Source organism: Mauremys reevesii, linkage group 1 (assembly GCF_016161935.1).
Source record: "Mauremys reevesii isolate NIE-2019 linkage group 1, ASM1616193v1, whole genome shotgun sequence".
Lineage (NCBI taxonomy): Eukaryota > Metazoa > Chordata > Testudines > Geoemydidae > Mauremys > Mauremys reevesii.
The window spans coordinates 225,351,691-225,406,061 of NC_052623.1; the positions used below are offsets into that span (position 1 = coordinate 225,351,691).

The 54,371-nt window shown below is 46.3% G+C and overlaps 1 long non-coding RNA gene across 1 annotated transcript; it reads left to right on the forward strand.

The window, feature by feature from the left end:
• Positions 1-712: 712 nt before the first annotated feature.
• LOC120377820 lies at positions 713-28,852 on the forward strand. Its single transcript, XR_005587489.1, has 3 exons — positions 713-790; positions 26,141-26,243; positions 27,228-28,852. It is a non-coding gene; the product is annotated as an uncharacterized LOC120377820 (long non-coding RNA).
• Positions 28,853-54,371: the final 25,519 nt, after the last annotated feature.

Here is a 54,371-nt window from a genome sequence, read left to right on the forward strand (position 1 = left end):
AATGTGTGTGTGTGTGTGTATGTGCCCGTATTATGTATGTGAATGCATGTCTACATGTCTGTACTAGTGTATATGTTTGCACATCTATATGCCTGTATCGGTGTGTGTGTGTGTGCATGTTTATATGCCTGTATCCTTATATATGTTTGTGCACATGTCTATATGCTTGTATCGGTATATGTGTGCATGCATGTCTATATGTGTGTATCGGTGTATGTGTGCCCCTAATTCTCTATGGATGTATTTGTGTGTGTACATATTTGTGTATGTCTGTATTTTTCTGTTTGTGTGCATGTCCATTTGTATTGATATCTCTCTGTGTGTGTATGCATGTGTGTGTGTGTTGGGGGGGGTGCATGGATGCATGTCTGCATGATTGTATTTGTTTATCTATGGCATGTTTATATTTTATTATTATTTATTTGTTTATAGTAGCACCCGCTTTGTGTGAATGTTTTGAGGGTCTGGGTGTTTTCCTTTGTGTGTCCGGTACAGTTTGTCCAAGGACAGAGTTCTTAGGAACAAAAAGTAAGGCAAAACAATACAGATATACAGAAGCTTTTGGTACTTGGAAAGCTATTTGTATTTTGGTGCATTCTTCCGTTGGCAGGAATGAGGTTACGGAAACCGGAAGGGGCAAGGAACTGGACGGGAGAGATAAGAGTTCAGCTGCACGTGATAGGTAGCTCAGCAGTATTGACCAAGGCTTCACAAGAAATCTAGCTCCTTTTCAGCAACATGTGAGAGAGAATGAACACAAGTAAACTTTAATGTCACCATAGAGAATAAGGTAGGTCACAGCTACCCCTAGCTTGGCCTTTCCCATTGGGAGGCACTGTATGTATGGAATGCTATGGGCACTATTTCCTTAAAACTGTAGCACAGACCTGGGTGGAGGCTGGGGAAGGTAAAGTGAAGCAGAGAGCAAGAGTAGCTTTATCATTGTCACATAAAACTTTAGGGAGCAGGAAAGGAGCACTGGCTCTGGAAATTACAGCCTTTCAGAGGAGGAGGTGCTATGAAAAGTGTAGAAGGAATGCTAGCTCCGTGGGGAGCTCCTGACTACTCCAGACCCAGCATCTTCCAGCAGAGCATGCCATAAAGAATAGTACAGCAGTCGTGTCGGCTATGAAAAGATCACATCTATTACAGTCCCAGCCTACTACAGCAAAAGGCTCTGTAAGGAACAGGGAGGGATCACTGGCTACAGGTGATTAAAAACAATTCCAGTCCTAGAGTCTTTCAGCAGGAGAGAGGCTAGGAAATAGGCCTGGGGCACAATGTGCAAGGAGCTCCTAGCTCAGGGCTCCCAACCTGTGGCTCCGGAGCCACATGCGGCTCTTCAGAAGTTAATATGTGGCTCCTTGTATAGGTACCGACCATAGGTGCCGAGTCTGTGGGTGCTCTGGGGCTGGAGCACCCACAGGGAAAAATTGGTGGGTGCTCTGCACCTACCGGCAGCCAAGCTCCCCTCCCCTCTCCCCCGCCTCACCTCACCCCCTTCTCCTCCCACCACTTGCCGCCACAAAACAGCTGTTTCGCGGCGTAACGAGCTGTGGGAGGGGGGGAGTGGGAATGTGGTGCGCTCAGAGGAGGCGAAGGGGAAGAGTCAGGCCGGGGCAGGGATTTGAGGAAGGAGTCCAATAGGGGCAGGGAGGGGTGGAGTTAGGGCGGGGACTTTGGGGAAAGGGTTGAAATGGGGGCAGGGCGGGGGGGGGGCGAGCACCAGGAGAAGTTGGCACCTATGGCACTGACTCCAGGGCTGGAGCTACAGGTGCCAACTTTCCAATGTGCTGCAGGATGCTCACTGCTCAACCCCTGGCTCTGCCACAGGCCCTGCCCCCACTCCACCCCTTCCCACGTCTGCCCCTGAGCCTGCCGTGCCCTCGCTCCTCCCCCTGCCCCTGAGCCTCCTGCAAGCCCCGAAACAGCTGATCAGGAGGTGTGGGGTGGGCTGCCAATAGGTGGGATGTGCTGGGAGTGGGGGGTGAGGGAGGTGATGGGGGGAGGGCTGCTGACATATTACTGTGGCTCTTTGGCAATGTACATTGGTAAATTCTGATCCTTCTCAGGCTCAGGTTGGCCACTCCTGGCCTAACTACTCCACACTTCAATACAGGAGCTCTGGCTGAGTGCAGCTCCAGCCATGCCAGGCCTGGCCCCTCCCAAAAGAAACTTCTGAACACAAAAGTGCAGGAACACTAGCTGCATTAGTGTCTCCCAGCTACCTCCAGCAAGAGTTGCTCTATGCGGCCCTGGCTATAGGAGTTCAAAGCTCTTGTCCCAGCAGGAGGTTCAGTAGGGAACAGTGCAGAACTGGCTACAAGTTCAGAACCTCCTTCAGCAGCATAGATATAGAGATATTTTAAAGGTTAAATTATTTTGAAGATTTAAATTATTAAAGGTTTAAATAGAGAAGGAACAGGTTAAAGAATATTTAGATAAGTTAGAGGTACTCAAGTTAGCAGGATCTGATGAAATTCAATTTAGGGTATTTAAAGATCTAACTGAAGCAATCTCAGAACCTTTGTGATTAACTTTGAGAATAGAAGACGGGTGAGGTCCCAGAGGACTGGAGAAGAGCAAACATAGTACCTATCTGTAGAAATGGGAACACAGAGGATCTGGAGAATTATAGACTAATCAGCCACTTTGATACCTGAAAAATACTGGAACAAATAATTAAACAATGGATGCGTAACCACGTAGTGGATAATAGAGTGATAAGCAATACCCAGAGTGGATTAGTGAAGAACAAATTAGGCCAGGCCAACCTAATTTCCTTCTTTGATGGAGTTACTGGCCTAATGGATAGGGGAAAGCTGTGGACATGATATCTCTTGATTTCAGTAAGGTTTTTGACACAATCCCACATGATAGTCTCATAAGCAAACTAGGGAAATGTGGTCTAGATGAAATTACTCTATGATGGATGCAAAACTTGGTGAAAGACCATATTCAAAGAGTAATTATCAATGGTTTGCTGTCAAACTGGGAAGGTGAATCTAATGATGTCCTGCAGAGGTCAGTCCTGGGTCTGCTACTCTTCAATATGTTAATTAATGTCTTGGATAATGGAGTGGCGAATGTACTTATAAAACTTGTGAATGACATTAAGCTGGGGTGGGTAGTTAGCACTTTGGAGGACAGGATTAGAATCCAAAATGGCCTTGACAAATTGGAGAGAGAAATTTGAAATTAGCAATATGAAAGTCAATAAACGAAGGGCTTCACTTAGGAAGGAAAAATCAAATCCACAGCTACAAAATTGGGTATAACTGGCTAGGTGCTAGTACTACTAAAAAGGATCTGGAGGTTATAGTGGATCACAAATTGAATATGAGTCAAAAATGTGATGCAGCTGCAAAAAAGGCTAATATCATTCTGGGGTGTATTAACAGCAGTGTTGTATGTAAGACACGGAAGGTCATTGTCCTGCTGTATTCAGCACTGGTGAGGCTTCTGCTGGAGTACTGTATACAATTCTGGGTGCCACACTTTCTGAAAGATGTGGATAAACTGGAGAGAGTCCAGAGGAGAACAACAAAAATGATAAAAAGTTTAGAAAAGTTGACCTATAAGGAAAAGTTTTAAAAAACTGGATACGCATTCTCCTGAGAAAATAAAACTGACAGGGAATTTGACAGCAGTATTCAAATAGGTTAAAAGCTGTTACAAAAGGGATGGTGATCAATTGTTCTCCATGTCCACTGAAGGTAGGACAAGAAATAATGGACTTAATCGGCAGCAAGGAGAATTTAAGTTAGATATTAGGAAAAACTTTTTAACTGTAAGAATAGTTAAGCACTGGATCAGGCTTTCAAGGGAGGTTGTGGAATCCCCATCACTGGAGGTTTGTAAGAACAGGTTGGAAAAACACCTGTCGGGGTGGTCTAGGTTTACTTGCTCCTGCCTCAGTGCAGGGAGCTGGACTAGATGAGCTCTTGAAGTCCCTTTCATCCCTATATTTCTATGATTTTGAATATCGAGAAGGTCTGAAGCTGAATTCACAGAGATATTACAGGTGATGAACCAGTCTGGCGCAGACATGTTAAAACTGTGAACACCCACAAGGTAGAGTTCTGGATTTGAATTTGAGCCAAGACCCTCACTTCCTGTGCGATCTTTATACAGATCTAAGTAAAGCGTTTCACTTCTAAAACATCAGTTCCAATACAGCCCTAGGTCAGAGGGGAGTGGATAGCTCACCAAGTTTTGGGACTGGAATACAAAATCTTTTACCTCAAAGGCACTGTAGCGGGGTGGTCACTTGCTCCTGCCCTGAAGAGCTTAAAACAGCCCTGGGAGAGGGCTGTGGCAGGGCATAGCAGCAAGCCTCCGCTGACTGGGGAAACAGCCACAGCTGGGGCCACACTCCAATCAGGTCGCAGCTGGCCCTATAAAAGGATTGCAAGCCAGGAGCTCAGGCAGTCCTTCTCTAGCAGTAGAGAGGGGAGGACCTGGCTGCCTGGGAAATGAAAGGTACCAGAGTAGCGCAGTGCTGGGGAATAGGGCAAGGGAGCTGAGGAGCTCCCACCTGGAAAACCCCCAGGCTGCAGGCCTTGTCTAAGGCCAAATAGGTACTGGAGTTGCAGGGGTGCATCCCGGGGGTAGGCAGAGGCAGCAGGTTCAAACGCCCCTTGCTGCTGATGAGTGATACAGACTGCAGTCTGCCCCAGTGTGTGGGGGCTAGATGAGGACTGGCAGTGAACACAGAGGCAAGGTGGGGACAGAGGGTGGGGATTCCCCTGGGAGGGGAGCCCAGAGAGTGGAGGTACTGCCAGGAGGCAGCACCCAAGCTAAAGGGGCACCAGGGTCTGGGAGGGACACGCGGGCCAGTGACAAGCAGGACATCAGCCTGCAGAGGGTGCTCCAATGGCTGGACAAGTGAATTCCCTGGATGACCAGCAGGAGATGCCGCTGGGTGAGTCCTCTCATTGCTACAGGCACCTTGTCCAATCCAACCCTGGACACCAGCAAGTACTAATTAATTTCAATCTGAATTCCTTCATTAGACACTCAAATTCGTTCCCATCCAATGGATGTTTGGTGGGCTCTCTCTAATGAGATGGGAGGTGTCTCCATCAAGATCTTGGTGTGACAGGTGTATATGTTGCAAAAACCACCATCACAAATGGGCATAGGTGACCCTGTTGTTGTCACTCTCAGCAGAGAGGCCAAGGACTGACATGGCCAATGGAAATAGAGCTCCCTTTTTACCACTCCAGAGCAGGGCTGAGGTGGTATATGTGGGCGAAGCTCTCACAACTGCTGTACCCATTTCTTTGTAGGAGGAAAGGTGCTTTGGCTGAGGACAGTGCACCTCCCCAGCTCGGTTCTAGTTTATTTTAACAGGTGGGAACCACCTGTATTTCTGCATGCACTTTATTTGAGGGAGATTATATTCCTGTGCCAACTCTCCTGGCCAGGCCCTTGTCTCTCTGCAAACAAAGCAAGTGCATGGGAACAGGAAGGGAGAAGCTGATCCCGGATGGGGGAAGTAAGGTGCAATTCCCCTTTCCCATGATACAGACAAGCAGGATGCTGCCCATTCCCGGATGCATGTTAAAATAAATAAATTAAGGTGTAGGCTTCTGCTGAGCAGGATTATACGACAGAGTGGTTAAATGCTGGCAAATGCAGCCCAGTCTGCACTAGTGCTACCATTGGTGGAGCTGCATGCCTGTTAGCATGGCAACAGACAGAAGGAAAATTGCAAACAAGATGGAAAGAACCACAGACAATGTCCCACACAGTAGTGTAGTCAAGGATAAATCCGGATAAACAGTTTACTCACTTCTCATTTGGGGAATACAATATTTGATCACTTCTGACCTAAGTGTTTATTCACTCCTCTCTTGTGATAAGTGAATCCTGGCTGCACAACTGATGTGCACATTATCTACCATCTGGTTATGCTCAGCAACAGATCATTGGGAAAACTGTGACCTGTAAAAAAATCTGCAAGGAGCCATCCAGGGCTACTGCCTGGTACATTTGCTGACCGCTAAAAGCAGGTGACATTTATTTTTTTACAGTTTTATGTCATTTTCTCCTATTTTGTAGAAAATGAAGTGTCAGCAATCAAACATTCTTTTGTTTTGGGGCAAGAAACAGAACGTTTCCTTGACAAGTTGGAGTTTGGTTTCTGAAGCTGAACAGTTTACCAACGTCTCTTTTTTACCATTACCCCCTGCTCTCACACAGTTTGTCTGTGCAGTGCCTGCTGCTCCTGTACCTTTTCCTCAATGTGCCTTTCCCCTTCAGCCAGTGAGCTTGTCCACACTAGGAACAGCTTTCTAAAAAACACAGTAGCTAATATGTTTTAAAACCCCTGTGTAGATAGCACAAGCTGTAGCTTTGCCATGTTTGCTGGTCAAGGTGACTCCTAGCAAGGTGTTTTGTGTTCACCCCCCATGTGCTAAGGCAAGTGAAAGCTACAACTTGCCCTCTCCACACCACAGTTTTAAAACATCACCTATAAAATTGTTAAAAATCACCTCATGTAGACAAGTGCAGTCTTTCTCTACCCAACTCTCCTGTTCTGTCTCCCTTCTGTTCTCTATCCTTCTCCTCTTCCCTCCATCCTCCCTTTCTCTCCACCTGATTTTCTCTGTCACTCCCTCTGTTTTCTCTCTCCCAAAAAGTCTCCCTCCATCTCCCCGTGCTCTTTTCACCTGTCTCTATATCTTCCTATCAGATACTATTTCTCTCTCCCCATCAGCCTCACTCTCCCTTCTCCTTCCCATCATTCTATCAGTATCTCTAGACCTAATCCCTCCACGCTTGCCCAGGAGCTGTAGAGGAAGGATGTCTTAAGGTTACAGAGGGGTTAAGAGAAGGGAGTCAAAGGGGAGAGCATGGGGTGCTGCCTTTAGTTGTCCTACGGACTCATTTGCCTCCTGATGGTGCAACAGTAGTTGGCAGGGGGAAATGGAGATTTGAGGCTGTGTGCTGGCACACACGTCCTCAGCAGCACAAGCACAGTGTTCTTGCTGCAGCCCGCAGGCCTGCATCTGAACTCTGGGGGAGGGGACGCATGCTAGGTAAAGGAAACTCAGAACAGGGCAGAAAGATTTACTAACACATGGGGATCTCAGAGGAGGATGGAGAGTTGAGTGGAATCAGCGTGGTGAATTATTGCTTCTTATTAAATGACAAAAAGAAAGTGCAGCTCATTCTGCTTCATTGCTTCCATTCGCCATCTTTCTGCTAAGGGACCTCAATCCTGCCTGCAATACACCCTGCTAGTTCAGCCCTGGGTGTCCTCAAAGCTCTGCTGATACGCCTGAGTCTTGTCCATCCCTCCGATATTACAGTTCTGCCCTCAATCCCCCTCCCAAGCTGTACCAATGCTTCTTCCATCCTCCCCTGCAGCCGCCTGATATTCCATTTCCACAGCTCTGTCAATGCCCCTCACTCCTGCCATGCAGCCCCCCTGCTATTACAATCCTGGGCTCCCCACACCTAGAGTACTAACACATCAGTCATTCCAACAAGGTCAGTTAGAGGGATGACCTTGCTGAGAAAGTGACAGAGGAGCCAATCCTTGTGCAGCAAAGAAGATGTGGGGAAGGAGACCAGACAACAAAAGGAGATTTTGCAACCATAAGAACACAGTCAAGAGCAGGAGGGGGAAGGAGAATGAAATTGGTAAGACTGGAACATCTTTTCCCAACCACAAGGACCAGATGTCCCTTGGGAAAGGTGGGGGTGGGGAGGTAATTTTGGTCAGCCCTTCTGTCAAAAACAAAATAATAAAATGTAGGGAATAAAAATGGAGGAGAGGCAGAAACCCGCTCTTTTCGCCTCCCCAGCAAACGTGATTAAGGAAGCTGGAAAGACAGATGTTTGGGGGTAGGCTAAAGGAGTTAAATCTGTACAGCTTGGCTAAGTGACAACTGGGGCAGACAGGATAACTGTAGCCAGGGCTCCCAGCTGCCAAGCAGGGAACGTAGCAGCTCTGAGAGCCTTAACTCCAGCCAGGGCTTCAGGGGCTGATAAGAATATGGAGGGTGGGAGGAAGTAAAACTGTTTGTGGAGCTCCAGGATTTACTGTTTGACTTCCACCCATCATACTTTTATGCCCCCTCCCCCATTACCACAGCATCTGAGCACCTCACAGTCTTTAATGTATGTTGCCTCACCACACCCCTGTTAACTAGAGCAGTGCTATTATCCCCATTGTACAAATAAGTAAATGTGGTCCAGAGAGGCTAAGTGATTTGTCCAATGACACACAGGAAAACTGAGGTACAGCAGTGAATTGAACCCAGGTTTCCACAAGTCACAGGCTTGCACTGTAACCATTGGATCATCCTTTCTCTCTCTCTCTGCTGTTCACCTGCTCTCTTTGCAGATCTCCCACACTTGAGTAGGCAATGGCTGGGAAGGAGACACTGGAAACTAAGGGAGAGAGACTGAAGGAAAAAAGAATGAAGGAAGGAGAAACATACAAAGAGGAAGGGACAGAAAAAACAGTAAGAGTAAATGAAACAGAAAAAAGGGGAGACAAATTAAGAGATGCTGAAAAAGAAGAGATGAACAAGAGAGAGAGAAAAGAAAGATGGGTAGGAAAGAAAGAATGAAAAAGAGGTGGAGAAAAATAAGATAAGTAACAAAGAGATGGAAAAGAAGAGAGCGAGAGAGAAGGAGATCTGATGTAGAAACATCCCTGTTGCAACTGATGAAATCTGCCCCACTTCCTGGAAGTGGCTTGTGGGTTCTCTCTTCTGCCTCAACGAGAGTTGCTCAAGAGCATTAGCTGAACCTTGAGAAGGATGCTCAAGCAGCCACTGAGGGAAGTGAAGCAATGCTTCAAGGAGGGGGAGAAGAACGTGTGCTCTCTGGGTGATAATAGGTGTTTATCTCTAACTTCTGTGACATTTATTTACTAACCTTCAAAAAGTCTCTGTTATCAGTCCCAAAACTCCTCTGAAGAACATTGGGAAGCATCACTTGGGTGTATAACACCAAAAGGTTCCCTGATGCTCACTGCATGTTTTCTGTCCAGAATATCAGGTCCACGACAGACAATGTCTGCAACCACCCTCAGATATAGGATCTGCAGCCTATGCCAGGCCAAGAGGACAAGTTTCATTGAGCATTTGAGCACATTAATCAAGCAGAGGTTCTTCGTGGGACAGACAAGTGGCTTCTACAGATATTTAGACGTATCCTGATGGACACCTGCTTCAATCTCTCAGAAGAATCATTCTGTCAGGATGACCAGACATGAAGAATCATAGAAGTGTAGGACGGGAAGGGATCTCAAGATGCCATCTAGTCTAGTCCCCTGCACTCAAGGTGGGACTACATAGTAACTAGACCATTCCTGACAGGTGTTTGTCTAACCAGTTCTTTAAAACCTCCTTTCATCTAATCCAGTCCCCTGCACTCAAGGCAGGACTACATAACCTATTCTTTAAAACCTTTGCAAATTGATTGCTTGATTATTTGCTCCATTATCTTTCTGGGTACTGAAGTTAAGCTGACTGGTCTGTAATTCCCTGGGTTGTCCTTATTCTCTTTTTATAGATTGGCATTATATTTGCCCTCTTCCAGTCCTCTGGAATCTCTCCTGTCTTCCATGACTTTTCGAAGATAATCCCTAATGGCTCAGATATCTCCTCAGTGAGCTCCTTGAGTATTATAGCATGTAGTTCATCAGGCCCTGCTGATTTGAAGATATCTAATTTGTCTAAATGATTTTTAACTTGTTCTTTCCCTATGTTAGCCTCAGATCCTACCTCATTTTCACGGGAATTCACTGTTAGATGTCCAATTGCTACTAAACTTTTTGGTGAAAACTGAAACAAAAAAAGTCTTTTAACATGTCTGCCATTTCCACATTCTCTTATTTCCCCCGCCCCCCCCCCCCGCCTCATTGAGTAACGGGCCTACCCTGTCCTTGGTCTTCCTCTTGCTTCTAATGTAATTTTAGAATGTTTTCTTGTTACCCTTTATGTCTCTAGCTAGTTTTTTCTCATTTTGTGTCTTGGTCTTTTGAATTTTGTCCCTACATACTTGTGGTGTTTGTTTATATTAATCCTTTGTAATTTGACCTAGTTTCCACTTTTTGTAGGACCTTTTTTTGAATTTCAGATAATCGAAGATCTCCTGGTTAAGCCAGGGTGATGAATTGCCAGACTGCCTATCTATCCTACACAGTGGGATAGTGCCTGCCTTAACAATGTCTCTGAAAAACTGTGAACTCTCTTGAACTTTAAAAGAGAACCACCATGAATTTATCCAGTTAAGTCCATTAATGGCTATTAGCCAGGATGGGTTTGTCAGAGGATGGAGATGGATGGCAGGAGAGAGATCACTTGATCATTGCCTGTTAGGTCCACTCCCTCTGGGGCACCTGGCATTGGCCACTGTCAGTAGACAGGATACTGGGCTAGATGAACCTTTGGTCTGACCCAGTACGGCTGTTCTTATGTTCTTATGAACTGTTTTCCCCCTTAGATTTGCTTCCTGGGGATCTTACTTACCAACATTAGAAGCAGCAAAGAATCCTGTGGCACCTTATAGACTAACAGATGTTTTGCAACATGAGCTTTCGTGGGTGAATACCCACTTCTTCGGATATTCACCCATGAAAGCTCATGCTGCAAAACGTCTCTTAGTCTATAAGGTGCCACAGGATTCTTTGCTGCTTCTACAGAACCAGACTAACACGGCTACCCCTCTGATACTTACCAACATTAGTTTGCTAAAGTCTGCCTCCTTGAAATCAATTATCTTTATTCTGGTGTTTTCCCTCCTACCATTCCTTAGAATCATAAACTCTGTCATTTCATGATCACTTTCACCCAAGCTGCCTTCCACTTTCAAATTCTCAAACTGTTCCTCCCTATTTGTCAAAATCATATCCAGAACAGCCTCTCCTTAGTTGCTGTCTCCACCTCTGAAATAAAAAATTGTCTCCATACATTCCAAGAACTTGTTGGATAATCTGTGCAGTGCTGTATTATTTTCCCAACAGATGTCTGGGTAGTTGAAGTCCCCCATCACCACCACGTCCTGTGCTTTGGATGATTTTGTTAGTGTCCTATTTATTTATTAAATAAAGCCTCATCTACCTCTTCTTCCTGGTTAGGTGGTCTGTAGTAGACCTCTACCATGACATCACACACCCCTTTTTTAACCCAGAGACTCTTAACAAGTCTGTCTCCTATTTCCATCTCAACCTCAGTCCAAGTGCATATATCTTTGATATATAAGACAATACCTCCTCCCTTTTTTGGTGTAATATCCTGGGGAAGGATCTGTGATGGGTTGGACACCCTGGGATGTCACCTGGTGTGCTGAGACGCCACTGAGTCAGTCTATTCTGCCAGCCTGGGTCCAACCTGTCACAATGGTGTAGTCGAGTAGCATAGTATGCACAGCCTATTGCCCTGAAACACCGGTGGTGATTTTAAGTGAGTTTTAAATGTGGTGGCTAGAGAACAGACAAAGTGGTTACTGGTTATTTCGGGAAAGAGAAGCAGGGATAGAAAAGTAGGAAAATTAGTGAAAGTGAAGTTATCAAAAAGTTGGAGCTGCACAGGGTGCAAGCAGAAGAAAATGAAAGGATGCATAAGAGACAGATTTGTCACAAGGGGTGGGGGTGAGCAGAGCCAGCTCCTGTCCAGTAGCTGTTCCCTCAGGTGAGGGGAATGTTTTGCCTGACAGTAGGGAGACTGTCCAGGTTGCTGGCTGTCAGGAAGTTGCAGTTAAGCAAGGGACAAATCCTGCTCTAGGATGCATAGGGAAATGTGTCCTGGAGGAAGGGAAGCCTTAGAGGGGGAAGGTGGGATCCGAGAAACTGTTGCGGGGCGCAGGGTGAGGATTCCATGGGCTCTGTAACTGGAGGCCAACCCAATTCAAAGACGGAGGAGTGTACAGGGCTTGCCAGTGAAGGGTCTGTCATGGTTGGTAGCTGTGAGCCCACAGCTGGACAGGGGACAGATTTCTCTCCAGGGAGCACGGGGGGAGGGGTGCCCTGGCAGGGGGCCCAGAGAAAGAGGTTAAGAAGGAATGTGAGGGAGTACAGGAGTGTTTCCCCCACTCATTACAGGGAAGGGTTTGTCCAGGAGAAATTTGCTGGATCTGCACCTGTAATACCAGGCATCTCACCTGTGGCTCAAGTTTTAAGAGGGAACTGTGTAACTGACCTCCCTGAGGGGAGCATCCAAACAGCTGACATCTTGGGAACAGCAAGAGGGGTGATCGAGGGTACCCCAATCCAGGCCCCACTTTTTCAAAATGTTTTTCTTGCTGTACTTGTGAAAACTAAGTCTGTCTCTTTAAGGCGGCAGGGGGTGGGGGCTTCTTCCAAGCATTTTGGTGTCTGTGAACATGCTAATGATCGACCTGATGAAGAGGCAGAGACAGCCACTTCCCGGGCAGGTAAAACCACTCATAGAATCATAGAAGATTAGAGTTGGAAGAGACTTCAGGAGGTCATCTAGTCCAACGCACCTGCTCAAAGCAGGACCAACTCCAACTAAATCATCCAAGCCAGGCCTTAAAAACTTCTAAGAATGGAGATTCCACCACCTCCCTAGGTAACCCATTCAAGTGCTTCACCACCCTCCTAGTGAATAGTGTTTCCTAATATCCAACCTAGACCTCCCCCACTGCAACTTGAGACCATTGCTCCTTGTTTTGTCATCTGCTACCAGTGAGAACAGTCTAGATCCATCCTCTTTGGAACCCCCTTTCAGGTAGTTGACGGCTGCTATCAAATCCCCCCTCACTCTTCTCTTCTGCAGACTAAGCAAGCCCAGTTCAGTCAGCCTCTCCTCGTAAGTCATGTGCCCCAGCCCCCTGATCATTTTCGCTGCCCTCCGCTGGACTGTCTCCAATTTGTCCACATCCTTCTTGTAGTGGGGGGCCCAAAACTGGATGCATTACTCCAGGTGTGGCCTCACCAGTACCGAATGGAGGGGAATAATCACTTTCTTTGATCTGCTGGCAATGCTCCTACTAATACAGCCCAATATGCCATTGGCCTTCTTGGCAACGAGGGCACTGACTCATATCCAGCTCCTTTGTTTGTTCCCAAGTTTTTTTCCAGGAAGCTGAAGGGAACCGGTGATGGGTTGGACCCCCTGGGACGTCACCTGATGTGCTGGGACAGCACTGAGTCAGTCTATTCTGCCAGCCTGGGCCCCCTTTTACCTGGTCTTGCTGGGCTAGGCTCCCCAGCCTTTTCCAGCCAAGCACACAGGCAGGGCCATACCCAGCTGCACAGAGAGACAGATCTGCTCTGGGAAGGCTCAGCTTAAGGGGTTTGCCACAGCACCAAGATGTCCACACCCCTTGGAGTACAAACCCAAAATTATATGAAATTCACCTCTCATCAATGTGGAGGGGGGGGTATGCACAACTTCTCCCACCCCCCCCGTTTAGAAATCACATAAACTGGGTTGTATTGTAAACCAGAAATAAACGTATTAACTATAACAAGTGTATTTTAAGTAATTAAGGAGGTAGCAGACAAGAGACTACTAAGAAAATAAAAAAGAGCATGCAAACTAAGCTTAATACACTAAAGAAACTGGTTATATGTAAGTTCTCACCTTGGAAAGTGTAGTTTGAGATAATGGACCTCAGGGATTTGCACAGTTTGCAATATTAGTGGAATATGAATGTGTCATACCCTGTCCACTCTACAGCCAGTATATGGGCACAGCAGAAGCAAGAAATAACTATAAAAAACATACTTCACATTTGTGCCTAGTTATTATGGTGTTTAGGTGTCTGGGGCCCACTAACATAACAATCAGACTATATAGATAGATGGGAAGGAAACCGATGGAAAGGCTGACTGGCATAGCACAATGGAGCCTGCTGCCCACAATATAACTAGTGTTATGAACAGACTAGTGTGTGTGTATTACTGTTTTTTACTGTATGGAATCAGAACTGTTCAACTGTGTGTCATAGCCCCTATACTGTTGTTGATGGGCCGCAACAAGGAGTAATAGATTGAAACTGGGGAGGGGAATGGAGAGGAGAACGGATATAAGAAGTGCATCCTACTGATGAGCATCTATTAGACTGTAGCCTAGTCTGGAAGCCTCTTTGACAACTAGAACTAGACAAAGCTCTGGAAAATGGATTGTAGGGAAGGAAAAATCCTGCCTTGATCCCAGGGGAGGGGTGAATGGAGAAGATGTGATCAAATGCTCTAAATCTTTTCTGTCCCTAATTTTGGCTGCTCACTGGCCCCACTTCAAAAATTGTTGAAAACACTTGTCCAGGGACAGGGTCATCTGAGTACAATAACCCTTTGTAGGCCAGCAGCCTCATCCTTCCTGTGCTACACCAGCATTAAACTTAACTCGCTCCAATGTGACATCAGCTTTTAACACTGCCAGGGAGGGAGAAGGGGCACCTTTGATCCTTTGTTTCCCTAGTTTAAAAAGGGCTTCCGAGATATATACACACACATCTCCACACACAAGTAATTGTCAGATACCCCAGTCCCTTGGCAGAAACCTGTGCTCATGTTCCCTGGGAGCCATCAGACCTCCCTCCTGCCTCTCCAGTTCCATTCTTCTTTTCCCCTATATCATATGACCGGTTGATGTGAAGTCTTTTCCAATCTGTGCTGGATTTAGGTGTGAGAGGCTGAGGGATCCCAGCCAGGGCAACTTTATACAGACAGAAACCAAAGGTCTATTGGGGACACCTTCCCCTCATACACATGACTGGGTATAGGGTCAGCTTCTAGGAAGGGGAGCATGAGGCTGGTGTAGACTGCAGGAGAAATCTTTGAAGCCAAAAAAGGAAAGACAAAGTTATGGAGGGATGGGCGGGAGGATAGAAGAGATTAATGCACCCATATTCCTCTCTCTGGTTCTCCTGCAACTCTCCCTGATAAATATCCTATCCCCCCTGCCATATCTGATGCCCCCCATCTCCCACTAGTGTTCACCTGGCCTCCTCTGATACATTCCCCTAATACCCTTCCCTCCCTGCTTCACCCTTTCTCTCAGGCTCTCCTGATCTGCTCACCCCATGCACTTTTGACCCCTTCCCAATATGCATTGACTCTCCAGCAAGGCTGTTCCTCCAATGCATCCCTTCTCTGGTGCATTCCTTCTCTACATGCTTTCTCATGCCTCTCTCTGTCTGATGTACCCCATTCCATGGTGCACCCAAGATATTCTCCTTATTCCCTCCATAATTGAACACTGCGCCCCTCTCCCCCACTGATGCACACTGAAATCCTCATCCTCAGCCCCCTCCTTTGACATTCTCTTTGGCTGTTATATTAATTACCTTTGATATAGAATCCCCCACCCCCCATATTCTCCTCAAGTGTTTTCCTCCCACTCTGGAATCCCTGGCTCCCCCATGCCCATCAGCTGTGATGCTGAGGTCCTCTCAGGACTTATATCCTCACTTATCCCCAGCTCAGTTTCCAACCTCTAAATAGCCCATGTATTTCATGCCTCGGCCATCTCTCTTCCAGGAAATCTGGATAGGGAAAGCAGTACCTATGCCAATACCTCCACATCAGCAGAGCCAGCCACCTGATCCTGCAGCACTCTCCTTCCAGGAGTTCCTCTCCCATCCCCCCAGGCCGTAGGCACAAGGAGCCCATCATGACACCGCCTTGCCTTTCTCTTTCTACAACTGTTCCCTAAAGATGAAGGAAGGCCAGGCCTTGGAGATATTATCCCCACTTCCAGGAGAGAAGAAGGCGGTCCAACAAAGGGAAACCCTCAAGATTGAACCCAGAGCCCCAGGTCATTGTCCTGGGAGCCCTGCCCACAAGAAGGATTGAACAAGAGCTCTTGTCCTGTTTATGAAATGTCCGGGGGTGCTGTGGTGTAAGAGAAAGGAGGGGAGTGACCCAGGCCATATGCTGCCTTTGGCTGCTGGATCTCGAATGTAATCAAGGATGGATTCTCAGCTTCCTCTATCCCCCCTCTCTGTGTCCCCCATCCTTTCTCTCATATATGCTCTCTCCTTCCCCACCCTTATCCCCACGGAAGGCCTCAGCTGAAGGGTTGCCATGGAGACAGTGCTGTCATAGCAACCAAATGGTGGCAAAAAATTGAGCACTGTAGAGATGGCTGGTGTGAGATCAACAATCAGACACTTGCTGAGATTGGTTTTTTTATGCTTCCGCCACTATGATTTCCTGCCCCACTCTCACAAATAGTGAAAGCAGAAGTAAGGCTGGTCCCAGCTGTGAGAAGAGCCACCAGAGTATACTGTATGTGTTCAGTGCCTCCTGGCCTACCACCTGGAGCAGTGTGAAGCATTTCACCCTCTCTGGTTTCTCTGCAATACTACACGTTTCCAGGAAAATTAAGAAGCACTATATGCACCACTTCCTCTTGTCTGCCAGGTTCCCACCCCTCCAGACTGAGACAGTCAGGTCACGAGGATTTATTTTCTCCATTTTCAACAAGGATTCTGCTGTCTTTTGTTCCAGTTTGCAGGCATGTAACACATTTGTAACTACTTTGGAGTGGCTCTTCGGCTCATGTACCTTGTTAGATGTTAGCACTAAGATTTCTGGCCTAGATTCTCAAAGGTATTTGGGCACCGAACTCCCATTAATCTCAACACAGAGAAAAGGTGGGTGAGGTCACATGTTTTACTGGACCAACTTCTGTTGGTGGAAGGGACAAGCTTTTGAGCTAAACAAAGCTCTTCCTCAGTTCCACTTCTTCCTGAGGAAGAGCGCTTTGTAGCTCAAAAGCTTGTCCCTTCCACCAACAGAACTTGACCAAATAAAAGATATAACCTCACCTACCCTATCTCTCTCAGACCCTGGGACCAACATGTCTGCAACACTGCATAATTTCAGTTGGAGACAGATGCCTAATAACTTTGAGAATCTGGTCCTTTGCCCTTCTGCCCAAGAATAACAAATATTTTTCCCCAAAAATAATTTCTTTTGAATAAAAAAAAATCCAATCTAAATTTAAAAATTACCAGTGGAGAATCCACCACAACCCTTGGTAAATTGTTCCAATGATTTATTACCCTTACTATTAAAAAAATCATGCCTTATTTCCAGTCTGAATTTTTCTAATTTCAACTTCCAGCCATTGCATCATTTTATACCTTTCGCTCTAGATAGAAGAGCCTGTTATCAAATATTTTTTCTCCACATAGTTACTTATAGACTGTAATCAAGTCACCCTCTCTTTGTTAAGCAAAATAGATTGAGCTCTGTGAGCCTACCACTATAAGGCATATTTTCTAATCCTTTAATCATTCTCATAGCTCTTTTCTGAACCCTCTCCAATTCATCAACACTCTTCTTGAATTGTGGACACAAGAACTGGACACAGTATTCCAGTAGCAGGCTCACCAGTGCCAAATACAGAGGTAAAATAATCTCTCTACTTCTACTAAAGATTCCAGTTTACGCATATAAGATCTTTTGGACACAGCGTTCTTGTTCAGCTGATTATCCACTACGACCTCCAAATCTTTTTCAGAATCACTGTTTCCAAGGATAAGAGTCCCCCATCCTGTAAGTATGGCCTACATTCTTTATTTCTAGATGTATACATTTACAGTTAGTCATATTAAAACATACGTTTGCTTGCACCCAGCTTACCACAATATCCAGATCAATTTGTACCAGTGACCTGTTCTCTTCAGTATTCACCACTACCCCAATTTTTGTGTTATCTAAAAACTTTATCAGCAATGATTTTATGTTTTCTTCCAGGTCATTGATAAAAACATTAAACAGTGTAGGGTCAAAAACTGATCCCTACAGGACCCCACTAAAGACACAGCTGCTCAATGACAAAGCCTTTGACAAGGTCCCTCACCAAAGGCTGTTACGTAAATTAAGCTGTCATGGGATAAAAGGGAAGGTCCTTTCATGGACTGAGAACTGGTTAAAAGAAAGGGAACAAAGGGTAGGAATTAATGGTAAATTCTCAGAACGGAGAGGGGTAACTAGTGGTGTTCCCCAAAGGTCAGTCCTAGGACCAATCTTATTCAATTTATTCATAAATGATCTGGAGAAAGGGGTAAACAGTGAGGTGGCAAAGTTTGCAGATGATACTAAACTGCTCAGGATAGTTAAGACCAAAGCAGACTGTGAAGAACTTCAAAAAGATCTCACAAAACTAAGTGATTGGGCAACAAAATGGCAAATGAAATTTAATGTGGATAAATGTAAAGTAATGCACATTGGAAAAAATAACCCCAACTATACATACAATATGATGGGAGCTAATTTAGCTACAACGAGTCAGGAAAAAGATCTTGGAGTCATTGTGGATAGTTCTCTGAAGATGTCCACGCAGTGTGCAGAGGTGGTCAAAAAAGCAAACAGGATGTTAGGAATCATTAAAAAGGGGATAGAGAATAAGACTGAGAATATATTATTGCCCTTATATAAATCCATGTACGCCCACATCTAGAATACTGTGTACAGATGTGGTCTCCTCACCTCAAAAAAGATATACTGGCAGAAGAAAAGGTTCAGAAAAGGGCAACTAAAATGATTAGGGGTTTAGAGAGGGTCCCATATGAGGAAAGATTAAAGAGGCTAGGACTCTTCAGATTGGAAAAGAGGAGACTCAGGGGGGATATGATAGAGGTATATAAAATCATGAGTGATGTGGAGAAAGTGGATAAGGAAAAATTATTTACTTATTCCCATAATACAAGAACTAGGAGTCACCAAATGAAATTAATAGGCAGCAGGTTTAAAACAAATAAAAGGAAGTTCTTCTTCACGCAGCACACAGTCAACTTGTGGAACTCCTTACCTGAGGAGGTTGTGAAGGCTAGGACTATAACAGCGTTTAAAAGAGAACTGGATAAATTCATGGTGGTTAAGTCCATAAATGGCTATTAGCCAGGATGGGTAAGAAATGGTGTCCCTAGCCTCCGTTTGTCAGAGGATGGAGATGGATGGCAGGAGAGAGATCACTTGATCATTGCCTGTTAGGTTCACTCCCTCTGGGGCACCTGGCATTGGCCACTGTCGGTAGACAGATACTGGGCTAGACGGACCTTTGGTCTGACCCGGTATGGCCGTTCTTATGTTCTTATGATAATTCCGCATTTACAATCACAATGTAAGATATATCAGTTAGCCAGTTTTTAATTTTGTATCGTTCTAGTTTTTTAATCAAAATGTCATGTATAACTAGTCCCAAATGCCTTCGAGAAGTCTTAGTATATTATATCAGCACTATTACCTTTATCCAGTAAACCAGTAACCTCATCAAAAAAAGATAAGCTGATTTGACAGGATCTATTTTCCATAAACCCATGTTGATTGGCATTAATTATATTGGCTTCCTTTAATTCTTTATTAATCAAGCTCCATATCAGCTGCTCCATTATCTTGGCAAGATTAGTGTCAGACTGATCGGTCATCCCATTTATCCTTTTTAAATATAGGCACAAGATTAGCTTTCTTCCAGAGTTCTGGAACTTCCTCAATATTCTTAAATTTATTGAAAAGCAACATTAATGGTCCAGTATTTCCTCAACCAGCTCTTTTAAAACTCTTGGATGCAACTTATCCAGACTCACTGATTTTAACGTCTAATTTTAGTAGCTATTGTTTAACATCCTCCTGAGTTATTATTGGACTGGAAAGAGTGTGTAACAGACCCAGACCAGTTTGGTGCAGGATTCTGGTAGAAGGCAAATATACTGGCCACTGGATGAATAGTTTTCTATTCCCTGAGTGACCAGAGCAGGGGCTGCCCTAGAGCAATCAGAAACCTGCTAAAACCAATTAAGACAGGCAAGCTAATTAAGACACCTGGAGCCAATTAAGAATGTACTGGAATCAATTATGGCAGGCAGGCTAATCAGGACACCTGGTTTAAAAAGGACCTCTCATCAGTTAGTGGGGGTGTGCAGGGAGTGAGAAGGCATGCTGCTGGAGGACTGAGGAATATAAGTGTTATCAGACTTCAGGAGGAATGTCCTGTGGTAATGATAAAGAAAGTGCTGGGGGGAGGCCATGTGGAAGTATCCCAGGGAGTTGTAGCTGCCATGCAGCTGATACAGGAGATGTTGTTGACAGCTGCTATCCACAGGGCCCTGGGCTGGTGTAGAGGGTAGACATGGGTTCCCCCTATCCCCTCAACTCTCTATCTAACACAGGAGGAGTTGACCTGGTCTGTGAGATACACCACAGGGGAAGATCTAAATTTGGAAAGAGATCTGGCCTGTCCCTGACCCACTAGGTGGGACAATAGAGACTGTAGAGATTGTTCTCCATTTCCCCCATGCTGGCCAGTGATGAGGTTAGCTGAGTGAACATCAGGTTTGAGCCTCTAGCATAGGGGTAGACAACCTATGGCACGTGTGCCGAAGGCGGCAGGTGAGCTGATTTTCAGTGGCACTCACACTGCCTGGGTCCTGGCCACCGGTCTGGGGGGGCTCTGCATTTTAATTTAATTTTAAATGAAGCTTCTTAAACATTTTAAAAAACTTATTTACTTTACATACAACAATAGTTTAGTTATATATTATAGACTTATAGAAAGAGACCTTCTGAAAACATTAAAATGTATTACTGGCATGCAAAACCTTAAATTAGAGTGACTAAATGAAGACTCGGGACACCACTTCCGAAAGGTTGCCAACCCCTGCTCTAGCAAAAGCAGACAAACAGATGTATGCTGTGAATCTCTGAGGTGGGCAAATCTGCCAGAAAGCACAGGACCCACCAAGGCAGAGGAGGAACTTTGTCACAAGTGTCATTATCATATGATACATTACATCACCTGTTTTTCTTCTGAAATACAGAACAGAAATATTTATTAAACAATTTTGCCATTTCTGATCATTCTACCATTTCCAGCCAGTAATGTATCAAAACCATTGTTAGGATTCTTTTTGTTCCTAATATACTTAAAAACCTCCTTCTTATTGTCCTTACCTCTGCTGGCTATAGATTTTTTCCTTGTGTTCCTTCACTTCCCATATCAATTTTCTGCAGTTCCTGGCTTCTGATTTACATTCATTATTATCTACTTCCCCTTTATTCCATTTTATATATTTTATATATCATATATATTTCTCTAAATTAGGCCAGTTTTTAAACAAGTAGGGCCTTCTTTCTTGATTGTGGGATTGTGGCTTTTTGAGCATCACGTAAAGTGTTCTTAAATATTTCCCAATTATTATTCACATTTTCCTGTTCAAATTCTTCCTTCCAGTTGTTTTTGTTCATAATTGCTTTGAATGTTGTAAAATTTTCCCATTTAAAGCAGCAAGTACATATATATTACTGGTTTGAACTTCACTCTGTTTGCACTTTACACACGTGAACAAGTTGTGGTCATTTATACCTAAGCTACCATTGATTTTTAGTTCTGTAATCAGTTCCTGTTTATCTGCTAAGACCAGGTCTAATACAGAATTCCCCAATGTTGGATGCAACACTTTTTGAATTAGGAAATTGTCTTCTATAATATTTTAAAATTCCAAGGATGTTTTAGTACTGGCAGCATATGTCACTCAAAATTAAGTCCCCCATGATCATGCAGCTTCTCCCACCCCAGCCTCCCCAGCACATTATAGAGAGGTGCTTAAGAAGCCAGTCATCCTGTTCCCTATTGTGATTTGGTAATCTATACCACCAATTAATACCTCATCTTGTGCCTTATCTATTAGGACATTGATCCATAAGATCATTTTCTTCCAAGTTGTCAGTGACTCAGAAACAGGTAAAGCCATTTTTGACATAGAATGACACTCCCTCACCCCTTTTTCCCACTTAATCCTTCCTATATGTTATAACCATTGATTTTAACATTCCAGTCACGTAACTCATCCCACCATGTTTCAGTAATACCAACTAGATCGAATTTATGCTTACAAATGAGCAATTCCAATTCCTCTTGTTTGTTAACAAGGCTCTTAGCATTAGTGTATAGGCAATTAAAGAATTTCTTCTCTTCATGTCCTTTGGTTCCTTGATTAATTTTGTTCTCAACATCTCGATTTTGATGCTGAATGCTTATTTCTTCTCTCTTTTTACCCTCCCCTTTCACTATTACTTTAACATCTCCTGACTATGCTAGCCAGCATGTCCCCAAGATTGGTCCCCCTTCTACTGAAATGGAGACCATCCAAACTTTACAGCCCCTCACCCCACTGAAGGTGGACCAGTGTTCCACGAAACCAAAACCCTCAAACACACACCACTTAATTAATGAATGGTTCACTTTCAGAATCTTCTGCCTTGTCTTCCTTCGCTCATGGGACAGGAAGGATCTCTGATAAGATCCATTGGACATACTTCTTCTTCAGCATGCTTCTGAGTTCCCTGAAGCCATCTATTGTCTCAGAGAGATCCTGCAATACAGTATCATTAAAGCTGATATGAACCATCAGCAGTGGATCCTTGCCCGTTGACTTCAGAAGCCTATCCAATCTTAGAGTGATGTCTTGTGTCTTAGCTCTGGGAAGACAGCACACCATCCTGTTGTCTACCTGTCCCTTGCACAATCATAGAAATGAAGGGCTGGAAGGGACCTTGAGAGGTTGTCTAGTCTAGTCCCTTGTGTTGAGGCAGGACCAAGTAAACCTAGACCATCCCTGACACGTGTTTGTCTAAACTGTTCTTAAAACCTCCAGTGATGGGAATAACACAACCTCCCTTGGAAGCCTATTCCAGTGTTTACCTATCCTTGGAGTTAGAAAGTTTTTCCTAATCTCTAATTTAAATGTCACTTGCTGAATGTTCTTCATAGTATAGAATCCCAGCAAGGATCATCCATAGTGGTCCTCAGAGACCCAGCCTACACCTTGCTCCCATAGCTCATGAAGCCGTACACCTGCTGCTTTGACAGCAGCAAGGAGAGCTTCAACAGGTGCAGAATGGTACTTGAATGTGCCTTTGGCCATTTGAAAGGCTACTGGCACTGACTACTCAAAAGTTAAGGCCTCAGTGAAAAAATATCCCCATGGTCATAGTTGCCTGCTGTGCACTTCATAATATCTGCTAAGCAAAGAGGGAGCCATTTCCACTGGAGGGTGGAGGTGGAATGGCTGTCTGCTGATTCTGAGCAGCTAGATACCAGGGCTATACGAAAAGCTCAACAGGGAACTATACAGCTCAGAGAGGCTTTGAAAGGCCATTTTAACAGTGAGACACAGCATGTTGCTATAGTGTGCTGTACCTGGCATCATTGTTGTTGTTTTGTTTTTTCCCACCATGGTATGAGCTTTGTAATGAGTGCTCTGTGTGTAGTAATATAACATTGCAACTGCCCCCATTGCTATTATCTGTGAATGATGTCAGCCCCAGCCAGCATATGTTGTGAACTAATAAAGATGAATTAAATTTCCATAAATAGACTTTTATTCCAAACCTGTGAAAACAGACATATTTATAACTGAATGAAACTTTATAAATACAGGGAAAAGAACCTCTGAAAGGGAAGGAACAGTTATTTCCATTTCACAAACACACATACACCAACTGTCTCTCTCACAGGTCAGTGTATGTGCAGCTGTGATAGTCTGTACTCCCCCCAGGGTGGAGTGCTAGGGGTACTGCACTGGCCCCTGATGCCATGTAGTAAAGGAAGGGGGTGCAGGGAGGCACCGGAATACAGTTCTCTGTGGGCTGCAGGGGAAGGCTAGAACAGATCTGTTGAGCCTGAAGGTCAGTCAGAGACTGCAGCATGTCTGTTTGCTCCCTGAGAAGCACTATCATCTCTTGCTGCCTGTTTCTCCTGTCCTCACTATCCCTGTCCATTGTGTCCTCGAGTGTCATCCTCCAAGCCCTCTGCTCAGTATCCGAAGCACCGAGGCCCGCAGGATCTCCTGGAACATGTCTTCCCTTGTCCTCTTCTTTGTCCTTTTCTGGCTGAGCCACTCTGCTGGTGTGGATGGAGAGACCCTCAGGGCCACTTTTGCAGCTGCGAAAGAAACAGTGGACAGAAGAACTATTGTGAGTGCATTCACTCCGCTTGATCACACAAGTTACAAGCACTACATTATCACTTCTGCTTGGGATTCATAGAGCATGGCGGCATTCCCAGCCATAGTAACAACAGCCCGGGGGTGAGGGGGCGAGCTGGCAGAATACGTGGGGGGAACTCATGAGCATGAGTATGTGCAGCTAGGGCAGTTGAACTGAATACTGGCACTGTTTTCCGCAGGCAGTGGTGATGTTAGCTGATATCTCACTCCGGAGGGTAACAGAGGCTGAAAGGGAACAGCTCCTGCACACATCCGGCTGCAGACCGAGTCTGTATGGTGCTAGCCTATGTTCTGCAGTGGTGCCAGCTGAAGTAATTCCTAGGTGGTGTGGGAAAATGTCCTACTGCAGCAGAAGAAATAAGGCAGCCCTCCCCAGAAGCTTTCAGCAGAGATTGCAGATTACCTCCAGGAAAGCTTCCTCAAGATCTCTATGGAGGATCCACAGGACATCCCAGTGTACATAAACAAACTGTTCTGCAGGGCTCCCTCTGCCTAACTGTTGAGAAGCAGATAGCAACTCTTCCTCTACCTCTACTACCTCTTGCAGTGTGACTAAAAAAGAATAAATGAACAGATGTGTCCCTGCAATGTCAAAGCAAACCACATACTTACCAGAGGTTCCTTCCCCTGGATCAGTCTTGGCAGCGCTGGACTTCTGGGACTTGCTCAGCTGCTCAGGAGTCAAAAGGGGTCCTGGCTCACAGCATCACTGGATCCCCCTGTTGCCTGTTCACCCTTCTCCTTCTCTTGTTCCTTGTTCAACACCTGGTTCTCAGGGTTCATTGTGCTGGCCTGTGACAACATATGAAGTACCCACGGGACCCTGCGGGGGGTTGCCCCTGAGTATGACATACAGCTCCTTGGAGAAGTGGCATGTCTGCAGCTCCGCACCAGAGTGACCATTTGCCTCTTTTGCCTTCTGGTATGCCTGCCGCAGCTCCTTGACTTTCACACAGCACTGATGCGTGTCCCTCTTGTAGCCCTTCTCCCTCCTGATCTGAGAGATCCGCTCGTAGATGACAAAGTTTCTACACCTGAATCAGAGCTGTGTCTGCATAGCCTCTTCTCCCCACAGACCCAGGAGATCCACCACCTCCTGTGTACGCCAGGCAGGAGCATGTTTGCTGTGTGGAGCCAGCATGGTCAGCTGGGCAGTTGTAGGGTGACCAGATGTCCTGATTTTATAGGGACAGTCCCGATTTATGGGTCTTTTTCTTACATAGGCTCCTATTACCCCCCCACCCCATCCCGATTTTTCACATTTGCTGTCTAGTCACCCTAGGCAATTGCTATGTGAGCTTTTCACACCAAGCAAACAGGAAATGGAATTTCAAAAATTTGTTGGCCTTTAAAAGGGGAGGGGCATGTACCTATGTACCTGGCCGCTGGGCAGCAGAGTTCAAAACGCTGACCAGAGTGGTCATGGTGCGGCATTGTGGGAAACCTAGTGAAGGCCACTAACCTCTACGTAAGTAACGCAGTGTCTGCACTGACACTGTGTCACCCAACTATGTTGACCTATGTCTCTCATGGAGGTGGAGTTATTAAGTCGGCATAATGTGTGAGTTACATCAGTTGGAGCGACACTGTAGTGTAGATGCTTACACAGGTTAATGTAAGCTGCCTTGTATCAACCTAACTCTGTAGTGTAGAGCTGGCATGAGTTTCTCTGTCTCTTCCCACCTCTCTCTCTCTCTGTCAGCGTCTGACTCACTGCCTCTCTAAGTTTCTCTTCCCTCTGTGTCTCACTTTCTCTTCTCTTCCCAGATCTCATCAGTGCCCCTCCTTTGTAATGGGGAGGGATAGCTCAGTGAGCATTAGCTTGCTAAACCCAGGGTTGTGAGTTCAATCCTTGAGGGGGCCATTTAGGGATCTGGGGCAAAAATCTGTCTACAGATTGGTCCTGTTTTGAGCAGGGGGTGGGACTCAATGACCTCTTGAGGTCCCTTCCAACCCTGATATTCTATGATTCTATACTTCTTCACCTCCCCATGGCCTCTCTTCCACCTGCAGGGTGTTGTTTCATCCAGTCCTAAGGGAATCATTTTGCTCTTTCCACTTCAGTACTTTGCTCTTTGTGTGTGTTAATCTTTGCTTGTTTTTCATTCCCAGGCTTTTATCATTTCTGCTTCAAAGTCAAAGATATGGGTTTTTGTAGAATAACAAAGGACTTTTTCCCCCCTCCTAGACATAGATAAGGGGTCTCCGGGATCCGGGAGAAGATTGGTTGCTAATTACACAGAACCTGGAAAGAGGGCACAGAAGGGAGACCAAAGAACAATGATGTTTCGGTGAGTAAACGTGAATGCAAAGGATTCTGGGTAGAAATCAGTGCCATGTAATATTTAGATAGGAAAGGGCCAGATAAGACTGAATAACTGCAAAAAAGCATCCTGGAGACTCCCTGCAGGCAGGCCACTATGTGATGGAGAGTTAGCAGGCTGCCTAATAGAAACCAAGGCTGGGGCTTCCATTCCAACAGCTCACACCTCCCCATGATGGCCACTTCCAAAAGGGTAGGGAAAAATTGCATCATTACAGGTGATGGGAGGCCACACCCTAGACATCTATCCCTTTACCAGAGTGAAACAACCATTGTCTATATTGACTTCTGGGCTTGGTTATAAGCCTGTCTGTTAACTCAGGCACAGGGGTGGCTCCAGGCCCCAGCACGCCAAGTGCGTGCTTGGGGCGGCATGCCGCAGGGGGCGATCTGCCGGTCGCCAGGAGGGCGGCAGGCGGCTCCGGTGGACCTCCCGCAGGCATGCCTGTGGAGGGTCCGCTGGTCCCGCGGCTTCGGTGGAGCACCCGCAGGCATGCCTGTGGGAGGTCCACCGGAGCCGTGGGACCAGTGGACCCTCCGCAGGCATGTCTGTGGGAGGTCCACCGGAGCCACAGGACCGGCGACCACAAGAACGCCCCCCGCGGCGTGCCGCCATGCTTGGGGTGGCGAAATGGCTAGAGCCGCCCCTGCTCAGGCATCCGCTAAGGAAGATGGGAGGAAGGTAAGACTGAGGACTGCTGAATATTAGGGGAGTTTTAGTCAAATAGCAGCTATTGTAGCCAAGGTGTGGTTAATTAATTGATCTTTTTGAATTGTAAATCCATCACATCTATACAATGGGTACATGTCCTAGACATTGGAAAATAAATATATATATTATTACACTCTAGTGTGAGAGAGTGACACTGCTTTACAATGGATGGAATCAGAACTGCTCACCTATGTCTCAGAGGCCCTATACTGCTTACAACTAATGATGATTCTCCTTTAGCTCCAGTGATCACTTATAGGAGGAAGATCTGCTGCTGCTGCAAAGTTCTGAGTGGCCATGAATTGCAACATAATGACAAGCTGTAAAAATATCATGAGACAAGAGTCATCTGATTTGTTATTGTATCCTTTTGTGTTAAAAGGAAGAATGAAGAGCATTCTCTGGGTATGTCTACACTGCAATGTAAGCCTGGACTCAGCCTCCAGCCTAACACTCCTTCTGTCTATTAAAGTAGCACTAACACAGGGCTTGGACCCAGGGCCCCAGAAGCCTGCGGGGCTGCAGGGTCTGAGCACAAGTCAAGTCTTAACCGAGGGTTCAAGCTCTATTGCTTTGCAGTGCAGAATAGCCTCGCTTGACCTGGACCTAGGAGTCCTCCAAAAAGTATCCCACAATCCCGTGGGCCAACTTCCTTTGTCCTCTCTATCCCAAGAATCTTGAATCTACTCTATTGAAAACAGAAGCAACCACCCTTGGTGTACTGCAGCAACTCAGTTAGTTAGCATTAACCCTTCCATTGTCTTCTGACCACCGAGCTGCAAACACACCATCAGAGAGCCTTCAGTGTTTGCAATGAAGACTGAACAGAACAAGCCTTTTGCAAAGCACACTACTTTGTGGTCATGGGGACACACCCTGATTTTGGTAAATCTCTGATGCAAGGCCAGCAAAACTGTGGACTTAAGTAAGAGTACCAGGAATGACTACGCATATTAATAAATAGTGAAGAAGCTGGCAGCTTTGCAAATTTACACAACCAGTACCCAGTGCAAGGGAGTGGTTTAAATGGCTCAAGAGTGAGTACCAGAAACTCAGGGAACAGAACCACACCTCAGGCAACTCGCCAAAATCATGTGTGTTATGAGAAGTCTGGTTGCTGAGCACTGCGCTGAGCATGGAGCCAACAGTGGTACATGATGACCTGGTCAGCCAGGATGAGGCTCCACTGTCTTCAGAATCCACCATAGGGACTGATGGGAACCTGCAGCAGTCTCCAAGTGGGGACAATGAAGTCACTCTGTTGCTGAGACCTGTTCCAGAGCAGACTTTGGAGCAGGAGCAGGAGCAGCAGCAGCACATTCTGGGTCTGTACTCATACGGGCTGATGCACTCCCCAAGGAGCAGCCCATGGCGGAGCCTGCAGCAGACACACATGGGATCAAAGCTGTTCCTAAGCCCCAGGAAGTTTCTGGCTCCATTTTAATGTTTATTAATACAGTAATGTGGCCAATGCAAAAGTTATGAAAACCCCAGCTAGCAGCCTGTATCTGCTAGTGGCGGATTATATGCCAGCAGTATGGCTCTTCCACCCAACCACCGCCACCACGTGGAGTTCAAAATGGCGACCAGGACATGCAAACAGCAAAGAACAACTTTAAAGTATTTTTACTGGAAAGGCACAGATTTTTGCTAGGCCATTCCTATTTCTTAAAAACAATAACCTTACATTGCCATGCCAGGAAGTACGCCACTCTGTAACCATTCTACAGTCTATCGAGCTGCCTGGAAACAGTGAACTCTGTGAGTGTTTGGGGAAATGTGTTCCATTCACAAATCTAGTCCATTGTAGTCAGTGCAGTCCATTGATGGCAATTTTTTCCCCCCAAATATGACTGCGGTTTGAAATTTTCTGGGGGTGGGGAGGAGGGAGGAGAAATGTGCTGGGGGTGGGGAGGAGGAAGGCTGTGAATTTCTGCATGTTTGCATGCTGTCATAACAGGCTATGCCATGTGGAATCCAACACAGCATCCTGTTGATTCCCTCAGGAATTCTGACCCAATCCTGGGTGCTGATAGCTGCAAACTTTTCCTGAAGCAGGAACTCCGGTTAGGTAGTCATATTTCAGGGAAGGACGTATTTTCCAGGGCCACTTCAGTAGCTGACCAGTCCACACCACTCATAGATTTGCTGTTCAGTTACTATACATTTTAATACTTCTGTTGCATAAACTGCAGGTTTCCCACCAGCAGCTTGGAATAACACCTCCTTTGCCAATCAGGCACCACAAGAACTGTTATGTCCTCCAGAATTGGAAAGGCCTGAAATTGTAGAAAAATCTTTTGTAGCACAGCCAGCCCTCCACTCCCACCTGCCCCAAAACCAAGTTGTTTTGCAGTTTTCTAACATCAAAACAATCAGCTTTCCATTTTTAATTCTCCATTGTGCCTGTAATTCTTTCACTAAAAGAACAAGAAGTATTTGTGACACCTTAGAGACCAACACATTTATTTGGGCATAAGCTTTCGTGGGCTAAAACCCACTTCATCAGATGCATGCAGTGGAAAATACAGTAGGAAGATGTATATACACAGAGAACATGAAAAAATGGGTGTTCCCATACCAACTCTAACAAGACTAATCAATTAAGGTGGGCTATTATCAGCAGGACAGAAAAAAACTTTTGTAGTGATAATCAGGGTGGCCCATTTCAAACAGTTGACAAGAAGGTGTGAGTAACAGTAGGGGAAAAATTAGCACGGGGAAATAGTTTTTACTTTGTTTAAAGACCCATCCACTCCCAGTCTTTGTTCAAGCCTAATTTAATGGTGTCCAGTTTGCAAATTAATTCCAATTCTGCAGTTTCTCATTGGAGTCTGTTTTTGAAGGTTTTTTGTTGGAGAATTGTGACTTTTAGGTCTGTAATTGAGTGACCAGGGAGGTTGAAGTGTTCTCCTACTGGTTTTTGAATGTTATAATTCTTGATGTCTAATTTGTTTCCATTTATTCTTTTGCATAGAGACTGTCCGGTTTGGCCAATGTACATGGCAGAAAGGCATTGCTGGCACACGATGGCATAGATCACATTGGTAGATGTGCAGGTGAACGAGCCTCTGATGGTGTGGCTGATGTGATTAGGTCCTATGATGGTGTCCCTTGAATAGATATGTGGACAGAGTTGGCAACGGGCTTTGTTGCAAGGGTAGGTTCCAGTTTTTGTGGTGTGGTTGCTGATGAGTATTTGCTTCAGGTTGGGGGGCTGTCTGTAAGTGAGGACTGGCCTGTCTCCCAAGATCTGTGGGAGTGAGGGATCGTCCTTCAGGATAGGTTGTATATCCTTCATAATGCGCTGGAGAGGTTTTAGTTGGGGGCTGAAGGTGACAGCTAGTGGCATTCTGTTACTTTCTTTGTTGGGCCTATCCTGGAGTAGATGACTTCTGGGTATTCTTCTGGCTCTGTCAATCTGTTTCTTCACTTCAGCAGGTGGGTATTGTAATTTTAAGAATGCTTGATAGAGATCTTGTAGGTGTTTGTCTCTGTCAGAGGGATTGGAGCAAATGTGGTTGTATTTTAGAGCTTGGCTGTAGACAATGGATCATGTGATGTGGTCTGGATGAAAGCTGGAGGTGGTCAGTGGGTTTCCGGTATAGGGTGGTATTTATGTGACCATCGCTTATTAGCACTGTAGTGTCCAGGAAGTGGATCTCTTGTGTGGACTGGTCCAGGCTGAGGTTGATGGTGGGATGGAAATTGTTGAAATCATGATGGAATTCCTCAAGGGCTTCTTTTCCATGGGTCCAGATGACGAAGATGTCATCAATGTAGCGCAAGTAGAGTAGGGGCGTTAGGGGACAAGAGCTGAGGAAGCGTTCTAAGTGATTAACCAGAATGTGTCTAGGGAGCTTCAGTGGTCTGAAGCATCCTTCTCACAATATACTGAAGTTCAGTTTGTAAAAGTATCATTTTATGTCCTTGAAATTCCATGAAGATTTTCTCTGTGTTCCTGCAGTGAGCTATCTGAGAAAATTAACACCCCCCTCTCCCAGTCTTGTCCTGTTCCAGGCCCCTCAACCTCTGCAGGCTGCAATACCTGCACAGCTCACCCACACTGCAGCAGAAGCCTGGCTCAACGGACCTTCACAGAAGCATTTCCATGACAAACTTACAGTTGAAGTTCTGGAGAGGGCCAACAAGCAGGTCTGCTACCAAAGACAGATGGCCTTACAGGTAGAGGAAAGGCATGCCACATGGCAAGAGGAAAGGCTCAGGCTGGCTGCACAGCTTGAGGGAGCTGGCACTTGCTTTGCAGATTCTGGAACAGGAAAGGTGGCTAAGGAAGGAGGATAGAGCTCAGCAGAAAGTGCAGTTTGAGTGGCTCACGTCATTAGTGACTGCGGCTCCTGCTGCATTACCCACACCACAGGCCTGAGTACCCTGCGTACTACCCTTTGCTGCAGTCTGGAAGTAGATTGGCAGACTCTATGGCTGGTGGCACATGCAGTTGGGCCCTGTGAGTGGCTGGCAGGGCAACCTTACCCCATGCAGCCCTCCATATTGACCGCCTCCCCTGTGGATGTCTCCATCTCCCTCCTACAGTGTTGCATGCATGGCGAATGGGAAAAGAAGGGAAAGGAGAACAGGTGGCCTGGGGACATGTCATGGTAGGGAATTTCTGTCCGTCTTGTACATGATTTCACTGTTTGCACTTGTTCATGCATTTTGGGGTTTTTTTGTTTTGTTTTGTTTCTGTAAAGATCTGTTGTTACTCATGTTTTGGCATGGTAACAGCAGCTGGCCTGCCTGGGAATGGGTGAATGTAGTACTTTTCTAATACATGTTTATATATTTTTTTACTTCATCACGAAAGTTTATTTCTATCACAGCTTCACATCATATGAATATGATGTGTCTTCAAGATAATAAAGGTAAAACACATGATCAGGGACAATTAGGAATTAGTAGAATCATAGAATCTCAGGGTTGGAAGGGACCTCAGGAGGTCATCTAGTCCAACCCCCTGCTCAAAGCAGGACCAAACCCAACTAAATCATCCCAGCCAGGGCTTTGTCAAGCCTGACCTTAAAAACCTCTAAGGAAGGAAGTATTCAAAGACTATCCCTCAAAATATTGGAATTCATACTTCAATCACTTTCTTTCATCAATCCATACTGTGAATAACTCCCCTTTCCCATTTCATAGATGGTCATGTCATTCATAAGTACATCGCATGGCATTAAAATCCCACCCCCCGCCCCAAGCACTATATCCTCCCCACAATCAATGAGCCCTATTCCCCTTCCCCGCCCCAACAGAAGCACATTCATAAAGGTACTAATCACCATCTTCCATTAGACCAGTGGTTCTTAACCTTTACTGCAGCTTACACCCCTTTGGTTCTCAAAATATGTTCTCGCACCCCTTAAACCTAAAACATGATTAGATCATGTAAGTCCAAAACATGGGAGCACAAAGCATTCCAGATTTCTGTTGCCCATGTGCATCCAGTTGCGGAAGGTGCACTTTCTAGCTGAGTGTACCAATTCAGCAGCCCCTGCATGTCGTAGGTCCATTCAGTGGGAAGAGGCTCACCTCAGGCTTCACAAAGATTGTGGAGCACAGCAAGCCACAGTAATGCGGACAGCACTGATGATGCTGGCTGGCACCCAAAGGGGTCTGTAAACATCTCAAGTGGGATTTCAGTGTGCCAAAAGCACATTCAGCCACTATTCTGCACCTACTGAGAGTATAATAAACTTTCTTTTGCCAGGGCCTCTGAGATCAGGATATGGTGTCGTAAGCCAAAGCAAAAGGAGGTATGCAGAGTCCCCCAGAATAATGGTGGGGACAGTAAATTCATTTATGATATCAGTTGGTGGGAATAGTGTCCCAGGTTGTCTATGAATGTAGACTCCTGATCATGAACTTTCCCAGTGCAACCCACGCTGATGTTCATAAATCACCCTCTGTGGCCCACAAGGGCCTGCATAACAACGGGGTAGTATCCTGTGCAGTTTATGTGCTTCTTGAGGAGGGCAAACTATGGGCACATGAGCCCCATCAATGGCCCAGGCCACTTTGGGGTAAACCACACACCTGATTGCCTCAGAAATCACTGCAACCACTTTACCCACAGTTGACTTTCCAACATCAAACTGGTTTGCAAGAGACCTGTAGCGGTCTGGGGCAGCTTCAGCTACAGCAACCTGCTTCTGGACCGGCCTCATGCATGTGTCTTTATGCTGGAGGGTCAGGACAAGCTGCTCTCAAAGCTCCAGAAATGTAGCTTTTTTCTTGCGGAAGTTCTGGAACCACTGCTGGTCATCCCAGGTCTGCATGATGATGTGATCCTACTTGTCTGTGCTTGTGGCTCTGCTCCACGAGCTTCGGTCTGCATAAGGGGCATCTGAAGCTGTACCGAGCATACTGAGAAGCATCAGCTAGTTTATTTGCCATGCATGGGTACTCCTCCTCCTCCTCCTGCTCCGTCAGAAGCTCCGTCAGATGCCTTTGGTAGCTCAGAAAATGTCTCTGAAACGTCCACCACCATGTCACGGAAGGTCTGCCCATTTCCTGACACAGGACTGAAAGTGCCAGCAAGAGAAGGTCTTCAAAAAGTGCCTCATCCATGTTCCTGGCTCTGGTACATGGGAGTGCACTGACCAAATGACTCTTTGGCAGGCTGTAATGTGCGGGGTGGATAGTCGTTTTCCTACAGTGCACCACAGTCAAAGAGTTAGAGCGGCCACATTTGAGGTGGGCACTAGGGAGTTGGATATGGTTGGTTTGACTCAGCTCTGTATGCTGCAGTGTGTATGCCAGAACCGCAAGTTCAAGCCTGGGTTAACAATCAGGGCAGATACTCAAGCCTTGGGTCCTCTAACCTAGGGTCAGCTAACTCAAATCCCACTAACCCTGGGTTCATGTTGCAGTGTAGACATACCCTCTGTTTGACAGGCAGAGGGCGTTTTTGGCCTGCTCCCCAAGCACACACAGTATTGTAAAATTCCCCACAGCTTTACTGTTGGCATTGTGATAAACAAGGCTCTGTGCTATTGTCTGGCTATAAGGAAATTCTTACTGTGTTATGATGGAGTAGTTTTGAAGTATGACATATATATATAGGTTGTATGCTTCTAAAATGTAAAGTTATTGAAGTATCTGAAATTCCTTCCCCTGTAATGTATAATTATCATTAGAATTCATTTTTTTCTGAGGTTCCAGTGCCCAAACCTTTCTTTTCACTGCCAGTAAAACCTTTTATGTGTTTCCACTTCACCTACCTACATAGTTTTGCTTGAATATATTAATCCTGACCAGCCCTTTGAATTCCAGTCCTTTAATTTCACAATTCTGCCATTGCACCAGCTGCTATTGCATGGCTGCTCGCTTCCCCAGCTCTGCCAATGTCCCTCAGCCCTGCCCTGAAGCCTCCCTGATATTCCAGTCCTGGGCTCCCCAGCTCTGCCCACGTCCATCACTCCTGCTCCCTGGACAAGGCTGAAGTTGGTCCTTTATTCCCAGTTCTTGATTCAAAGATCAAATTTTTAAAAAATTCATTAGTGTAATAATATTTTTGTTAGATATTCCACCATAAAATTTGATTGAATTGTATAACTATTTATTAGTAATCAATTATTTAATAATGTATTGAATAATTATTCAAATAAGGAACCAGATTAAACTGATTGTAACTGACAAAATATGTCTTGGGTTGTCCCTAGTGACAAGTCCCTGCGACCATTACACTGTACCGACGTAGCTGGGACACAGAATGCCATGATGCAAAGCTTTAGCCTTGAATAACATGCTGCCTCATGTTACATCCCCGCCCTACTTCCAATTTGTAAATGCCACTTGAATAAAGGAAGTGCGTTTTAACTGGCAATACATGGCAACACAGCCGTCCCTAGCCATTTTGGTGCCCTACACAGCGCCCCCCGTGGGAGCGGGGCTGGTCCCATGCCTTTGCAGGGGGGGCAGGAGCAGGCTTGGGGGCAGGGGGGAACGGCCCCCCAGCACAAGCCGGCAGAGCGGGTTGAGGCCAGGTCACTCCACTTCCTGCCACCCAGTGATTGCAGGGCAGGCCTGACCCCGTACTCATGGGGCAGCGGGAAGTGGAGTGACCCGGCCCCAGCCTGCTCTGCTGTGCTCCCCCGGCTCCCAGCCGTTGGACTTGCGGGGGCAGGGAGGGAAGCACTCCCCAGCACTCAGCAGTGGTGGGCTGGGGTGGGGTCACTCCACTTATCACTGCCCAGTGAGTGCAGGGCAAGCCCGACCCCTGCTGCAGTCCTCAGGGGAAGGGGTGGAGTAGGGGTGGGGCTGGGGTGGAGCAGGGGCGGGAAAAGGCGGGGCGGGGGCAGAGGAAGCTTTCCTGGGTGGCTCAGCCGGCCAGGGGATCAGACTGGCCAATGGAGCAGCACGCAGCTGTGTAGGGCACCAGGAAATTTGGGGCAGTTTGGTGCCCCAAATTTCCTGGTGCCCTACACAGCTGCATGCTGTATGTATGGGTAAGGACGGCCCTGGGTGGCAATATATGTCTCAGGTCTCCCCAAGTAACATGTCTCTGTGACTGTTCTGAAGTAGCATGGCCATGGAACTCTGTGAGCCAAAGTTTTATTCCAGAGCAGTATATTGTGACATGTCATACGCCCAGCCCACTTCCCTTTAGTGCATAACCAGTGAATAAGGAACTGGATTAAACTGGCTGATAGCAGGGGTGTGCGCAAGGGCAGGAGGAAGCAGCCCCTCCAATCAGTGGGGGCACAGAACTGCTCCAGGGCAGGGGTGGGGAAAGCGAGCTCCTCTGGCCCCTGGCCGGGGAAGGAAATTACAGCTTCTCCAGCTATGGGGAGAGGAAAGGAGCACCAGCTCCACCGCCCTGGGGCCACGGCAGGGAGAACCAGCTCCTCTGGCTGCCATTCCTCCAGCCGTGGCGGGGTGGGGGAGCCAGCTCCTCCTGCCATGGGGGTGGGAAAGGAAGAGCCATCTCCTCCAGCTGTGGGGGGCACAGAAAATGCCCCTCCAAAAGAGGCCAAATTTTTATTCCTGTGCACACCCCTAGCTGTAAGTGACAATATGTGTCTTGGATCACCCCACGTGACACATGCCAATGTCAAATCTTCTGATCTGAAGAAGCTGGCATATGGCACTCCCTGACTCAAAGGTTTGTTTCTGAGAAACATGCTGCCATGTGTCATGCCCCCACCCTACCTTTTCCAAAATCTCCTTGAAAAAGGAACTGGGTTTCGAGTGGCTGCACGTGTCTTCATCTGACACATCCATGAAACCATTAGACTGTCCTTAAGTAGCTGAGACATGTTACTCTTCAACTTGAAGCTTTATTTCTGCACAACATCAGGAGCAGATTTATCATGAAACAAACCGTGCAATGGCACAGGGCCCCCAACGACAGGGGTCCCCCCAAAATGCAGGACAAATATCTGACAACCTGCCCCTGAGTCCCGGCCGGCGGCGCAGCAGGGCTTAGGCTGCCTGCATGCTCCACGCCGCTCCTGGAAGTGGCCGGCTGCTGGCACATCTCTGTGCGCCCCTGGCGGGGGAGGAGGTGGCTCCACGTGATGCCCCTGCCCTGGGCAGTACACGGAGACCTGCTGTCCCCCTCCCCCCAAGGAGCGCGCAGAGACATGCCAGCAGCAGGGCTAAGGCAGCTCCCTGCCCGCTCTGCCTCCCTCACTCTGTGCCGCTTCGCTCCCAGAAGCAGCTGGCATGTCCCTGTGGCCCCTGGGGGGGGGGGATTGTCTCCACACGCTGCTCCACCCCGAGCACCGACTCCGCAGCTCCCATTGGCCGGGAACTGCAGCCAATGGGAGCTGTGGGGGTTGTGTCTGTGGTCAGCCGTGCATGGAGACTCCCTGTCCCCCTACCTAGGAGCCACTGCCAGAAGGTGGTGTGTGCCGGTCGCTTTGGGAGCTGCGCCGCCCAATGTAAGCACTGCACCCCTCAGCCATCTGGCCCAGCCCAGAGCCCACACCCTGCACCCAAACTTCCTCCCAGAGCCTGCACCCCTCACCCCCTCCCATACCCCAACCCCCAGCCCAGAGCCCACACCCCTCACCCCTCCTCCCATACCCCAACCCACTGCCCCAATCAAAGTACCTCACTTTATTTCATTTACTTCCTATTACTTATAATATAGGAGGAGGAGGAGGAAGAAAAAAAGAATGAAAAATGGGGTGGGGGGAGATAAGAGAGAGTGTTCTTTTTCTTGGCTGGGTCCCAAGGGGTGTGTGTGCAAAAATGAAGCTGTGCATAGGACCCGACTAACTCTAAATCCACCACTGCACCACATGCTTCCTGATGTCATGTTCCCTCCTCCATGCTTTGTTGTGTAAATTTCACTTGAATAAGGAACCAGGTTTTGACTAGCTGTACGTGACAAAATACATCTTGGGTCACCCCCATGACGAAGTGAGGTTTTTCATCCTGTTATGTTGCATCTGAGTCTTACTGTCCTAAACTAACACTGTGAACAGGGGCGGCTCTAGACACCAGCGCGCCAAGCAGGCGCTTGGGGCGGCCGTTTCCCGGGGGGGCGGCATTTGGCTCCGGTGGAGCTCCCGCCGGCATGCCTGCGGCAGGTCCACCGGAGCCCGGGATGAGCGGACCTGCCGCAGGCATGACTGCGGCGGGTCCCGTCTTCCCGCGGCTCCGGTTGAGCTCCCGCGGGCATGACTGCGGCAGGTCCGCTCGTCCCGGGCTCCAGTGGACCTGCCGCAGGCATGCCGGCAGGAGCTCAACCGGAGCCGCGGGAAGAGGGGACCCGCCGCGGGACCGGGGAAGGGCGGCGCAGCGCTCCGCGCTGCTTGGGGCAGCCCGATTTCTAGAGCCGCCCCTGACTGTGAATACCTCAGTTTCCCTGTGTACGGCACCAGTGCCTAAGTGATGGGAATTGGGTGTGTGACTTTTGACTTTTGCTGAGGCCTTCAGGGTAGGTGAGGCTATCCAGCTGCCTGCATGTAGGTGATGGACGATGCCCTTCATAACCTGAGAACCAGGAGGGGGATGCGACCAGTTGACACTTTGCCGGGGAAGCAGGACAAAGACCAGAGGAGAAGCAATGGGTGTATTGGAGGCCAGGCAGCGGGGTCCAGGGCAGTCTGCTGTGGGAGACTGGAGTGGGGAGTCTAGGGCGTCTGGCCCAGGATTCTGCCAAGATGGACTTCACTGAAAGTAACTGATTTCTATGTTAACAAATTCTGTTCTACGCTGTGTACCGGTTGACTAATAAAACTTCTGTTTTACAATGCTGGTTGAGAGTCACTGCTGATTGCGGAATAGGGGTGCAGGGCCTTTTGGCTTCCCCAGGAGCCCCAGACGAGCAGACTCACTGAAGGACGTGCATGGTGAGAATAGGGATGCTGAATGCTCTGAGGTCAGACTCAGGAAGGCCGAAGCTGCGTAAGCTTCTTGCTTTGGCGACAGTATGTTCAGAGAGAGGAGGCATGTTACCCCAGAGTCCTGGCTGGCTTCATATGGAGCAGTTCCAGAGCATCAGCCCGGTGACTCTGTGACAACCCCACGTGACATATCTGTGCTGCTGAGGACTGTTTGGAAGGAGCTGGGATATGCCACTTCCTCACTCAAAGCTTCTTTCTTCCCAAAAAGTTGTGGCCTATGTTACCAGCCCTCTTCCTTCCAGTGACACACAAACCATTCAGGGTAAACAGAAGTGACAAAGGGGCGTTTCAGAGAGCGAAGCTGCAGCCCCTGTGCGTTGAGGTGTTTTCAGTGAAGCTTGTGTAGCTGGGTTGTAAGCCTCTGGACAGGTCAGGTGAGGCAGGTCTGTTTGTTTGTGTCACTGAGGGCTGTGTGGCTGGGACCCTTGGGTTTTTGAAAAGAACCATTGTTTGAAGTCTGAGTGGTTAATCCCTTCCTCTTAATGTGGGGGTAGAGCAGACAGGCAAGTCTTAATATATAGATTGGTTGCCAGGTGAACAGGAGTGATAAACATTCAAGTTTCCGTGGGAGTTTAGAGAGGGAGTGTGATTCCTGTTTTAGGTATGGCTCTATACCATGTAACAAATATGGATGAAGAGAGAACAACTGCTGTGACCTGCCTTGAGTGTGCTATGTTTTCTGTTCTGCTTGAAGACAGAAGTGATTTCAGGTGTATGAAGTACAAGCTGGTGGACATATTGAAAGAGAAGATATGTAGGCTGGGGAAGCACAAGATTCAACATTGGGCAGTATCTGAGAAAACAAAGACTTCATGGACAACCAGATTTGGAAGCTGCTGTCAGAGATGCCACAAGGCAAAGGTTCAGTGAAAAAGGAATCAGAGAGAGAAGAAACCAGAGAAATGGACTGGAGATTTGTGACCAAGAGAGGAAAGAAAGCCAGGAGATACTCAGCCCAAGTAGAAGCATCAAAACATTATCAGATGCTCAGTAAGTCAACTCTGGAAGACCCTGTCTCTGGAGGACTAGAACAGAAAGCTATAGGGGACATATCTGATGGGCATCCTTGCTGTACGAAACAAGCAGCTATGAAGAGGGTTCTCCAGCCATCCTAAGAAAGCAAGCAATCCTAATCAGCAACTGCATATTAAGAAGAGAAGACAGAGAATTTAGCAAAAGACACAAGGGCAACAGGACAGCATACTGTCTCCCTCTAGCAAAAATATAAGCTGTCACTGGGACGGGTTCCCCCCAGGGTGCCATTTGGAACTGGGTTACCACTGAGTCCACCTCACCCACCAGCCTGAGCTCCCTATACACTGTACTGCTGAGGCAACCAGCCCAGCCCTCCCTCAGGCTTCAGACTGCACTTTACCAGCACACATACAGGTAGGGACACACCCCGCTGTAGCTTTACACACAGATGCTGAGATCAGCTCTGCATGGGAAGGCTCAGCTAAGGAATTGCCTTAAGTGCACACACCCCTCTAGAGGGCAAACCCAAAATTACACTGTCTTGCCCTGCAGAGAGAACTGTACAGTGTAAGCTCATAAAATTCGCCCCCTCCCTCAAGGTGCAGAAAGATATGTAACAGCTTTCTGCCCCAAGTTATAATTTCCACATACTCATTATAGACAAAACAAAATCAAGTTTATTAACTACAAAAGATAGATTTTAAGTGATTAGAAGTGATAGCAAACAGATCACCTTAGTAAATAAACAAAATCACATACTGAGCTTAACACGCTAGATAAGTAGGATATGAATTAGCAAATTCTCATCCTGAGTGATAAACAGGCTGGCAGATTCTTCAGGCACAAGTTGCCTTGGCTTTCCCAGGTTTTAATACACAGGCAAAAAATTCTTCTAGCCTGGGACCATCACTTCCTACAGTTCAGTCCTTGCCCCTCAGGTGTTTCCAGGTGTGTTGTTGTAGGGAGAGTGAGGTCCCATCATGATGTCGTTGTCCCCCTTTTATACCTTCTTCCCACTTGCTGAGAAGCTCTTTTGCTGTAACCTACACAGTTGCCATTGTGTAGTGCTTTCTCTGAGAGTTTTCTATTGTACACAGTTCCTGGAGTAATCCTTGTGCTTGTGTGCATTTCCTCAGTAAGCCATTAACATTGTTTGGCCTTTTTACTGTTGTACCTGAAAGGCTGCTTGTGGGTGTTTTCAACCTCACAACTTGTTTCAGTAACACATACATAGCCAAACTTCATAACTTCACATACAATGATAGCACATACAATCCAATGAGATATTACTGTCTAGCACAGTGGTTCTCAAACTTTTGTACTGGTGACTCCTATCACACAGCAAGCCTATGAGTGCAACCCACCTTATAAAGTAAAAAATATTTTTTTTATATATAACACTATTATAAATGCTGGAGGCGAAGCAGGATTTTGGGGGTAGAGGTGACAGCTCACAACCCCGCACATAATAACCTTGTGACCCCCTGAAGGGTTACGACCCCCAGTTTGAGAACCCCTGGCCTAGCGGATCAAGACTTTTAGAATGATACTTCACAAGGCATACTTTGTACAAAACATATCCTAATTACATGACAGTGGTGAATATTGGGGTGCCAGGGTGTCACACTCACCATAAGATTGGATAGGATTATGAAGTTGTCTGGCAACTCTTCACCTGTGATGATACATACTGGAACTAATGACTTGACATGACATGAAACTACACCAATTATAGAAGACCTCAGGGATCTTGGAAGGGAGCTGAAAAAGAGGAAAGTTCTAGTGGTATGCTTAGATATCCTGCTGGACCAATGATCATGATTAGGTAGACGGCAGAATATGCTGGGGTGAACTACTGGCTGTGTGACTCTGGTGAGACTGTCAACTTGGGATCTGTGAAACATTGGTCCATGATTCCAGAGAGAGCAGGCACTGTATAAATGGGGAAGCCTGCATCGCATAGATGGGGGGCTAATCTTCTTGACTGGAGACTAGCTGGAGCAGCCAGGAGGGCATTAAACAAACAATGCAAGGGGAGGGTGCTAAGAAGACAAATGCAAGTACAAACACAAACTGAGTATGTCATGAACTAACTGAACCAAAGTGCCAAAGAATATGAAGAGAAGAGATTTTAAAATGCTAGGAGGAGTGTGGATAACTAGTAAGAGGAATTGGAAATTCTCATTGATGAGAAGAAGTTTGACATAATTGGCATTACTGAAATCTGATGGGATGACTTGCATGATTGGAATGTTAAAATCATCGGTAATAACCTGTTTAGGAAAGAGAGAGTTGGTAAAAGATGTGGGAGGTGGCACTCCACATTAAAGACACCTTTGCCTGCTTTACAGTTATTATTAACTCAGAAGATTTTGAATGCACAGGAATCAATGTGATAACTAAGAAACCCAAGGAGTGGGTACTGGTGGGTATATCAGAAGCCATCCAATCAAACCAGAGCAAAGGATGAGTTAGCACCTGCATGTAATGTGTGTAAAGAAAAAATGTGTTATAGGGGACATCAGTTTGGGAGACATATACAGGATAGCTCATACAGTCAGTAGTAAAAATGTCAGAGTTTTAAAAAATTATAGATGATAATTTTCTAATACACAAGGCCTTGCACTCAATGCACAGTAACTATTTTGGACTTCATTATGACAAATAAAGATGAATCAATCACTGGACTGGATTTTGGAAGTTGTCAAGGGACCACTGATGATGACCTGATCACCCTCAACATGGGCAAACAGAGGACAGTGCCAATCAGTTATATATGTACTTGGTGCCATAGGCATTGACTCTATGTGTGCTCCAGGGCTGGAGCACCCACAGAAAAAAAAAGGGTGCTCAGCACCCACCAGTCACAGCACCCATCTGTGGCACTGCCAAACAGCTGTTTGGTGGCTCGGGGAGGGGCTTGGGAGAGGGTGGAGAGCAGCGAGCAGTGGGCAGGTAGGGGTCTCACAGACAGGGTGGAGCGGGGGCAGGAAGAGGCGGAGTGAGGGCAGGGCCTCGAGAGAGGGGGTGTGGTCTCAGGGAGGGAGTGTGGTCTCAGGGAGGAGCAGGGGTAGAGCACCCCCGGGGAAAAGTGAAAGTCCACAGGTATGCTTCGTGCTCCACAAGGGCTAATTTCCCAAAACTGAGGAAATTAAGAACACCAATTGAAAGTAAAAATTTAGACATAAAAATTTGAATGAAAACTGGGACTTCTTTAAGGAGAGTTTATTATATGGCCAAAAAGCCCTGATTCCAGTGTCAACCAACAGAACAAATTTGAATAAAAGACCATCCTGGTTCAGTGGTGAAATGAAGGAAGTAATTAGAAATAAAATGTAATAAATAACATGGAAAAAGATGAAATTGATAGCAATCAATATGAATGAGAAGTTAGGCAGTGTCAAAAATTGATAAGGGAAGCTAAAGACATGAGGGGAAAATCCATGGCTTGCAGACCTAAGGACAATAAGGAGTTTTTAAAATATATTAATAAAGAAAATAAATCCTAACAATGGTATAGGCCAGTGGTTCTCAAACTTTTTTTTCCTCAGACCACTTGAAAATTGCTGAGGGTCTTGTCAGACCACTTAATGATCTTTCCAAATGTTGTTTGTACTGTTAGATAACTATTGTAAAGCACTTTGGATAAAAGCGCTATATAAAAAAAAACCTTAATAATAAACTTTTTTTGTTCTACAAATAAAAGCACACAACTCATATTTTAATGTCAGTAGTCTTACCTTTCTAATGTGATGGATGTGTCCTCTCTCTCCTGCCGTGGCAGTCTCCGAGCTAAGGCTGGGAAGGAGGGCCGTCTCTCCCCGGCAGCTGCAACCCTGGAGCTAGAGAAAGGCGCCTTTTTCTCTCGCTGCCACAACCCTGCACATCCCAAATTCACCCCACCCCCTCTTCTCATGCCACTGCCCCCTCCCACCTCCCCCTATTTCCCGCAAGGCCACCACCTCACCTTACATGTGTGTCTTCTCCAGGGTCCAGGCACCTAATTAGTGTGTGGCCTTTCATTTTCTACTGTGTGGCTGCCCAGGCACACACCTTAGACGGAACTATCTGCGGACCATCTGAATGGAGCTCGCGGACCACTGGTGGTCCACGGACTACAGGTTGAGAACCTCTGGTACAGGCTCATTACTAGACAGAGATGGCAAATTGTTAATTGTGGTACAGAAGAGGCTTTAATAAATATTTCAATAAATATTTCTGTTCCGTATTTATAAAGAAGAGAATGACATCCTCATATCATATGAGGATGATGAAGAACATCCAGTCCATTAGTAACTAAAGATGATGTTAAGCAACATCTAGGGATAAACATTTTTAAATCAGCAGGCCTGGATTATTTGCAAAGAGCTAGGTAAGGAGATCTTTGGCCCACCAAGGTTACTTTTTAATAATCCTAGAATTCGTGGGACATCCAGAAGACTGGAAGAGTGCTAATGTGCCAATATTCAAAAATAGCAAGTGGAATTATCCAGGTAATTATAGGCTGGTTAACCTGACCTCAGTCCCGGGCAAAATAGAAAAACTGGTATAGGATTCAACTAATAAAGAATTAAAGGATGGGAATATAATTAATGCCAATCAATGTGGTTTTATGGAAAATAGGTCTTGTCAAACAAATCTGTTTTCATTCTTTGGGGAGATTACAATTTGGTTGATAAAGATAATGTTGCAGATGTAATATGCTTAGACTGTTGTCAGACATTTGACTCAGTACTGCAAAACATTCTGACTAAAAAATTAGCATTATGAAACATGATTAGAGGACACATTGAATGGATTAAATAACTGGCTAGGTGGCAGATCTCAAAAAGTAGTTGTCATGGAGAATCGTCATCAAGTGAGGATATTTCTAGTGAGGTTCCACTGGGATCAGTATTAGACCCAACACTATTAAACATTTTCATCAGTGATCTGGAAGTAAATATAAAATAGCTGCTGATAAAATTTGCAATGACACAAAGAGTGGCAAAGCCGTAAATAATGGTGAGGACAAAGCAGTCATATAGACTGATCTGGTTGGCTTGGTAAACTGGGCCCGCTCAGAAAAAATGTGGTTTAGTATATCTAAATGCCAAGTTACACATCCAGGAACAAGGAATATAGGCCTACAGAATGGGAGACTGGATCCTGGGAAGCAGTGACTTGGAAAAGGAGATAAGGGTTGTCACAGATCTTAGTGAGTGCCCTTTGTTGGCCACCCACTAGGATTGCTGTGAGGGAATTCAAGCCTCTGTGCTCTGTGCTCTGGTTCCCCAGAGTTTTTCAAGTCCCTGGAATCTGAACAGAGCCCAGCCACTGCCCTAATCTCACAGTCCCTAGGCATGCCTATTGCTCTATCTTCTATCTGGCACCTTCCTCTAAGTGTTGGAACCCACTGTCCCACCACCTAGCCCTCTGGGCACAGTGATGACCCTTTAGACTCCTCTATACTTAATCACACCCTCTCCCAGACCTCCACCCAAAGGTGTGAAGCTTCTGGTTTACAATTTAACTCTCTCAGGGACACACAGATGTTGTAAAGCAATCAACACTCGCACACCCATTGCTCTAACATCTCTATGCTCTTTCATATTTAATCATGTAAAGCACAAGAGAGTACAGATCATACTGAACAATAAAACATCTTAAACACAATGTCCCTCATTAGCTCACCTGTCCCTTGGGAGTTCTTGGGGGCTCATCAGTGTTCCATCCCCTTGTCTACCCCACGCCTTCAGCAGCCTTCCTCATCTTAATCTGGTGCAAAACATGTCTCTCCCTGTGCGTCCCTTTATAGACTCCTGCTGGGATCCCTTGCATCTTTTGTTCTCTTTCTGGTCACTTCCCATTACTCTCAAACCTTCAGACAAGAGGAGGAAGTGTCTTCTCCCAGCTACAGCAAACTCATTGTCCTAAGGTGTTTTATTTTTAATAGACCATTGTTGAGTGCTGATCACTCACCATTGTCTCTGGTCTGGCAGAGCTATGACACAATCCTACTAACTCATGGGGGATCCACACATCTATATAGACATTCCATGACACAGTAACTTCATAAAACAATTTCATAAAATCATCCACAATTCAGAACTGGTATAGACAGAACTCCCAAAATTGTCTCAAAAAGTAGTTGCCAATGGAGAATCATCCTCAAAGGGGGATGTTTCTAGTGGGGTTCCACAGGGATCCAACTAGGCCCAACACTATTCAACATTTTCATCAATCATCTGGAAGTAAATATAAAATAGCTGCTGATAAAATTTGCAGATGACACAAAAATTGGTAGAGTGGTAAATAACAATGAAGACAGAGTATGCGTTCAGAGAAAGCTGAAGGAAAGGGTAGATCCATTACTTAATGGGGAAGGAGAGCAATTAACGTATAACAGAGAAGGCTGAAGTGCTTAATGCCTTTTTTGCTTCAGTCTTCACTAAAAAGGTTAATTGTGACCAGATCTTTAACACAATGAATATATTAACAGAGGGGAAGGATCTCAGGCCAAAATAGGGAAGAACATGTTAAAGAATACTTAAATAAGATAGATGTATTTAAATGGGCAAGGTCCGATGAAATTCACCATAGAGTATTTAAGGAACTAGCAAAAGCAATCTCTGAACCATTAGCAATTGTCTTTGAGAACTTATGGAGGACAGGTATAGTACCTATATCTTCTAAATGGGGGCGGAGGGGAGTTAGGGAATTAGAGACCAGTCAGCCTAACTTTGATACCTGGAAAGATATTGAAACAAACAATTAAACAATAAATTTGTTCAAACCTAGAGGATAATAAGATGTGATTTGTCAAGAACAAAGCATGCCAAACCAACATAATTTCCTTCTTCGACAGGACAACTGGCCTAGTGGATACTGGGGAAGCTGTAGACATGATATATCTGGAATTTAGTAAGGTTTTAATATAATCCCAAATGCCATTTTCATAAGCAAACTAGGGAAATACATTCTAGATGAAATTACTATAAGGTGGGCGCACAAGTGGTTGAAAAAACATTCTCCAAGAGTAGTTATCAATGGTTCACTATCAAACTTGGAGGACATATCAACTGGAGTTCTGTAGGTGTCTGTCTGAGGTCTGGTACTCAGGTGATAGTGTGGAGAATATGGTTATAAATTTTGCAAGTGACCTCAAGCTGGGAAGCGATGCAAGTACTTTGCAGAACAAGATTAGAATTCAAAATTATCTTGGTAAATTGGAGAATTGGTTTTAAATCAACAAAATAAAATTCAGTAAAGATAAATGCAATGTACTAAACATAAGGAAGGAATAATCAAATGTACAGGTGTTGGGTTTTTTTGTTGGTTTTTTTTTTTTTGATAAGCTAAAGAAAATTTGATGACCTCTTCTTGACCCACACAGCTCTGCCAAATGCTCCTCAATCCTGCTCTGCAGCAGCACCCCTTATTCCAGTCCTGGGTTCCCCACACAGCTCTGCCAGTGCCCCTCAATCCTGCCTGCAAACCCCCTGCTATCCCAGTCCTGGGCTCCCCCAACAGCTCTACTAGTGTCCCTCAGTACTACCCTGCAGCCCCCTGCTATTCCAGCCCTGGGCTCCCCCCACAGCTCTGCCAATGCCCCTCAGTCCTGACCTGCAACCCCCTGTTATTCCAGTGCTGGGCTCCCCACACAGATACATATTCATCTGGAGATCCTGTACAGTCACAATTTTAATCCTCTTTTTCTCTGGCTAGAAATCAGGGGCCCCATGAGAGGTATGTGGAAGCAGCTCCAGTGTGTTCAGATGAACTTCTTCACATCATTAGAAAACACAGAGTTAAAAACCTACGGGGAAAGGAAGTTGGTGAGCCAGGCCTGGAAGTGTAGTGGTGGGTGGGAGGGGAACATTCCAGGCATGTCTGGATGAGAGTAAATTCCAATCGCTGCATCCCTCTTGCTCACTCTCTCAGCCACATCATGTCATTCATGTGACTACCTCTGTACTTTTCCCAGTTGTTGAAGAAGGGCTCTGTGTGGCCAAAAGCTTGTATCTTCCACCAGCAGAAGTTGGTCTAGTACAGCCAGTGGTTTTCAAACTTTTTTTCTGGTGACCCAGTTGAAGAAAATTGTTAATACCCATAACCCAATGGAGCTGGGAATGAGGGGTTTGGGACGTGGGAGGGGGCTCTGGGCTGGGGCAGGAGGTTGGGGTGCGGGAGGTGAGGGCTGCAGGGTGGGGCTGGGAATGACTGGTTCAGGGTGTGGGAGGGTACTCTGGGCTGGGGCAGGGGATTGGGGTGCAGGAGGTGGTCAAGGATCTGGGCTGGGGGTGCAGGCTCTAAGGTTGGTCCGGGGATGAGGGGGTTGGGGTGCAGGAAGGAGCTCCAGGTTTGGGAGGGGGGCTCAGGGCTTGGGCATGGGATTGGGCCACGGGCGGCTCCCAGTCAGCAGCGCAGCAGGGGTGCAGAGGCAGGCTTCCTGCCTATCCTGGCACTGCAGACCCCGCTGCACCCCGGAAACGTCCAACAGCAGGTCCGGCTCCTCGGCGGAGGAACGCAAGTGGCTCCACATAACTCTCATCCGCAGGAACCAACCCCCTCCACCTCCCATTGGCTGGTTCCTGGCCTATGGAAGTGCAGAGCTGGTGATCGGAGTGGGGGCAGCATGTGGAGGCCCGTGGTACCCCCACCTAGGAGCTGGACCTGCTGCTGGCCGCTTCTGGGACACAGCGCAGTATCAGAACAGGTAGGAACTAGCCTGCCTTAGCTGGGCAGCACCGCTGACAGGACTTTTAACGGCCCGGTCAGTGGTGCTGGCCATCTCCCCCTCTCTCTTATCTTCCTCCTTCTCTGTCTCCTAGTCTCCCTCCTTCATCTCTCTCTGTCCCCTCCACTGTTCTCTTTCCTGAGTTCCCCTATTCTCTCCCATCTGTTTCTTTATCCTTCCTCCTGTCTCCCTCCTTCATCTTTCTCTCCCATTTTCTTCTTTAAAGTGAATTTGTTCCTGCCAAAAGGTGACAGATCAGCAGCCCTCAGACACTGAATCCTCTCTTAGCTACCAGATTGGTACAGAATGGGCAGCAGCAAAGCAATCTCTCCCTTACCCCCACCAGCACGCTTAAATTAGGGTTGCCAACTTTCTCTAATCACACAAAACTGAACACCCCTCCCCCACCCCCTTTCCAAGGCCACGCCCCCTGCTCGCTCCATCCCTCCTCCCTCCATCCCTCACTCTCCCCACCCTCACTCACATTCACTGGGCTGGGGCAGGTGGTTGGTGCAGGAGGGGAGTGAGGGCTCCGACTGGGGGTGCGGGCTCTGGGGTGGGGCCAGGGATGAGGGGTTTGGGGTGCAGGAGGGGACTCTGGGCTGGGGCAGGGGGTTGGGGTGTTAGGGGGGTGTGGGCTCCAGGAGGGAGTTTGGGTGTAGGAGAGGACTCCAGGCTGGGGCAGAAGGTTCAGGGTCCCAGTGGCGCTTACCACAGCTTCCAGGAAGCAGCCTCCAGGTCCCTGCAGCCCCTAGCCACATGAGCAGCCAGGGAGGCTGCACACACAGACTGGTGCCTGCAGGCGTCACCCCTCCAGCTCCAATTGATCGTGGGTTCCCCAACAATGGGAGTTGTGGAGCTAGCACTCAGGGTAGGGGCAGCACGCAGAGTCTCCCTGGCTGTTCTGGCACCTGTGGGCCGCAAGGACCCTGAGGCTGCTTCCGGGAGCCACACAGAGCTAGGGCAGGCCTTAGCCCTAGGTCCCTGCTGTGCCACCGACTGGACTTTTAACAGCGCAATCTGCAGTGCCAACCAGAGACTCCAGGATCCCTTTTTGACCTGGCATTCCAGTCGAAAAATCAGATGCCTGGCAACCCTAGCTTCAATCCTGCCCTGGAGCAGTTAGAGGGGACCTCAGTCTGCATAGCTCATTCAGTCCTTTGCCTCTTAGTCTTTGTAGCTGAGACAAGTGATTCAGTAGTGCTAACTGGAAGGAGCGTGATGATGAAACCCAACCGTTATTTTATGATGTAGGTGTGTCTGTCTCTCTGGAGACCAGACTGAGACTCACCAACTCATTTCATACAGACCTTGCCACTAAGCATCAGATGGACATGACTCATGTTCATTAATGACTGCATGGTCTGGTACATAAGGCACTAGACTAAGGCCTTGTCTCTAGCAACGCTTCTTGCATCTAAAAGCTAGGGTATAAATCTACCTCACATGAGCCTGCTATGCACTAAGGTCTTCTCTACACGGTGGGGTAATGCACAGTGGAGGGGGGGGGCAGAGGAGGCAGCTATGGGGAGCAGGGACCAGCCTGCACCCAGTGAGGGGGTGGGAGCAAAGAGGCAGCTCTTGGGGACAGGACAACTTTAACTCTGCTCCCTTGTGTTCCTGCATTATGATACAATCTTTAGTTACATGGACACAAATTATTTTTTCCATTCCATTCCAGCCTCATTTGGTGCACAAGATGGACTGTATAGATTGAAGGTTCTTCAGGAGAAGCTGTTAACTTGCTCACTGGAATTCAACCATCTGACTGATCACCCCTTAGCAAAAACCCTTTTCCTGCTATGCAGACTACTGGATCCACTCTCCCTGGATTGAAAAGATAGTTTCGTGGCTTGTTGCTGCTTGTGCTCCGGATCTGTAAGGATACTTTAAACCAGAGGAGCAGTGATACTTCTTGTTAGTTGTGCCGCTGTTTGGGGCTCTTTGAGTTTTCAGAGGCTTTCTAGACCAACTTAATTAAAAAAAAAACAAAAAAACACCACCAAAGAAACAGCCTTCTCTTCACCTTGTGAGGCTTTTCTATGTCTTTCTTTAATGTTAAGTCAACCAAAGTCAAATCTCTGCGGAGGAGGATCCTCTCCAATCAACCAACCTCTGCTGGGACATGATAAACGAACTCATATTGTGAGGTCCAAACCAATGTGAGTAAAACATTCTTTTCACATGGGAGCCTCTATTAACATAATCAGCTAACTATGTTCCAGAAAATCACTAAGAAAGGTCTGGCTCTGGGTTTTTCTGGTCTCTTTTCCTTTTTCTCCATTAGTTTTTCTTCTGCATTTTCCACTACAATCTGTCACCCCATTTTAAGCTGTTGTCTCTCTCTCTGATTCACTCTAGCCTCCTTGTCATGTTACTACAGATTTAATCTCTCTCCATTCTCTGTTTCACCAGTTTCAGTTTGGCTCTTTTATTCATTTACTCCCTCCATTTTCTTTCCTTTCCCTTATGCTGTTGCTTCTCTTCCTTCTACCGAGCTAAACCTCCATCTAATTCTGAAGGTACATATATGCTCCCCCACCCCCCTTATTGTAGCATTTGAGCACCTCACAGACTTTAAAGTATTTCTCCCTATAACACCACCGTGTGGTAAGGAAGTACTATTATCCCATTTTACAGCTGGGGAACTGAGGAACACAGAGCCTAAGGGCTTGTCTACGTGGGAGGTATTTCCAGTTGTACTAGTATAATTATACTGGTATAGGTAAACCACAATAGTTACACTAGTATAACCCCCATGTGGCATTCTTGTTCCAGTATCAGAGTGCCTCCCAAAGCGACAGCAGCTACATTGGAAAAAGGGCATTTTTATTCTGGAAAAAGAGCGTCCACACAGGGAGTTTTTTGGTGTAGCTATAAAGGTGTTTAAATTGACATATTTGCTTATACCAGCCTGACTTTCCTGTGCAGAAAATCCCTAAGGGCTAGATTTACATAGGGATTGAGGTATCTAAAGAGGCAGATTGGTGCCTTGTGGGGTTTTTCAAAAGCGCTTGAGTTAAGCACCTAAAACAGGTACTGTTGCAGCAGCAGCAGAGGCTGGAATGACACCAGGAGGAGACAAACGGCCCACATAAAGCTTGACTGAGAGCTGATTGCTTCCCAGGGGCTTGATGTGAATGGTGAGAGGGAAGGGCAGGCTGGTTGCTATGGCAACAGCTGCAGTCATCTGACTGCTTGGAGGTCAAAATGACAATTGACAATACAGGAGCAAATTAGTTTAAATCCGATAATAAACTCTAGGGAGACCACTGGGATCACCACTTGCCCTGCAGCTGCCTCTGATAGCCAGTCTTGGGACCGGCTACACAGCTTTGCAGATGCACCTCAATCCTGACCTGCAGCCCCCCTGCTACTTCAGTCCGGGGGGCGGGGGGGGGGACTTACAAAGCTGTGATGATACATTTCAGTACTGCCCTGAAACAACCCCTTGCTATTTCTGATTTCCTGTGTCTGAGTGCCCATCTGGTTAGCATCACTCTTTCAGCCAGCAAAGTGATTGAAATACAGAAGTAATATATGCCTTGCCAGTGAATATGTTCACATAGATATGTATTGCCATCTGGTGGTTAGTTGATGAATAGCTAGAATAAATACAAAGATTTTTCTCCCTATACTTTCCTATCCATTCCTTTAGAAAAGCTCCATTCTCTTCCCTTCATTCCAGGAACCTTATTCTGTGTATAAGGTTCTTTCTCAGACCCTCATCTTTATTTGCACCAAGAATAAAGTTGCCACATTATTCTTATTTTGGGTCAAATTTGTTAGGAATATTAGAGTCGTAGAGTCATCGATTCCAAGGCCAGAAGAGACTACTGTGATCATCTCATCTGACCTCCTGTATAACACAGGCCATAGAACTTCCCCAGAATAATTTTCTAGAGAGGATCTTTTAGAAAAAAATCCAATTTTGATTTTAAAATGGTCAGTAATGGAGAATCCAACACAATCCTTGGTAAATTGCTCCAATGGTTAATTACCCTCACTCTTAAAACTTTATGCCTTATTTCCAGTCTGAATTGGTCTACCGTTAGGGTTACCAGGTATCCAATTTCAACCGGAACGCCTGATTGAAAAGGGACCCTGGCAGCTCTGGTCAGAACTGCTGACCGGGCCGTTAAAAGTCCAGTTGGCAGGGCTGGCAGGCTCCCTACCTGGCTCCACGTAACTTCCCAGAAGTAATGACATGTCCCTCTGCTCCACCTTCTAGCAGAGGTGCAGCCACGGGGGCTCCACGTACTGCCCCCACCCTGAGTGGCAGCTCCGCAACTCCCATTGGCCAGGAACCGTGGCCAATGGGAGCTGCAGGGGCAGCATCTGCGAGAGGAGGCAGTGTGCGAAGCCCCCTGGCTGCGCCTCCACCAAGAAGCCCAGGGATGTCACCATTTCCAGGGAGGCCCCCAAAGTAAGAGCCGCCTAGAGTATGCAGCCCTCCTGCACCCCAAACCCTGCCCCAGCCTTGAGCCCCCTCCTGCACCCAAACTCCCTTCCAGTGCTGGCACCCCCTCCTGGACCCCAACACCCTTCCCCAGTCTGATGAAAATGAGCGAGTGAGAGGGTGGGGGGGAGCGAGCGCCAGAGGTAGGGGGGAATGGAGTGAGCAGGGGCGGGGCCTTGGAGAAGCGACGGGGCAAGGGTGTTCAGTTTTGTGTAATTAGAAAGTTGGCTTCAACTTCCAGCCACTGGCTCGTGTTACGCCTTTGTCTGTTAGTTTCGAGAACCCATTGTTAAATATTTGTTTCCCATATAGATATTTATAGACTGTAATCAAGTCACCCCTTAAACTTCTCTTTATTAAGCTAAATAGATTGAGCTCCTTGAGGCTAACACTATAAGGCATGTTTTCTAATCCTTTAATCATTTTAATGGCTTTTCTCTGAACCCTCTCCAATTTGTCAACATCCTTCTTGAGTTGTTGACACTGGAACTGGACACAGTATTCCAGCAGCAATCACACCAGTGCCAAACACAAAGGTCAAATAGCCTCTCTACTCCTACACAAGAGTCCCCCGTTTATGCATCCCAGGATCGTATTAGCTGTTTTGGCCAGTGTCAAGCTGGGAGCCCATGTTCACGGAAAAAAGGTTAGCCACCCCAGCTCATATCATGGCTGCCATCCTGCCCTCAGCTATCATGTTTCCCTTTCACCTAGCACGTTAGGTCTCTCTGAAGTTCCTCACAGTCTTTTCTGCTCCTGCCTGACCTACATACATTTGGGTCATCTGCAAATTTCGCTACCTCACTACTCAACCCCCTACCTTTCTGGATAATTAATAAATACATTAAATAACATGAGACATAATACAGAACTTCGATACCCACACCTTAATCTTTTGCCGTAATGACCTTTTATTCATTCTCTGCTTTCTGTCTCATAGCCAGATTTTGATTCATGTCAATACTTTCCCTCTCACCGCATGACAACTTAGTTTCTTTGTTAGCCTCTCGTGCAAGACCTTGTTAAATGTTTTTTTTAAAGTCTAAATAAATTGTGAACTGGTTCTCCTTTATCCACTACTTTACTGACACATTCAAAGAAATGTAAGAGATTTATGACACACAATTTTCTTTTGCAGCATCTGTACAGGTTAGACCCTATCACATCATCATCTTCCAGGTGTTTTGTTATTGTTTTAAATTATCTTTTCAACCAATTTTCTAGGTACAAGTATAAGCCTTACTGATCGATCATTTGCCAGATCACTGCTATACCCTTTTTCAAATACAGAAGCAACATTTGCTACCCTCCAATCCTCTGGACCAATGGTTAGGTTTTTTATGAGAGATGGCATATTTTTGCTAGCAGCTGCTCGGCTACTTCATACTTGGGCTCCTTCAGAACTCTTGGATGTATCCCATCTTGGCTTTGTGACTTACTAATTTTCAGATGATTAGGGCTGTCAAGCAATTAAAAAAATTGCAATTAATCGTGTGATTAAAAAAATTAATTGCGATTAATCGCACTTGTTAATGGTGTTAAACAATAGAATACCATTTCTTTTAAATATTTGTGGATGTTTACTACATTTTCAAATATATTATTTTCAATTACAACACAGAATACAAAGTGTACAGTGCTCAATTTATATTTATTTTTATTACAAATATTTGCACTGTGAAAATTTTTTTTTCAATTCCCCTCATACAAGTACTGTATCTTGTATAATCTCTTTATCATGAAAGTTGAACTTACAAATGTAGAATTATGTACAAAAAACCCTGCATTCGAAAATAAAACAAAGTTCACTCAGTCCTACTTCTTGGTCAGCCAATCGCTCAGACAAACAAGGTTGG